Below are 58,854 nucleotides of genomic sequence, written 5' to 3'. Positions count from 1 at the left end.
CGTATTTTAAATTCGCAGTTTTTAGACTCATACATGCGTGATAGGATTTTTAGTATATATTTATTCATTTTAATAATTTATTTAAAATCTTTAAAAGAAGCTATTTAAAAACAAAATATAAAAGTTTGGACATAAGACGCGAAACTGCCAACAAAGAAGCTTTAACAATTACTCCAAGGTGTGTTGACAATTTTAATTTTAAAAATAAATATTCTTTTTCGTTTTTCTATCCACATTGTGGATGTCAAACATAATTTAGAGATATTTTCATTGAATTACTCAATAAATTAATAGATTAATCTAGAAAATTAATTCAGTTAGAAAATGATTAAAAATCTATTTCTTCTACAAAATAACATATATTATTATGAGGATTTTTTTTTATATTTTTATATAGAATTTACTAAAACATAATTTAAATCTAGAATAAATAATTTTAAAACACATGATGATACTTAACTTAGGACATCATAGTTTCCAAAGCCTCAATTTAACCATTTCTAACTAAAGTCTCATTTTTATTTTAAATAACTTTTTATAAATAAAATTTTTATAATGGATGTGGCATAATCTAGAAAACATTAAAGTTCTTCTAGCTTCTATTAATATATGTTCAATAGTTGATATAATGATTACATTTTATTAATTATCAATAATACATATATAATATAGTATTGCATAATATATAAATACACATTACAGTATTAATAGTTATGTGTAATTTAGTATATTATAATACATGTTTATAATTAGTAATACATAAATTATTATTAAAATTTTAATATCTTTAAAAAAATTATTTTTGTTAAATTAAATTTTGAATTGGGTTTTAATTTTTGCAAATTATATTTGGATATTGGGTTTAATTTGTATTTATTTTGGACTTGAGGTTTTGGATATAGTTAGTTTATTTTGGGTTAATGTGTATATTATTTGGATTTGGGCTTAGCATAATATATATGGATTTTGGAATAAATATTTTAGAATATGAGTATTAGGTTTATAAATTTAATAATAAAAATAAAAGTTTTTTAATTTTCAATTACTATAGTAATAAACAATAAAATATATTTTCGTCGATTCATATACATATCATATAATAATAAATTTTACATGCAATAAGCACTTTAACTATTTTATGTAAAAAAAAACTCTATTAAATATATACATATAATTTATGCTTTTTATAAGGCAAATATAAATTGCATTGTCATCGTATAAAAATTAAATATTTATAACTTAGAAACTATAAAATCATTTGAATCTGTTAGAGACCTCCCTAGCTCTATCCAAGCCTAAATTTGAAAAAATTCGAGTTTGAAAAAACCTAAGCCAGAAAAAATTTAAAAAAAGCTTGATCTAAGTTAAGATCCGATTAACAAATAGTAAAAGATAATTTTATCTTACTTCACATTTCTTTAAATTATATCAATAAGTATAAATGAATTATTTTAAGATAATTTTAAGTGGGGTGAATTTTTTCTTAGAAATTTGAATTTAGTTTAAATCCTAAAATCATCATTATTAAAAGAAAATATTTAAATACTGAATAAAATTGATTTCTACACTAAAATGCAAAAAGACAGCCATAATTGAAAGAAAAAATAAAAAGAATATGATCCCCTTGTTATGATGGTGAATACCCCTCCGAATCCCTTACACCCACCACGCCCATTCTTCGCACAGACTGACACTGGCTCAACAGTTTACTCCTAGTTTCACGTTAAAAACATTAATATTTGATACATATATTCCAATATAACATATTTAAAGCCTAGAAGTTGAGTCTTTTTTTTCTCTTCTTTTCAGGCCAAGGTAAAGAGAGATTATCAGTGACTTCCATTTTTTTCTTTTTTTATTGGGAAGAGAAAGGGAATTGAGATATAAATGCTGCGGAGTTTGAGAATTGAACATCCAAAGGGCAAAAAGAATGAGAGAGGATTGAAAGAGATGTGATTGTTTTTTAACATCAAGCAGTCATCCAAGGCTCTACATTAAACCCAAACACTACATTTAAAAAAACAAAAACAAAAGGAGAAACAAATAGTTTTACCGAGTTATGTGTGTCAGATGTTCATCGTTGGCACGTGGGAATCAGTGTCCCCAGTGGCCACTCGTGGAGCATGCCATTGTCTTTGCAAAACAGTTCGAAGGTCAGTAAAAATACCTAAAAGATTAGACAAGAACTGATAAATTTGATACACGTTTTGAGCAGATAAGGGTAGTAGGGGGCCATGTGGACCGTGTTCTTCCGCGGTCGTACGGGTTTTAGCCATTTTCTTGGTAAAAGGGTCTCTCTCTCTCTCTACTCTCGTCTGCCTCTGCCTCTGCCTCTGCCTTTGCCTGCTCTGGTGCTGTGTTAGGGCTTTTGCTGAGCTGAGAGGCTGAGACTGGGACTGGCTTGAAGAGTCAGATCATTTGTCTACATCACATCACCTCTCACATGCAACCCTTGTTTGTCAAATCATGTGGAATCAACAAAAAATACCCATCACATCTCACTTTCTCCCTACGTAATTCAATACCTTATTATTATTTACCATGACTATTAAGTGTTTAACCTTTTCTTTTATTAATTTGCATGGCTAGCTCCATTATTTTTTAAAAAAAAAAGACAAACTTGATTGGTCTTTTTTATTCGTCAAAACTTTATTTGCAGGTCTTAACAACTGTATAAATATTTATGTAATGGACAGAAGGAGAGACTTTTCAACTTTCATTTTCTAAGATTTTGCACCTAAAAGAAAGCTTTAAGTAAGTGTTCCGGTTTTAAACCGAAGTTTTAGCCATCTGTTTCGTAAATTTCGTTGAATATTTAGTAGTAGCAGAAGAGAAATGAATGTGGGTGTAGGAATGTTTGGCCTGTTGGGTTTTGTAGGTTTTGATTAACAACTTTGCTTATTTGACTGATAAACGTGGAGTGGAATCATGCAAGCTTTTTATTTGTTGTTTTCCATTTTGTTGACGAGTGACTTTTCTGCACATTACGTGCAAAGCTATGATTGGAGAAATGTGTTCATATTTTTCGATTTGGCGACAGGTAAAAAATTAGAGCAAGGAAAACGATATATGACGAAAGCGGAGTGCTTGCTTTTTTTAGACTTCATTTTTTCTTTTTCTTTTTTTCCAACCAATAATAGAGAAAAGAAGAAAAGAGAGCTGTTGAGTTGATTGATCCCAACTTAAAAACTGAAAGTCAGATACAAAAATCTGACTCAATGCATTGATGCGATACGAAAAGAGTTACAAACCTTTTAGAAGCTGGGATATCAAGACTTTCCAACATCAAATCACTATCATTTTGAATGTCTTGAATTTGGATTATTTTGGGTTTAAATATTTTTAGGTTTGAATCACTTTAAGTTAAGATTTTTTGGATTAAGATGATTTTAGATTGGATATTTTTTTATTTGAGTCTTTTTTTGGTTTAGCAATGTTGAGGCGGTTGTAAGAGCAATGTCACAATGTGTTCACTTGTGACTTGTATGTTAGCAACTTGAAGAAAAATATATATACTTGAGATTTGTATAGGTAAGAGATTGGAGTTTTAGTACTTGACTGCTCATTTGGAACTTTTTTGTGAGTGCATTTTGTATTTAGAGGAGAGTGATTTATATCATAGGTGCAATGTGTACTTGTTTTATCGAGGTGTGTTAGGATTTAAATTACTATTGTAAGAGGTTGAAAGATAGTAGATTATCTCTTTAGGCAAGGCTCCACACATATAGAGAAATCAAACTACGTAAACAACTCTTTGGTATTCATCTTTGTTCTATAGCAGTTCTAATAATAGTTGCCACTGCTCTTAGCACTTCTCAAGTGGTCTAGCATTTATTTATTGACTATGTTCCTCAAATTGGCATTAAAACCTCCCACTTAAACGGATCTAGTGGAATTTATGGTGTTAATATTTTCTTGAAAGGGACATATCATCTGTGTCTCGACCCCTAATGTTGGATGGTTCCAACTATGCCTACTAGAAGGTTAGAATGAATGAATTCATCAAGTTGATGGATGAAAAAGCTTGGCGTACTATTCTTACTGGTCGGGTGTCTCTTGCTACTGAGACATTTGGAGTGAAAATACCCAAGTTTGAATTAACATAGACCATAGAGGAAGAGAAGCTTGCAAATGCTAACTTAAAAGCACTAAATGCAATCTTTTATGGTCTGGATGAATAATAATTAGGGATGAAAATGGAGTGGGATAGGAGGCAGATGTTGCTAAATCTATCATCGCTCTACAATTAGCACTCTTTGCCCATTACTTGCCCTCTCCACTATGGACGTATAATCTTGAAAACCACTACTACCTCCATGGATGTTTGATGCATCCATCCTTGCCTTACCCTGCTCCACTTAAATTTATTTTTTTCTACTTATCTTTAATGTTTTCCATCATCTTAAATGTTTTTTAAACATAAACCTTCAAAAAAATATATTTAAACATAAAACATATGAATTTTTTATACCACATTATTTCATTTTTACCCTTTTAATAATTATATATATACAAGGATAAAATGATAATTTCATATAGTGGAGTGAGAGGGTACGAAGCAAGTAATTACAATAACCACTCCATACCCATTATAAAAAAATAACCCTTCCCTACCCCACGTCAACTTTTTTAAAAGAAAAAAAATCCACTTAATTTGAAGCAAATTGGTTCGAAATCCATTGAGCAATTCAAATTTTTCCATCCCTAAAAAGAGTTTAAAAGGATATCCAAGTGTGGAAATGGGTATTCAAATTCCAAACTTGTGAGGAATGTGCTTAGATCTCTACTTGAAAGAGTTGCAATAAAGGTAACTATCATTGAGAAAGCAAAGGGCATCGATAACATGAGAATTGACGAGTTTATTGGATACCTTTTGAATTTTGAGATCAACCTAGATGAGTCCAAGAGAAACAGATCTAAAGGAGAGAAGTGTTGAGATCTAGTACTCTTAGTGTAGTGATTTCGTTTATGTGTACTTGTAATTGTTGTGCAGAAGCGTGTAAAAGAGTAAAATTATTGTACTAAAAAATCACACTAAGTTCAATTCCTAGGAAAGAGAGGTGGATCACAAGGCTCGCTTAAGTACCAAGTATTTCCTAGTAAGAATATCCCTCTATCATAATTCAATAGCATAATAAACCACTACAATCACACTCACAAAATATGCAAAATAATACAATAAAGAACACTAGAATTTTAACGAAGTTCAGCAAATTTTGCCTACGTATTCAGGCACTACCAAATATATTTCACTTCAAAATACAAGTGAAGATTTACAAAGAGAGATAACAATGCCTTAAGTAGAGAATGGCAAATGTGGGATGATAAAATGAGAAATGGTTAGGCCTATTTATAATTGAGGTTCAGTGATCAACTTGCAAAGTCACTATACAATTAGGGACCAAAAATTGCAATTATCTCATGCCAAATCTCAATCCCACTTTTGGTGCCTTAAATCTCAGATTTCCAGTGCCAACATTTTGATACCCATATATTTGATTTTCCAAAGTATGGATGATTGACAATAATTTCCACATTGAATATTTGATTAGGATAATCTTATCTTCACTCAATTCTTTCTACTTTTGTCAACAATAATTGATAGTGCCTTCTTCAACTATTAAACTTGCAGGATATTGATCAAGTTCAAACAATGTTTGGACTTGGTTGTTGTTACCACATTTGTCATCATATATGTAGGATTATCTGTAGTCTTAATCTTCTGAAGATGAATTTTCCCTTCATTAATAATTTTCCGCACAAAATGGAATCGTACGTCGATATGCTTTGTACGTGCATGATAGACTTGATTCTTTGCTAAATGAATAGCACTTTGACTCTCACAATACACGTTAATATGCTTCTGAACCAATCCCAAGGTTTTAACCATACCTTGTAACCAAATAGCTTCCTTTACAGCCTCTGTTACAGTCATGTATTCGGCTTCTGTGGTTGACAGCGCAACTGTAGACTGCATTGTAGACTTCCAACTTATTGGTCCTCCAGCAAGTGTAAACATTTAACCGGTGGTTGATCTTCGTTTGTCCAAATCACCGTCATAGTCGGAATCAATGTACCTAATAACACTTTTACCAAGTGTTGTATCATGCTTGAACAGTAATCCAACATCCATGGTCTTTTGAATATACTGTAGAATCTATTTCACAGCTTGCCAATGTCCTTTTCCAGGATTATGCATATACCTGCTCACTATACTAACTGCCTGTGAAATGTCGGGTCTTGTACACACCATTGTGTACATCAAGCTACCTACTGCATTAGAATATGAAACTTGTAACATGTATTCTTATTAAGTATTCGTCGAAGGAGATAGTTGTGCAGCTTGAAATGAGAAGCCAACGGGTACTTACAGGTTTTGTCTACTTGTTCATGCCAAACTGCTGTAGTACCTTCTTCAAATATTACTTCTGAGACAAGCTAACTCTGCCATGAGCTTTATCTCTATATATTTTCATGCCAAGAATCTTCTTAGCTTCACTTAGATCTTTCATCTCAAACTCAAGGTTGAGTTGAGTCTTCAATTTCTCAATTTCAACTTTACTCTTAGATGTTATTAACATATCATCAATATATAAGAGCAAGTATATAAAAATTCCTTCTTGTAGCTTCTGAAAATACACACAATGATCAAATTTACTTTTTGTGTACCTTTTCCCTTTCATAAACTGATCAAATCGCTTGTACCACTGCCTCGGAGATTGTTTCAATCCATAAAGCTACTTTGTCAGTTTTCAAATCCAATTTTCTTTATTAGCAACCTTGAATCCATCTGGCTGAGTCATATAGATTTCTTCTTCCAAATCACTGTGTAAAAATGCGGTCATCACATCGAGCTGAACTAGTTCAAGATCATATTGTGCAACCAAGGCTAGCAAAATCAGAATAGACGAATGTTTCATAACTGGAGAAAACACTTCATTGTAGTCTATTCCTTCTTTCTGAGCGTAACCCTTTACTACCAATTTAGCCTTGTATCCAATTTCATTTTTACCCAGAAATCATTCCTTCTTTGTATATACCCATTTGCATCTAATTGCCTCCTTTCCTTTGGGCAGTTTCACCAACTCCCAAGTTCTATTTTTATGAAGAGACTGCATTTCTTCATTCATAGCTTGCTTCCACTTTACACCATCAGGGTTACTTCTTGCTTCTGTGTAAGTAGAAAGAACATCATCATCTACAATTGGAAGTGCATAGGCTACCATATCATCAAAGCGAGCAGGCATACGAGTCTCTCTTCTTGGCCTCTTATATGCAATTGAATCTTGTTGCTGTAGAAGTTTTTGGGTCGAAATTTCTTCATCATTTGTTCCTTAAATATTAGCTGGATCATCGTTAACCTTTTCAAGCTCCACCTGCTCAAAGTACTACTGGTTTTGTCATCCTTTTGTGTGTAATACCCCTACCCGTATTCATTGCCGGAATAGGGTATGAGGCATTACCGAAGTTTACGAATTAAATTTTTTTTATATTCAATATAGCCCCTTTATAAATATCTAACCTTCCCCGCAATATTAAATCGAGACCAATACACATCAACCAAATCAATTCAACATATTTTTAAGATAAATTCATGCATATTTATAAGATAACGTCATCACATATCTAAAACCAGGTTTGTTAACCATACTAATGGCTAACTTTACTTTCATTTCACGTTAACATTTACTTTATTAGCTTATACATGCATTACAGGAAAACAGGGCTTTAGCGGCGTTTTTAGCGGCGTTTTATAAAAAAACGCCACAAAAAATATAAAACATAGAGCAATAGCGACGTTTTTGGTAAAACACCGCTAAAAACAGAGCAATAATGGCGCTTTTGGTAAAACGCCGCTAAAAACCAGAGCAATAGCGGCGCTTTTGGTAAAACGTCGCTAAAAACCAGAGCAATAGCGGCGCTTTTGGTAAAACGCCACTAAAAACCAAAGCAATAGCGGCGCTTTTGGTAAAACACCGCTAAAAACCAGAACATTAGCGGCACTTTTGGTAAAACGCCGCTAGAAACCAGAGTATTAGCGGCGCTTTTGGTAAAACGCAGTTAAAAACCAGAGCATTAGCGGCGCTTTTGGTAAAACACCGCTAAAAACTGGAGCATTAGCGGCGCTTTTGGTAAAACGCCGCTAAAAGTCATATAACCCTAAAAATCTAAACCTACAAAAAAATCATAAACACTAATCTATAATCCTTAAAACACTAAACTCCTAAACCTTAAAAAATCTTAAACCGTAAACTATAACCTGTAAAATACTAAACCCCAAAAAATATCACATGGATGTTGATGTACATCATATGTTAAATATTTTCTTATATAATTGTAAAAGAGATAGTATTAATTTTAAAATATTGAATTAATTATCATTATAGTTTAAGGTTTATGATTTAGGGCATATGGTTATACAATAATCATAAACACTAATCTATAACCCCTAAAACAATAATTATTAAAATTTATGGTTATACAATATATTAAATATTTTCTTATATATATAATCGTAAAATAGATAGTATTGAATTTAAAATATTAAATTAATTATCATTATAATTTAAGGTTTATGGTTTAAGCTATATGGGTTTAAGGTTTATGAGTTAACTATAGTTTAAAGGTGGTTTAAGGGTTGGGGTTTAAGGTTAGGTGTTAGGGGTTAAGGGTGAGGGGTTTATGATTTAGGATTTATGTTTTAGGGATTAATGTTTAGGGATTAAGAGTTTAGGGTTTAGATTAGTTAGTGTTTTTTAATTATATGATAAATATTTTCTTATATAATTATAAAAGAGATAGTATTAATTTTAAAATATTGAATTAATTATCATTATAGTTTAAGGTTTAGGGTTTAGAGTTTAAAGTGCATGAGTTATTATTTTAAGGTTTATGGATTATGGGTTTAGGGTTTATGATTTATGGTTATGTAAGAGGTAATTTCCCAATTTTCCCTAATCCGAATCTTTAAAATAATCACCCCTTTTGTCCCCAATTCAAAATCTAAAATCCCCGGTAAATGTTTCTTTTTCTAATAATGGTTTAGTGTGCAATTGTATACATGAACTTTAATTTGATCCAGTTCTTGTAAATTATTAACAAAATTATTGATATAACATCATTTTATATTTATATATTGCATACATAAATATTTAGATTTATTCAATATAAAAATATATTGATATATTTATACTTAAAAGAATAATACTTATATTGCTTTGTCATTTTGTATTTTTTTAATTCATCGATTCCATTTTATTTCTATTAAAGTTTCCTTTTGTATTTTATATGTTAATTCTTCAAAAAAATTGAAAAATTGAAAAATTAAAAATTAAAAATTAAAAACTTAAAAACTTAAAATTTTAATATTTAATATTTTAGTCCATATTTCAGTTAAAAAAATCAATTTTCAAAATTTAAAAAAATAAAAATTCCAAAAAATAATAATCTCAACACAAAAATTTTAAAAGAAAAAAATAGAAAAAAATATATGTTAAAATGAAAAAAAATAAAATTTAACAATAGTGGTGTTTTTGGGAAAAAAACGCCGCAAAAAATTGAGATACACTTTCCATATAAACGCTCGTTTTATTTTCACCCCCTCCCCTAAATCCCCAATTTTGCGCTGCTAAAAACCCTGATTCTATTCCCTTTGTTTTCACCGATCAAAATCCCCTTCTCATAAATTTTCTCTCTTGAAGATTTGATGCCTACCCACCTTTAGTCTCAACCAATGGAAGAGATGCGATGTGCAATTTGACTGTTCCAATTTCCTTTTCAACGTTCAATTAAAACCCTAGCCTCTTCCTTTTGCTTCTATCGGGGGGGAAGGAATCATGTCTTTCGATCTCATATGCTGAAGCCGTCCTGCAGCTGCTTTGGATCCTCCCAAGATCTGTACGGCTGAGGACCAAAAGAAGAAAGATGATGAGGATCTGGTGAGTGGCTGTTCGGGATTTCGCCTTCGCTGGTTCTCTATACCGCAAATCTGTAAGATCTGAGTTCAGAGGGTGATGACTTTGTTCCATATTCTGGGAGAAGAACACTGCTTGCCTGGCTGATTGATTCTGGGGCTGTGCAGTTGAGCGAAAAGGTGCAGTATATGAATCGTAGGAGAACAAAAGTGATGCTATAGGGCTGGATCACAAGGGATGGAATCCACTGTGGTTGTTGTAGTAAAATCCTCACAGTTTCAAAATTTGAGATTCATGCTGGAAGCAAATTACGACAACCATTTCAGAATATATATTTGGATTCTGGTGTTTCTCTCCTTCAGTGCCAAATAGATGCATGGAACAGACAAGTGGAGTCTGAGCAGATTGGTTTTCATTCTGTAGACGTAAATGGTAATGACCCCAATGATGATACTTGTGGCATTTGTGGAGATGGTGGGGATCTGATATGTTGTGACAGTTGTCCCTCAACATTTCATCAGAGCTGCCTCAATATAGAGGTACTTCTGCATAATTTTTGCACCAGCTATCTAGTGTTTTATATTTATAATGGTGTTGAGTCTCTTGTTTGCTTTCTTTTTCTATAAGTGTTCCTTGTAGACTTCTGGATAAGTTATAGAGATTAATGCAGGTTTGTAGTTGAAGAGATTGCTCTTAGTGGTAGAGAATTTAGGGGATACTTGAAGTGTGACTACTCCAATTCATGGATCTTGGGTTCTTTAGTTTACATAGATCATTTATTTATTTCTCTCCCCCGTCCCCTTTCCTGGCCTGATTCCAACTATCTTCTTGCTTCCTCTTGATAAATAGCGGTTGTGTTAATTTAATGGAGCTAATGACCAATTTGATCTACAAATGTTGTTTGGTAATACAATTTCTTTCTTTAAGTCGATAGTTATGTTCTTTTGAAGGTCTTAACTATTGAGCTTATGGTTAGGGATCCCTAAATATGTTTAGAGCCAAACAGAATTTAAGGGAATTCTGAATAGTCCTTAGATTAGCAGTTGGACATGTAATTTATGCGGCATATATCTCTTTGCTTTCTATGACTTCTGGAAGACGTACCTTTTCTTGAATGTTTTCTCCTAGCTGACTGTTCTTAGTACCTGCTCCCTCAGTTGGTATGAGCAATGTTTTTTATTTTAATGTAAGAAATATTTTTCAGTCGCTTAATGATGCTCCCATATAAAAATTTTCAACTATGACCAATAAATATATTAATTGCTTTCTGTCTTACATTTTGATGACCTGAAAACTATTGGCTTTTAATTGCCTTCCAAAAGATGAAGTGAAAAAAGTTTATCCTTCTTACAGTATCTGCTGTTTTAAAAATTGAAAAATTATTTTGAATTTGTTCTCCTGGTTGAAAGTTTGCTTTTTTTTGACCTTTGGTGCTTGTTGACTTATACTGATTAGTAGTTCTACATAACTTGGCTCTTGCTCGTTAACAATGCTGCGTAGCTTCGCTTAGCTTTTACATATGCACTTTCACAGTTCCTACCAGCGGGTGATTGGCACTGTCCAAATTGTATATGCAAATTTTGTAGTAATGGCAGCTGCATTGCTCAAGAGGATGAGATAACTGATTGCGCCCTTCTCACTTGCAGCCTGTTTGAGAAAAGATGTACTGATTCTCTTCCTTTTAGTGTTCTCAATTCTTTGCAGTTTGAAGTTGCTGTGTAGTTTCCTTGATTTCTGTTTCAATAATATTCTGATCCTTTCCACTTTTGCAGACCACAAATTATGCATCGAAGTGAAAGATGAGATTCATATTGATTCGAACAGTTTAGTCCTTCCTTTTTGTGGGCAGACATGTAGAGAGGTAATATGTTTTTCTTCTGTTGGAATGCTGAATATTTTGATTAGATGTAAACCAAGAAAATGGGGAAAAAACTATCCTAGAAGCAATCATGCCCTCTATATGTCATCTTTAATTGATGTTAAACCTATCTTACATCACATCGCCAAGAAGAGTTATGTATGTCATAAAGAAACTCAGGTTTATTCATGACATGAAGGTATTGGCATTTTTTACTATAGTTACTATAGTTATGGGTAACTAAAATTGCTATTTGACCTTGATCCTCTGTTAAATGTAATTAAATGTTAAATGTAATTAATATGTATTACAATTAATATGATTAACTTAATCTCGTTTTAGACTTACTCAGATTTATAAAGAAATATATTTTTAGTTTAATATTTAATATTTTAGATTTTTATTAAAATTTTAAATATAGCCAATATATTTTTCATATATGTTACTTTATTTGCAGGTTAATAGCTTTCCAATATTGGGTTTAAAAAGCTTTATAAATGCTTGATGAATATTTTCCTGCAGGTATTTCTTTTTACTCATTTTTAATCCCATGCTGTATTTGATTTATGTATGTCTATAACATAAAACATAGTGATTTGGAAAAAGAAATGTTACAGTTACTGCTTCCTGGTCCTATTAAATTTTATGTTTGGAGTTTTATGTTTCTCGGCAAGCAATTGACTATGTTAATTTTCTCTTCCTTTTTTTGAACTATGGAATGTTTATTCCTTTGTAGTAGTTATGCTGAATTATATATATAACAATTGTCTATATGTTCAAAAATTTGTGCATTCATTACAGAATAACAGTCAATGACTCAATTATACCTAAGGGTTCTTTTTTTTTTGTTGGGGGGGGAGGGGAATGCTTTTAGCTTGAACAAAATAAATATGGTTGCAGGATGCTATTGAAGAATGCCGGAAATTATGTGGTGGTCATGGTTATCTCTCTAACAATGGGCTCCCTGAGTTATTTGCAGTTTATATACCTACCTGTACCTATGAAGGAGACAATGTTGTGCTGCTCTTACAGGTATGTGAAATGTGAAATAGAATCAATCTTTATTTTGACACCTTTCATCATCTTCATTTTTTATGGTAGGGGATGAATTCCAATATTCTAACAAAGACTTGATCTGAGTATAGAATAGTATATCTTGCAATCTGTTTTTAGAATCTTTGACTTCAGTTGCATGTTAGCTAGTACTTCTTGTGTTTCATGGTATTTTATAAAGATTTGGATGAATCTATAGTAAAGAACACGAAAGGGATATCACAACTGAAAATAGGGAACGAATTCTAAAATTCTTTGATTTTGTGTCGATAATGATTCTGGATGCCCTTTAATGAAATGTAACTGGAATGTTTCTATAGGTTGCAATATTTCTAATGAAAACCGTTTCCCAGCTGGGGTCAGGGAAGAAGCCTGTTGGAACAACAGCTTACATGGGACGAGCAGAACACCTCATGCAGTGTCGCTGTGAAGTTGAAACAGGTATCTTTTATATGTTTTTGTTCTCTTGAACTTGTCTGCAACTTATAATTTTATGTCTCAAAAGATTGAAAACATTTGTTTTTAGAAACATTAATTAGGATTGGTCTTATCTCTATCAGTAAATTGGCCACTCATTGTTGCTTTCTTAACAGTTTTGAGCCTTTTTTTCCATTCTATTTACAAACTATTGCCAAGTACTGGGTATACACAGTGCCAGTCTTATATTAGTTTGTACTTACTGACAATTACTATCTGTTTAGGTAAATAAAAACACTTCATTCCTTGTATTGACTCACAGCTGAAGATTGGCTAAAGCCAAGTGTAATATTGGAGGCATTTGAAGTGAGGGCTTTAGGATGTCTATTGCCTGCGCAAAGAACCTTAGCAAATTTTCAAACCCAGAAGATGGTACATCCTTTGGACCTTGATTAAAGAAAAAGCATTCTCTTTTATCAATATCTTTCATTGACATGTTACTCAACCAAGTTTTCTCTTGCATGGTTCGCTATTGTATGGTTACACTTTCAATTCTTATCAGAAAATTTTGGCATACTGTGAGTCATATAATTTAATACTTTGGATGAATTTTTCAATGAACATCATCTTGTTATGATTGTAAACAAATAGTTAAATGCTGTCAGTCTAAGGCTGTGCAGTAGCCCCTTCTTTGAAATCGTTGATGTCCATATGTTTGACTTGCTTTCACTTTTTCTTTGTTTGTCTTCAGGTTTTTCTGAACTTTCGCCTGATTTGCTTGAGGCTGCAATTGCTCATTGTCAATTAATTGTTGTTTCCAAGTAAGCCCCTCCAGTCTTTTCCTCTCTTTTTTCCCTTTCAGAATGTGGGGGGCCGAAAATTAATACCAAGGCACAATTTTAATTTTCTATGTTTTAAAAATTGAAAAATACCTTTGGTAAATAGAAATAAAAATTTGTACCAGAGCCAAATCATCTAAAATTAAAAAAACCCTTGTTTTCATTATTTTCACTTTTATAAATCTATCACAGAGAGTCAGATACGATTGGCTTTGATTGATTTCTTGAGGGGACTAGTTGAGTTTGATCCGGCAAAACGGTGGTCACCTTTCCAGGTAGTTGAAATTTCCCATGAGCACTTCTTATCATGCTATTCCAACTAAGTATGAAGAAACATAAGAGCTTTAACATCATTGTGTAGGCTTCCAAACACCTTTTTGTTACTGGGGAACCTTTCACATGCCCATATAGGCCTCCCCCTGAGACCCCTCACTTGGTAAGGGACTTACGCATGCAGCTCTGCAATTGAAGAAGATTGAACCTTATGTCATAAATCATAGATTTCTATTTGTATTTTGTTAGATTTCTAGTGTAGTATGATAAGTGCGGTATTTTGTTTGGCAGGATGTATTTATATCATAGATTATTCTTCTTCTCAATATTTTGATAATGAATTTTAATTTTTTTATATTTTTCAAGACTTTTACAATAATTTATAATATTTAATTTTTTTTTTAATTTTTATGACCTTTAGCGGCATTTTTTCAAATAAATGCCGCAAAATTTTGCGGCGCCATCTATAGAGGTGTTTTTTGAGGTGCTTGTAAAAACGCCGTGAATAGTTTTAGTGGCGCTTAAAAGCGCTGCTAAAGGCCTAAAAAAACGCCGTTAAAAGTCTGTTTTGCTGTAGTGATGCCATTGATTTCTAAAATAAAGTTTCTTTATATACCGAAATCCTGAGGTTGACAGTGTGATGTGTTTCCGACCAAATCCGACCTCTGATCTCTTAACACTACAAAATAGGAAAAAAAGAAACGGGGTAAGCACTTTGTGCTTAGTAAGCTCATGTAACAAGAATTATACTCACCTAATATTTTCAATATAATATAATATTCATATATCCATTCAATGCATTATTACCCTAACATGCACAAACTCAACATTCAAGTTAGTACAATAATTTCCATGTATCAATAATATATATACCATGATTGATGAACTCGTCAATACCATGATTTCCATTTCCTTGCTATTTTTTCCATATTTATCCCGTTGAATTTATCAGAATTTCGATGGATTTTCAGAGGTACACATTTATTGTATAATTTCGGGTCCGTCAATTCATATTCATGTGCGTACATATTCATTTCAGAGAGCACACTCTCGCGAATCTCAACCTTGCAGCGGGATTACCAGTCCAGGCTGAATCCCCTGCAATATAAACTCATAGAGTATTGTCGGGATTACCAGTCCAGGCTAAATCCCCTGCAACGACACTTACTCTAATGAGCTTGGATCTGAATTACCAGTCCAGGCTAAATTCAGACCCTAATTCGGATTACCCGTCCGGGCTAAATTCATTTTACACATATTCTTCGGGAGGGCTATATCAGGATAGGATCACCCGTCCGGGCTAGATTCTTTTTACCGTCAATTCCTTTTCAGAGATCCATCGAATTTTCCTTTCATTCAAACGGGATTTCTTCCCATTTTATCAAATATATCAATGTTTCATAAATTTCCATATAATGAACATTCAAATCATATTCATATCAAAAACATGCATTTCAAGCATTTAAGAATATAATTCAAGTTACACGAACTTACCTTGATACTTGTTTGTAAACCGTAAAAATCTACTAATCCCGAACTTTTTCCTTTCCTCGATCTAGCTTCGTATTTGAATCTTCCGGATCTAAATATATAAATTTAATTATTAATTTAATACATTTCATGTTCATATGCAACATTCTCTATAATTCAACTATTATTTATAGTTCATTCAAAGCTGTCTACTTGAGTTACAGTCACTACATTATTTATAACTTGAGCTACAGAACTCCAAATTAAGATCCGTTAATTTTCCCTGAAACTAGACTCATATATATTTTTACCATAAAATTTTCAGAATTTTTTGTTTAGCCAATAAGTATAGTTTATTCTTTAAAGTCACCCCTGTTCTGCTGTCGACAGTTCTGACCCTTCTTCACTAAAAATTAATTATCTCTTCATACAGAATTCAAATAATGTTCTAGTTTATTTATATTAAAAATAGACTCATTAATAATTCTAGAAATATAAATTTAAGCCCATAATTGTTTTTCTTAAATTTTTTATGATTTTTCAAATTCAGAACAGGGGAACCCGAATTTATTCTGACCTTGTCTCACAAAATTCATTATATCTCAAAATTTAAAAATTCATTCCTTACACTATTTCTTCTATGAGAAACTAGACTCAATAAGCTTTAATTCTATATTTTTTTCATCTTCTAATTCGATTTCTACAATTTATGGTGATTTTTCAAAGTTAGTCTACTGCTGCTGTCCAAACTGTTTTTGTGCAAGCTGTTTATTACCATTTTTCCCCTAAGCTTTTAATAAATGATAATTTCGTCCCTACTCAATTAGCCTCTCAATTGAGCTGATTTTTATCAATTAACATTTTATTATATCACCTTAAACTAGTTTACAACCTTTAGGAATCAGAATTTCAGCAATAGACTTCAATTCCAAGCATTTTCACAATTAGGTCCTAAAAGTCAATTTCTATTGAAATTACCTAATAAAATCATATCATAAACAAATTAAAGCTTTAATTTAATTCTATTTCATCATAAAATTACAGCACTCAACCATGTTGACTTTCAATTTCATCCATAAAATCAAAAACTAATGAATTTAATAGAAGGACCTAGTTGTAAAAGTCTTAGAAACACAAAAATTACAGGAAAAAGGCAAGGATTAACTCACTTGGTGCAAAAATTATGAAATATAAGCTTATAGAACCCTCCTATGGCGTTTTTAGCTGCTGGAATTGAAGAGAAATGAAGAGAAATCTAGATATTTCCTATTTAGTCCTAGCTTTATTTAGTTAATTTTGCAATATTCCAATTTTACCCTTAATTTATCAATTTTTCTGCTGATTTCATACCCTTGCCGTCCAGCCCAAATAAATTTTGGGTCTAATTGCTTTTTAAATCCTTTCTCATTAGACTCTTAAGCTATTTAATCACTCTAGCAACTTTTACACCTATTACAATTTAGTCCTTTTCATTTAATTGACTACCCAAACATTAAAATTTCCTAACGAAATTTTAATACCACATTAATAACATTTCATAAATATTTATAAAATTATTTTTGACTCGATTTTATGAGATAGAGGTCTCGATACCTTGTTTTTACCTAATTTCTTCAATAATTTCTTTTTCTATCTAATCACTAAATTGGTAAAATTTTTCTATCAATATTTTCATACGGTTTTCCTATCATATCAATTTTCAAGCAAAAATATTGAAATAAATTTCTCTTTAAATCGGATCTATGGTTACGAAACCATTGTTCCGATAACCTTGAATTTAGGCCATTACATTGTGAATCCTTGTTCTTTATCATGGTTGATTCATCAAAAGTCACATCTCTACTGAAAACAATCTTCCTTGTATCAGGATGCTAGAGACGGTATACTTTTACTCTACCAATTATACCCATGAATAATACTTTTTTTGCTCTTGGGTATAACTTAGATTCTTTTACATGATAATATGCAATGGAACTAAAAACATGTAAAGAATCATAATCAGTAGCAGGTTTACCAGTCCACATCTCCATAGGAGTTTTTCCATTTATTGCATTTGATGGCAACCGGTTAATTAGATGGCACACATTTGTAACTACTTCAGCCCAAAATTCCTTGCCCAATCTAGTATTGGACAACATACATTGAACTTTCTCCAGTATAGTCCGATTCATACGTTCTGCCACCCCATTCTGCTGTGGTGTATCCCAAACAGTGAAGTGTAGCACAATTCCCTCATCTTGACATACTTGTAGAAATAGATCATTTTTGTACTCAGTACCATTGTCTGATCGAAGTCGTTTGACCTTTCGACCAGTCTGAGTTTCCACCATCTTCTTCCTTTTTAGAAATGTATCCAAAACTTCACTTTTTCTTTTCATTTGATACACCCATACTTTCTTGAATAATCATAAACAGAAGTAACAAAATAGTGCATAATTCCCAAAGAAGCCACTTTGGTAGGTCCCCACACATCACTGTGAAGGTAGTCCAAAATTCTTTTCGTATTGTGAATTGCTGAACCAAAATTTACCCTTGTCTACTTAGCCAAAACACAATGTTCACAGAATTCTAATTTGTAAGAATTTTCACCATTCAAGAAGCCTTGCTTTTCCAAATTCTGCAAAGCTTTTTCACCAGTATGTCCCAATCGCATATGCCATAACCTGGTAGCTTCTGAATCTGTATCTTTTGCAGAAGCTGTTGATGTTGATCCAATAACTGTACTTCCATTTAAATAGTACAAGTTATTCCTTCTTGTTCCTTTTATCACCGTCAATACCCCAGCTATTACCTTTAGTAATCCATCTCTCAAAGTGATTGTGAGCCCTTTAGATTCTAGGACCCCTAATGAGATGAGTTTTGTCTTCAAGCTAGGTATGTAACGAACATCTGTCAAGACTTGGATTGAGTCGTCATGATTCTTCAATTGGATCGTACCTACTCCCATTGTCTTACAAGTGCTGTCATTACCCATAAAAATAACTCCACCTTCTAGTTCTTTAAGATTAGAAAACCAGTCCTTATTAGGACACATATGGTAAGTACATCCCGAATCCAAAATCCACTCATCTGTATGACATGCCATTGCCATGCCAACCAAGTTAAAGTCTGACTCATCATCATGCTCCACTACACATACATCAGAAATAGCCTTGCCTTTTTGTAACTTAGAATAATTATTTTTCCAATGCCCTTTCTCACGACAAAAAGTACATTCATCTTTGGCAGGTCTCCCTTTGGACTTACTCCTTCTACCAGATTTGTTACTGTGTGAACGGTCTCTTACTGTTAAGACTTCGGCAGTTGTATCTCTGTGATCTCTTTTATTTTTCTTTCGAGTCTCAGATCTATACAATGCACTACAGACTGCATCAAGTGTGATCGTATCCTTCCCATGAAGCAATGTGGTGGTAAGATGATCATATTCATTAAGAAGAGAATTCAACAACAATAATGCGTTGTCTTCATCTTCAAATTTTTCATCCAAATTTAGTAAGTCTGTTAAAATTTTATTGAATGAGTTCACATGGTCATTCATCGATATACTGGGTGCATACGTGAATCGATAAAGTTTTTTTTTCATACAAACCCTATTTTCAAGACTTTTCGTTAGAAACTTTTCTTCCAGTGTATCCCACAACTTCTTCGCTGATGTCTCCTTCATGATAGAGTACTTCTGCTTTTTGGCCAAACATAGGCGAATTGTATTACACGCCTGTCTATTGATCTTTGCCCACTCTTTGTCATCCATCTTTTTAGGTTTTTCTTCAAGGGCTATATCTAGCTCTTACTGACATAAGACATCCAGGATCTCACATTGCCACCTACCAAAATTTTTGGTACCATTAAATTTCTCTACTTCAAATTTTGCATTGGTCACAGTAGTATTTGTTGATGACGATGCCTTTGCCATTTTTCTCCTCAATCCCAACTACTGTATATGTGAACAGTACCGTCAACGTGAAAAGTGTCGTGGATGAACAATACTGTATACATAAATAGTATTGTAAACAATCGTATTCCCTTCCCTAAGTACGGATCTAGCTCTGATACCAATTATTATGCGGAAGCGTGTAAAAGAGTAAAATTATTATACTAAAAAATCACACTAAGTTCAATTCCCAGGAAAGAGTGGTGGATCACAAGGATCGCTTGAGTACCAGGTCTTTCCTAGTCAGAATATCCCTCTATCGTAATTTAATAGCACAATAAATCACTCACAAAATATGCAAAATAATACAATAAAGAACACTAGAACTTTAACGAGGTTCAGCAAATTTTGCCTATGTCCTCGGGCACTACCAAATATATTTCACTCCAAACTATAAGTGAAGATTTACAAAGAGAGAGAGCAATGCCTTAAGTAGAGAATGGCAAATATGGGTTGATAAAATGAGAAATTGTTAGGCCTATTTATAGTTGAAGTTCAGGGATCAACTTGCAAAGTCCCTATACGATTTGGGATGAAAAATTGCAATTATCTTATGCCAAATCTCAATCCTACTTTTGGTGCCTTAAATCTCAGATTTCTAGTGCCAACATTTTGGTATCCATATTTTTGACTTTCCAAAGTATGGACGATTGCCAATAGTAATTGTTCGAACAAATTGGTTTAATAAAATATCTATCAGTATCATTAATATTTTTGTATATCGTCCTCAATGGTTTTTACATGCAAAGCAAAATGAAAGGAAATATTGACTTATTGATTATTTAATGTTTAACTAATGCTAAACAATATTACGTGGTCGGATCGTAATACAAAAAAAAACTTATATTAGTAGATAATCTAAACGTGTCCTTAGTTTAATTGGAATTGAGGAAATTGATTGAAATACTAATATGTCATATATCAAGTCCAATTAGGGAGATACATTCTCTTGGTTATTGGAACATATGGCTCCTATAAGATAGAGACATAGATATTATTATCTGGATTGACAATATATCAGACATGACCCAAATTAAATTTATCTTAGATTCATTTATGGATTCATTGACTTGTGAAGTCTATAATATGACATACCATAATCCTCAATGGATGGTGGACTATGTATGCATGACTCGTATACTTGAATGTAAATGAAAGTCTAAGTTCAAATAGACAAGGAACCAAAAGCTGATGCATTAGGTATACGACTTCTACATGATGTAGCATCACTCCAAAACAATAGAATTCATAGCCCAATAAAGGATAAATTATATTCTATCATTGGCATTACATGATTGATGAAAAAGGAACGTGACTATAGGTCATTTGTCATAAGATAATTGATTTAATTATTATGAGTTAGTAATTAACTTTTTCATATTTGAAGTCCTAATGGAAACCATGAGATAAAATAGGATCATATTTGGGGAATGAATTTTATCCCAAAGAGATTAATGATATCCTATAAGGGCAACAAACTTTTGGCAAGGTCATTGGATGAACACTTAATAAAGTAGCTTTTGTAATGATATATAATAAGAGAGAGTTCACTCATGGTACTATAGTGGAATGACTCCATAATTGAATAAGTTGTGATTAATAAGCGAAGAATTAAAAAATATTTGAGCCCTAATTATATATTTCTAATTGATCCTTTTGCTAGCTCGACATAATCAAAAATGAATTGTATTTAGAATCAATAGATTGTGGAATGAATGAAAACGACAAGTAAGAGAAATAAATTGCATGCATCATCATCCGCAACGAATGTGTTTTCTCACTAAGTACAAAAAATGACTTAGAAATTAATTTCACACCTTCAAAGTATTATTTAATTGATTGTAATTAAATAATTAAAGTTCAAAATGAAAATTAAATTAACTAATCATCATAGATTCGTTGAATAAGATAATTAAATTAATTTTCTCATAGATTCTAATACAATAAACTCACCATGACTTTAACGGAATCAGAATTGGGTTAAGAAAATAATTTAATTGAAAAATTAATTTAGTTAAGTAAATTAATTAAATAAATAACATTTTGAGAAATAGAAAATAATTATTGGGTTGGATTAACTATAGTGTTGGATAAAAGTCTAGGAAGCATATATAACTGAACTCAAGACATGAAAGACCCAATTAGGCTTTGTTACATGATAAAGGAGGCAAATTGTAGTATTTTACAAGTGGTGCCGCCACCCTTGTATTCTAGATATACTAGAATACTAAATTTTCTATTAAAATTTTATTATTTAATTAAACCTTATTTGAACATAACTCTTGTACCAATTCTCTATAAATAAGAGCTATGAGTTAACCTATTAATATAATTTTTTTAGCATAGACATTCTGCTGAAAAATAATGGAAATTTATTTTAAAGAATAAATTCTATTTTTTGCAAGAATACTTGTAGTTTTCAATTTGTTGAGAGAATTAACTTTCCTACTGAAAGCTAAACGAATTTTTCACTATGTGCGCTGGTTCAATTCGTTTGAGCCCACACTCAAAGTGATTCAGGGTTCGAGGATAGTGGAGAAGATCGATCGGTTGAAAGTCAGGAAATGACCCAGACCGCCTTCACACGAAGCACAAGTACAATTTTGGTTAAAGTTTATTACTATAAATATCACAATGACTTTTTAAAAAAAAAATTAAACTTCCTCTATTTCTAAAAACATTTTTTTCTAAATCAATTTTTCTAACAAGTAGAATATTCTTTGACAAGTGACAAGAGTAATTCCAATTGACAATACCACTACCATTGAAGAATTGCAATAGCTGATAGCTATGGTGGCTTAGAACCTTAAAAAGCATTCAAAAGCATTCCAGGAAAAATAAATTGTTTGATGCTGTAAAAAATTTCTCCAAAGTAAAAAGGCAAAGGTGTTATGATCAATGAGGAGACTACCAAGGAGAAGAAAAAGAATATTCAATGTCATGAATGTCATAGTTTTGGCCATATATAGGTTGAGTGTGGTAACACCTTAAAGCAAAAGAAGAAATCACAGTGTGGCTTCCACAACAAAAATTACCACTTGTATTTCAATTGACTCTAAAAGTGATAATGATTCTAAAGAAGAGTTAGGTACTGAGACTTATAAGACAATGTTGGAAAAATGAAAGTAGGTTTGCAATGTCAATGCTAAACTTGTAGATGATAACACAAGTTTAAAGGAAAGAAATCTAAAACTAACCAAGTTGATGGGGGAAAAATTCACTTCTTGATGATAAAATTGATCGACTAGAAGCTTTGGAAAAAGATCTTATTTCAATGCAGTCCATGCTTGAAAAGTTTAATAAAAGTAGTGGAAATTTAGATGAAATTCTTGTTATTGGTGGAAGAAGTTCTTGAAAAGGTGGCTTGGGAAGAATTAAGAAGAAAATAAAAGCTATGGTTGGGAGTCCAATTGTTCTTGTTAAAGATACAAACATAGTAGATCATAGTAAAGGTTCAAGGAAAGCCTGTTTTGATCCATGTTGAGAAAAAGTTGAATTCCAATCACATGATTATTTTTCATTATTGTAGACTACCTGGCCACTTTAAGCCAATATGCTACATGATTTGAGGTTGAAACAAGTAATTCCAAGACTAATGCCAACTACTGTAGACACTTCTCGAGGCCAAAGACAAAAATTATTTGGAGAAAAAAAAATTAGAGGGGTATGCTCGTAGCTTATCAATACCTGAAGACCATTGTGGATCATGTTTGGCACTTTGATAATGGATACTCTTACCATATAATTGGTAACAAATCTTACTTATTTGAATTTAAAGAAAATCATGAAGACTAGGTTACTTTTAGAGATAGGAATGAAGGTTAGATATTAAGAAAATGAATTCTCAATGCTCCAGGAATGCCAAGCTGAAGATGTTTTCTTGGTTGATAGTTTGAAAGCCAATTTGTTGAGTACTGACCAATTGTGTGGTTAAGGCATGCTTGCCAATTTTACTAACGGTAAGTGTTTGGTAACTACAAAATTGGATGATTATGTGCGGAAGAGGTGAAAACCTTTGACAACTATTGTAAGGTAATACAACCTTTTTAATGTAAAAAAAAAAAAACTCAAAACTTGAACTTTGGCATGAGAAGTTGAGGTATTTTCATTGCAAAGGCCTTCAACACCTTGTTCGTTATAATGTCCGGAGAGGAATGCCTAAGTTAAAAGTAGCCATCCTCAAAGTGTATTGTGTCTGTTTAAAAGGAAAACAATATAAGGAGTCTCATTCACAATTACAACTTATTTAAACCATTATTCTATAAGACTTGCTTCATATAGACTTGAGTGGTATAATGAAGATAAAGATCTTGGGGCAAGCGTTATATACTAGTGTGTGAGGATAATTACTTAATATATATCCAAGTAAGATTCCTTAGAGAAAAATCTGAAACTTTTGGTTAGTTTAGAAAGCTATACAAAAAGCTTATGAATGAAAAGGGGTAGCTGATTGTGAAGATTGTAAGCATAACTGGTCAAGGCAAAGAGTTTTGGAATGAGGATTTCTCAACTTTTTATGATGAAGAGGGCATGAAACATAAGTTTTTAGCTCCTAAGATACACTAATAGAATGGTCTAGGGGAAAAAAAGAACAAATCCATTTAAGAAATGGCTTGTGTAACATCCATATTTCTAAATACCCAAAAAATTGAGATAATAGAAGGAGTAAATTGGAAGAGTGCACAAGTTGGATTATCTGGATCATGATCGGTTTAATTTCAAAGTTATTGTCGTGATGGTTGACCTTGCAATACTGCACTGTACCATGTCCAGGTTTGGTAGGGCATAGTCTATTAATTTCCTTTCTTCTCATGTTATTGATGGGTTTAACAGTAATTGTGATGGTGGTGGTGGCAAATCTTGTATGTTAACTTCGTCAAGTTCGTTGAATAGCAGCTTTTCTTATGGTGGGTTGCTCGCAGCAGGTGGGTTATTTTACATTTGTTGTTGCTGTTACTACTGTGGATAGTTTCTACGAATTATTCTTTTTTGATTAGTGGGTGACTTTATAAGTGTGCCCCTACTGCTAGTCAAACACTAAAGTCTCAAAGAAAAATAAAAAAGTTAGTAAAGAAAAATAAAACCTATGTCTATAAATTAAAATTTTCCTAATTATTCTGTTAGACGCAAAAATTAAAACTAATTCAGTAACGTTGCCTACCCAGGAACAAAGCCAACAACTTGGCTGCCTTCGACAGTGCTGATGTCTAGAGTAAGTTTCTTGCAACCAAATACGAAAGTTAGACGGTTTCTACAAGTATACGGGTTAGGTTGTAATATAGTTTTTACAACGAAGTAAGTAAGTACTCCGAGGATCATACCCAAGGGAGGCGAGTACTAAATTAATAATAACTTAAACATTAATGATTTAATTAGTATTTTAATTAAATAAAAAAACTACATAAAACAATAAAAATAAAAAAACTAAATTATCAATTCAATCAAGTCTAAGCATAAGAGACTAACTTGTTTTAATGGTCATAACTAATTCTTATGTCGGGTTCTATTCAACCAAATAGTCACTAACCTAGTAGGATATCTAGATCTTCCACTAAACTAATGAGTTGAAAAGAATTATTTATCTCTCAACCTCACGGATCGGACCAGATTGGGGTAAGGTGTAACATCCCGAAATAAGGCCTAGTCGGAATAGTGGTTTTGGGACCACAAATCTGACATCAAAATATTTATTTTATGACTATTATGAGGCCTAGAATATGAGTATATGCATGTGTTAAAGTTTCATGACAAAATTCTGAATATAAGATGTTCAATTGAAAATTTTGGACTAAATTGAATAAATTGCAAAACTTGGTTTCTAGAAGAAATTTGCATGAAATTGCTTTAGATTATGAATTAGAAGGTCATGGAGAGAAATTTTCCCAAATTCTAAAATTTTGGACAACAATGGGCTTGCATGGATGAAATTTTATAGAAAGGGCATGAGGGCATTTTGGTCATTTGGCTTTTTAATGAATTAAAATGGGAAAAATCAAGCCAACACCACCCATTTTCTTCCCTATAGCTGCCGAAATTCTCTTGTCACCATAGCTAGGGTTTTCAAGCTTTCCAAGCTCAATAGTAAGTGCTCCCAAGCCCCGTTTTTTAATATTTTTTGTATTTTTGAAATCCCGGTAGCTTGCTCTCTCCATTTCTATCCATATTTCATGCTAGGGTTCATGTTTAAAAATTTACCCAAGCATGAGTTGCTTGTATTTTTATGGATTATGGAGGAATATGAAAGATTAATGTGTGTTAAACATCTTTCTCTAGTTGATTTTCATGAGAAACCCTTATAGGGACCATTTTGCAAAAGATGTAAATGTGTGGTAGAAATGAGAAAATAATGGATAATGTGGGCTATCATAAGAGAGAAAAATGTTCAGCTAGGCTTGGGTGAGATAGTAATTACATGTGTTTCATTTATACGAGCTTAGGGACTAAATCGTAAAAATGTCTAAGGTTAGGGGCAAAACGATCATTTAGACCGGGGATGAGAATTAGACTTGAAATTTGTAATGTAGCGTATTAATGAGTTAATTTTGTTGATATAGACCCCGAGGAACAAATTCCAGAGGTCGATCGAGGTAAACGCAAGGTTTCAGAATGACCGAAACATAACTCTGAAAAGAATACCAGGTAAGTTTGGATAACCTAAAGTAAACCCTTAATATGCATAATTGTATGATTTGTGAATGCACGATGATTGCATTTATTATTGACATGAGTTATCATAGAAATGCATATTTGATGATAACATGTGACAAATGTCCCGGTTGAGGTTGAAAAAGGGAATTCAATGGACAAACCTTCTTTGACATGTGAACTGAGATCTTGCATGTGTTGCAGTAGGATTTAGCCCGGATGGGTAGTCTGTGATCTCAAGTATGAAAAGGATCTAGCTCGGACGGGTGTTCCTTGAATGATCAAGCCTCCCAAAGAATATGTGTGCTTTATGGATTTAACCTGTACGGGTAATCCGATTAGGGTCTGAATTTAGCCTGGACTGGTAATTCAGATCCGAGCTCATTAAGGGTGTTTGTCGCTATAAGGGATTTAGCCTGTACTGGTAATCCCGACATCATCTTACGAGTTCATGATATGGAGGATTTAGCTTAGACTGGTAATCTTGCCATGAGATGTGAGATTCACGGGAGTGCATATATGTGAAATGATAATTCGTAAGAATTGACGGATAATGGGTACTCCATCGAGATTTCCTAGAAACTCAACGAGATTAATATGATGTATGTTAACAAGATGATGAATGATTAGCTCGTCTATATAATTTACATGATGCTTTGTTATGTGGCTAACTCATTGATTGAGTGCATGTGATAGGAAATCATTTCATAATAGATGATTCCATGAATTGAATATGGATGTATGCCAATTACTCCGTAAGTTTACTTTCCGATTATTCGAGCTTACTAAGCATGTAAATGCTTTCCCCTCTCTTTTTTCCTGTCTCACAGAGCTCAAGGACTCATAAGAACTGGAAGACGATTGGAGAATCAACATACTATCAACTAGTCAAGCTTGGGTATAAATACATTTCTATTTGGTTAATGGCATGTATAGGGCTTTGAGTATTTTGTTATATGTGTCATTTGATTTGGCAAGTAAAGGCATGTAAAAGTATGTTTATCTCTTTGTATATGGCCATGAAAATTGGCTTAATTGAAGTAGGCCATGACCTACGAATTTATGCATAGTTTTATTAACAAGTGATTGGTCGTTATCAATTGGCAATGAGTCACATGAACGAGCCGATTTCGAATGAATTAAAGTGACATGGGAACCCATAAACACTAAATGGGAAATAACCTATTGTCGAAACCATTTTTATTTTGAAAACAATGGGGATCGACCTTTGAAAACAAAAATGTGGAGTCGCCACCAATCTCTTGATTTAGGTGTGATTGGGCCACCTACTAAAACATTTTATTCCATAAAAAAATAAATTTGGTTCATGTAAAATAAAAAAAACGGGTTCGGGAGTCGGTTACGCATGAGGAAGGGTTAGCACCCTCATTATGCCCAAAAATTGATACCAAATTGATTTAATGTTGTCCTTATACCAAAAGTTTTTTTAAAAGAAAATATTTTCCAAAGTATGATTTTTTTTAAATGTTTGAATAGCTCAAATTAGCAGTCAAAATCCTCTCGTTTCAAAGATATGCAGTATCATACCCAGTACGATTGGATACAATCCTTTATACCTTTAAAAATATGATTGATTTTTGACTTTTGAAAAGTCGTACACTAAAATTGTAAAAAGGTTATCCAAATATTTAGTTCACCAAAAAAATCATACCTAGCACGATTGAGCACGATTTTTCGAATTCCCAAATATTGGATATTGCCTTGTTTCAGAATTTGAGTAATAAAGAAAATTGGGAATTTGCTCAAAACACGTTTATTTGTTTTAAAATAGATGGAATACTTAATGTATTGTATCAAAACATTTGCATGGAAAAGGATTTATAAACATGAAATAATAGGATACAACAAGTCACAATTAATAAATCCAACAATTATGTACAACTATTCTAAGTAAAATGTGACCAAATTCTTAATCATGGATGATGAACAATCAATACAAAAATGATATACAACAATAATTAACATGACATAATATAAATGATCCATAAAATATGTACAAAATGAAATGGAATTAGAACTTAATATAGTATAGGATATTTTCAAAATAATGACAAATTAATTAACACATACTATAAGTTGACAAGCTTGTATAAAAACTAAGGATTTATTTGAAATAAATATTGTAGAATAAAACATTTGAATCGAATAATATGCAAAATATTTTAAAGCACAATTTTATTTAGAGATTGACAATGTGCATGATAACTTAAATAACATATAAATATAAAAGAAAAATAAAACACACGATAGGACATAATGTACATAACAAATCCATAAAACATGTAAATAAATTTGAAGATAATTATTTGTAAAAAAATAGCATGAAATTAATAATGTATGAAAAAAATTAAGTAATTATATAAATTGTACATGTAACAAATTTTTAGAAAATATAATCATACAAACAAAGAGGTAAAAAACTATATTTACAAAATACCTACATTTAGTGATGTACATTTATAAAATTTATAAAGGGAACTTTAAAACAAATAATATAAAACATAATTTTGCATGTAACAAATTGGTTTGGATTGATGATACGTATAAATAATACATACATAAGGATGATAAAATATGAAAATATATACAATAAGTAAATTGTACAATTTAAAATATGATCCTTAAAAGAAATATATTATACACATGGATAACCTTAAGGGAAGATGTATACGCAGAAAAATATTTACATAAAGCTATATGAAATTAATAACATGTATTATAGTAAAATAATTTAATATAGGTTATATGCATGTGAAAACATTTTTTTGAAATAGTTGTATATTTAAATAACATGGAGTTAAAATATGAGTTATAAAATCAACTTAACTTTATATAAAAAAAATATGTAATAAGTTTATATAGCAATTAGATATAAATCTACTAAAAAACTACATATATAAAAATAACATAATTCTAATAAGCGTATGTAAATTAAATATAAATGCAAAAAATATATGCCTAATAATAACTTACATGGCACATAAAATAAATGAATTTCTAAAAATGGGATAAAAACATTAAAATATGTGAATGAATTCGAAAGAAATTACAAAATAACATGAAATTAATGATATACATAAACTAGAATAAATTTTATTACAAATAAAACATCAACTATTAAAATGATAGAATAAAAGAGAAAGTAAAATTATAATAACCCTTTTTAAAACAAAATTCAATTATCAAAACAACACGAAATATCATAACCAATAACCAATCATGTAAAAAAATGTATGTGCAGTAAAAAAATGAGGATAATACTTAATTGAAATAAAATTAAAACAGGAGAAACAATTTACAAATAAAATAATTGCAAAATAGGGTCAATGTGCCATGCGCACAAATGTGCGGGGACTGAAATTGGAAATATCTCGCACCCCCAAAACGTTGCGCTGAACCACGGACCCAAATGAAAACACACACAAATTCTGGAGCTAAATCTTAGAAAACGGTAAGCAATCAGGACGCAATTGAGGGCTTCGCGCAGAAGGAAGGACCCAACGCGAAATTTCCCCATTTTAAGCAAAGGTGCGCGTATCCTACCCCTCTTGGAACAGCGTCGTTTTACTTTACAGATGATTTCAAGACTTTTTCTTTAAATATGACCCATTTTTTAATTACTTTAGAGAAATAGCAGCAGCCATTAACCCCTCAATTGCTAGGGTTTCATTTGACCCACTACCGACGAACCAATGCTCGATTAGTGGTCGACGCCGTGCGATTAACAGCCCTTGTGAGATTCGCTACCATGGAGATCTGGTAAATCATTCCTTCTCCTTTCTTTTTTTTTTAAAAAAAATTTTAAAACATTCTTTGTTTCTTCGAAAACCAAACAAAAATTGAGAAACAGAAATTTGAGGAGAACATTCGACCCTCGCCCAAGTCTCTTCATTTTAGAGATTTTTGGGTTTTCCTTGGTGTCGATCCTTATACTAAAAGAAATCTAGCTAACCAAAAAAATAGATCAGAAAAGAATGAGGGAAAAAAACTAGAGATCACCTTTCCAGAAATTCTTTTTGAAATTTTCTAGATTCGATATACGTATAGTGTATGTGTATGCGTAGAGTGTCCCCAATCAAGGTACAAATAATGGCTTTTTATAGCCAGATTTACAGAATAAATGAAAAATAAAAAAAATACATTTTCCTTCTATCATTTGGCTGTATATTCTGTTGCTGCTTCTTCTCGTATATTCTATTGCAGGTATGGAGAAACGGCCTTACGGAGAAAGCTGCTTGTGGAAGCCGTGCGTGAGCTCAATTGCAGCACTAGTGTGTTCTAGAAACCCTTAGGTTTCTGGTATTTTCAAACAGTTGGGCCTTTTGGGCCGTTTGTGAATTGGGCTACGGGACCGTGGAATTTGGGTGTCTGTTCAATTGGGTCAAATTTTATGTAATTGGGTTAAGGGATTTTGGGTACTTATTTAGGTTATTATTTTTGTTTGGGCTAAATGAATTTGTAAATGGACTTTAAATCCATAAACACTTTAATTTTTATTTTATTATTTTTTTGTGTTTGGATTTTTTTTCTTTTTTTAATTTTCATCAGCCCGGGCAAATTGGGCCTATTACACCTATCATGTAGGAAACCAATGATATGAGGTTTCCATACAATGAGTTTTATTAAGATCATTTACAAGTGTAAAATCATGTTTTCTCTCAAACTTGGTAATTTCTAAGCATAATAGGTAGAAAGGGATAACTTAAGGCTTGGAAAATAGCTTATTAAAGTCCACATAGTTGGACACACAGGCGTGTGTCTAGGCCGTGTGTGACACACGGTTCCCTCCCATGGGTGTGTGTTATGGCCGCGTGTCTCTTGCACTTAAAATTTTAGTTCAAAGTCGTACATGGGTAGGCCACATGGGCGTGCCATGGCCGTGTTAAAATGACAGTTTTGTCTACGGGCATTTAGCACGGACGTGTTCCATGGCCGTGTTGATAAGTCAGTGTTGCCCACGGTTGAAAGGCATGGGCGTGCCCCATGATACACGGCGTGTGAGTCTACACGACCCACCTACACGGGTGTGTGTCCCTTTATGTTAAGGAAAATGTTCTGAGGAGCCCAAGGGAAATCGAACGTGCCCGAATTTGTCCCACATTGCCTTCCGATATGTTATAGGTTTCGAAGGCCTATACAAGGGATGAGATGTTCATAATTGAAATGATTTAAATTCAAATGAAATTTTGTGACCCAAGTTAGTGTACTGAAAGTGTAAAGTTCTGGTAATGCCTCGAACCCTTTCTGGTGTTGGATACAGGTTAAGGGTGTCACATAAGGGGTTCATAGATAGAGAATACCAATTTTCAGTTAATTCCTACCTAGATGGCTTCTTAAGGTTGTTAGGCCTTAAGGTTTACGTTCTTCCTATCTCAACCAGTCGATCTGCTAAGAATCTCTACATAAAAATTAAATACTCCCACATCCACTTACTAATCCCCAATAAGAGGATTAGTTCCTCATGGATCTCATAAACGATATAAACTTTATAAGGAAAATAAACTTGAAGAATAAATCAAGAGTAAAAGTTTAAGAGTAATCTTGAATTGTATTGATATTGAAGTGCATAAATCCACAAAGAATTTTCTAAATCCACAAGTCAAATTCTCCAAATAACACGAATGAAAAAAAATTGAAAAAAAATCCTTAGTACAAAAGAAACTAAAAACTAAAACCTAAACTGAAAGAAAAGTTCTAAGATACAGAAGAAATGATTTTGAAGTGTTTAATAAGGCCTATTTATAGCTTTAGGGTTGGCCGTCGTCCCTAGCCCTAGTTCGACTGACGTTTTTACATTAAAGTTCATTGTGCGGACCAAAACACCCCAATCTCTTTAATTCTTCAAGTATAGGGTTAGTGTCATGATATCCTTTATCTTGTGTCGCGACACTGAAGGAAGTTTACTTGGCTCAAGCTCAAATCAAGGCTGTGTCATGATGATCACTAAACTAACTAAAAATTTGACTAAGGCAAGAGCACCTATCAAACAGTAATATAGTTAAAGTGAGACTGGAAATATCGTATCCACAAGAACTAAAAGTACTAGTAATTACTATCATTTTATTATCCAAGCTAAGAATTGAAGGGATGTTTTCTAAACTAAACTTAATTATCTAATTAACTAAGAACGCGACAGAAATAAAAGTTAGAAAATATTCTTTGGAAAACCGATGGAGAAGACGATACCCAAGGAAGAATCCACCTAGACTTTACTTATTACTTCTGAATTAGACGATTTATTCACTTGACTCAATCCGTAGAAATCCTTGATTCATGTTATTATCTCTCTCGAGACTAAAAACAACTAACTCTTGGTTGATTAATTAAAATCTCTTTCTAATTAAACCCCTATTGTCGTATTAACTCGACCTATGGATTTCCTTATTAGATTTGACTCTAATCCGGCAGATTTATGTCGTCTTATCTCTAGGATTGCATGCAACTCCGCTTAATTATGGAGGATCTACTCTTAAACAAGAACTTTTGTTCCACTAAATAAGCACATCAAAACCTGAATTAATATCCTGAAATATTAAAACAAGGATTAAATCTCACAATTAAGAATAAGTACAAGTATTTATCATATAATTCAAATAACAATAAGATCCGTATTAGGTTTCAACTTCCCTAGGTATTTAGGGGATTTAGTTCATAACAATAGAGGAAAACATCTCAAAATTGGGACAACAACAAAACATAAAGAAACCCAAAAAATTTCTAAGGAAATTGAATGGAGATCTCCAGTCTTGAAGGAGATCCTACTTCTGAGCTAATTCCTATGGCTGTTCTTCGAGTCTTTTCAACTTTCTACTCTACGTCCCCTTTTAATCATCTTCTAAAGTGTTTATATAGACTTTGGAATGCTTTAAAACCCTCTAAATTAGTCTTTTTCGAGTAGAATTAGACTTGGGCTCGACAGGGACATGGCCGTGTGCCACGTTCGTGTGAAGGTGCTCAAACCGTGTGTAATTCTGAGTTGGTTTTTAGTTGACACGGCCATGACACACGGGCGTGTGGTCTGCCCGTGTGCCTCACACGAGCATGTGGTTTACCCGTGTGGAAGTGCCTAGGCCGTGTGAAATACTGAGATAAGCCCATTTTGTCTGTTTTTAGCCCGTTTCTTGCTCTTTTCACCTTCCTATGCGCACCTAAGTATAAAACATGAATTTAAAAGATTAGGAGCATCAAATTCACTAAATCTTATGATAAATCATCCAAAAATATGCCAAGCATGAGATAAAAATATGTATATATTATGGTTTATCAAATATCCCTACACTTAAGCATTTACTTGTCCTCAAGCAAAATCCTCAACTCATAATCAAAATAAATTCTTCTCAACTTATAATTCTCATCAATAATGATTCGAAATGATTCGCAAATAATCATACATTGAGAATTCAACTAAAAGAACATCAAAGTTTCAAACAATCCAAGTTGAGCTTTTTAATCATAAAAATCATAGGTATCTCCCCTTGTCTAAATAATTACCTTTAATTCCAAATTGACAAGAGTTGGCATCCTCTCTAAAGATTCACTCAAATCACTCAAAGTGTTTAAGGTTCAATAATTAAGCACTCAATAGTCAAACATGAAATGTTATTACCACAGGGTTGCATGAAAATCAAATCTTTACCACTATAAATGAAATGATGCACAAATCAAAAGGTCTTTAGCAGGGTTGTAATAGGGCTTGAGTTAAATGTGTGGATAAAGGCTTACAAAGAGGGTTAGAATCGAGATTAATTTAATAAGTTACCAAACTTAGAATAATAAAGCTAATTACTAAATTACAAACAATTGCCAGAATTAAGACTATCCAAAACTAATGAAATGAGTTTTCTTTTCTTGAAATAATAACTTTAACTTATCCAAGCTCTTTATAACAATATGTAATTATATGATTATAAATATACGTTTTTTTAGAATAAGAACAAGTACAATAATGGAAAGTACATAATAAGAAATAATTCAGCAACTAGAATGAATGAACATTAGTTATGTAACTAATCAAATCAAATCTCGATAAAAAGGAGACAATGAAAAGGGAGAAATTCTTAACGAATCAAGAAGGGTTAAGTTGTGGGTTAACATTAAGGGGAAATCAAGAAACAATGGTTAAGGCTCAAAGAGGTTTGCTAAGGGTCAATTATGTGGGTAGGCTTTTTATGGGGTAAGTGGGTTAAAACCTAAGTGCCTTTATCATCTTGGGATATCAAATCAATGGTGTGGTCTCGACATGTATAATCAAAGTAAGTTCTAGAATAACAAATCAGTATTGACACACTTATAAGCAACAGTAAAAGTGAGCAAAAAAAGGATATATGCTCTAAAGACTCAAGATCTCACAAAAATTATGGCTTTTGATGTCAATCCTGTGAATTTAAAACTTCAAGATAATACCTAAATTCAGGGAAACAACCTAGCAATTTTAATTCTCAAAAGTCAACTTATCATGCTTGATTCTCTAATGTCTTAAGGTTAAACAATCAATGTACAATTACCTATGATTTAATTCAAAACATATCAACAAAAATTATAAATCAATCAAAATTCAATCTAATAATAATATGAGAAAATTATTTGAGAATGAGATAAAAATTCAGGGATTTTCTAATAAAATATAAATAACCTCCTCACACTTAAATGTACATTGTCCTCAATGTACGAAGATAGATAATAATAATATAAATATAAAATCAGAAGAGAGGGAGAGAAGCGAAATTGCCCTAAATTTTTTTGATGAAATCCTTAGAATAGTGACAGCTAGAGTTGTAGATAAGGCTAATGAAAGACATGATTCTGAGTTACTAATAAGAAAATAAACACCACTGTGGAAGAGAATTAAGGGATTACTTGATAATAACCATAAAGATAAATATAGTTCAAAATATAAAACAGAAGTCTTCAAAAAATAAATAAAACAAAAATAAAATAATAAAATAAATAGACTGCGTCAGCGTCACGAGGTGGTCGTGGTGGAGGCGAGATGTGGAAGTGCTAGCAGATCTGCTGCAGAGTTTCCTCGATGCTGTTGAACCTCGCAAAACACCGTTACTCGAAGCGAGTGAGTCGCTTGGATATATATGGTCACGGTGGCAGCAGGAGGTCGATGACTCGGTGGTGGCGGTGGGTGTGGGTCCTCTTGAGAGGGAGGGACATCATCAGTAGTGTCCTCTGGCACATCCTGGTCATCAGAGTGAACGAGTCTGTACTGAGGGGGGTCAAATCCACGGTGTCCCTCTATCGTCCTCATGTAGATTATACTAGATATTCCTTGAGGAGACATTTGACCTACTAGTGTGAGTGTTGATGACATCGCTGGAGTGTCGAAGAGGTCGAAGTGTCGGGAGAGACGAGTCACGTAAGGGCCGAGAAAGATAGGGCCCTTCTTATGGCGTTCAGTTTTGTTGCGGCAAGCGAGTGCGATGAAATACGCCAAATCAAACATATGTCTGGTAGCCATGCTCCACAGGAAATAGGCGTCATAAGTACTAAACACTCCTGTGCTATCTCTCTGACCTGTTAAAGTGTGAGCTAGTAGGGCGTGAATATACTGTAGGGCCGGAGAGAGGTGCGTCACTTTCGAGTGACTCGCGTCATAGATAGTTAGGCCACCCGTGAGCTCAGTTCAACATTGCAAAGGTGAGTAATGAATATGTCTATGAAGCTGAAAGAAGTCATCGACGCTCATGAACTCCACTGTGTAAAGTCCCAAAGCAGCACCGAACTTTGGGACGTTTTTATGTCGCACCATCCCGCCAAGCGAAAGGTGATAGTGTCGGGCTCGTCATGGACTAACATGACCTGTTGGGCTGAAAATATGGCACCGAACTCTAAGGTGAGCTCTGAGTAGGTGGGCTCGATAATGGTGAAAAACTTATCCCACGGGGTAGTGGTAATAATCACGCGCACCTCATCAGCCAAATAGAGCTACTCTAGCGCGACCCAATTAATGTAAAAACCCACACCAAAGGGTCGTACGCTGAGAAGCTAATATAAATCCTCCTAGTTTCTCGATGGAAATTGGAGCAAAGGGTGGCGAGTTGCGGCCGAAGCGCTCGAGGAGGTTGCGCCTGGGCCTTTCCATTTTTTTTGAAGCGGGGATGGCAGTTTTCTTGCCTCGAGTGTTTGTCATGATGTACTTGAAAAAGTAAAATACATCGAAAATCTTAGGAGGAGATATATGAGTATGAAAAAAGTGTGACTTAAAAGGTTTTAGTGTGATAACAAAAATGGTTAAGATGTAAATTCTAGTCCTATATGCACTATGATCGAAACATGGAAAAGAAAACTAACAAAATATGAATCTAAACTAACAGTATATAAAACTAATTAGCAACAACAATAGTAAAAAGGGAAAAGCCAGAGCACCTAATAATGAAATAAATACTAAAGACAACCCTAATATTATTGGCCACGAACCAAATTTACGAAACTATCAAAATAGACTATGATCAGGACTGGGAAAAATCAAAGAATAAGAACCCTTATGGAAAAATGAGTAATCAAACAGAATTCAATACTGCTCCTATCAAAAGTAGAATAATAATTAATTGTTGACGCAAAAGATTAGTAACAAGATCGAATAATTGCACCAAAATTAGAACTAACAAAATACTAATGAGATTTAGTAGAAAAGTGCAGGATAGAAAATAAACAAAATAAATAAAATGAAATAAAGATAAGAAAGGAAAATAAAGAAATAAAGAGAATGAGGGGCAAAGGGTAAACTAGCATCGGAAAGAGTGTTGGCAGAACGGAGGTTGTGTGGGTGGGTTCGGGTCGTGCGTGGTTGCTGGTTGGTGATGGGTGAGGTCGACGGCTTGGGGATGAAGGGATGGTTGGTGGTTGGTTGGAGAGGAAGAAGAGGAGAGGGGGACAAGGGAAAGGAAATAGGGAGAAAGAAAGATAAATGGGAGGGAACAAACGAAAAGAAAGAAGAAAATAGGGGGAGTGGGCCGACGGTGGAACGATGGGGAAAGGTGGTCGGAGTAGGGGACTGCGGCGGCGGCTGGTTGGGAGATTTTGAGGAGAAAGATGACAAAGGTAAAGGAAAAATTAGGTTTTGGGGGGGTTAAATTGGACACGGTCGTATGAGGCCCGTGTTGGGCCACACGACCGTGTCACATACTCGTGTGGATCATGGTTAGCTCGTGTTTGTCATGAAAATTTTATGGCCATTCGTCACACGGCCACAGACAGGCCCGTGTGTCCAGGCCGTGTGGTGCACATGGCCATGTTCTACGTTGTTTGCTTCTCCCATGCCAATGTCGTCTGCCACACGCCCGTGTGTCCGACGACCATGTGCCCTTCCCGTGGAGCTCACTGACTTGTTTAAAATTTGAAAATTGAGCTCCAGTTTTCACACGAACTGGGACACTCCCTTGGGACTTCTTTTTAGCCCGTGTTTCTGTCGATTTTTAGGGATTTAAGTCCTGTTTCCACATGGCAAAGGACACGCCCGTGTGTCTAGGCCGTGTGGGTCACACGGCCATGTCGCCTGGCTGTGTAACACATTGTTTAACCCCTGTTAGAGTACACGGCCTGGGACACGCCCGTGTGTCTAGGCCTGTGGGTTAAAATCCTGCATTTAAACATGAAAAATAGATAAAATAAAATAGTTAGTGGTGTTAGTGCTCGGGTTACCTCCCGAGAAGTGCTTATTTAGAGTCTAAGCTTGACTTACCTCGCATTCATATGGTCATGGTGGATCACGGAGTCGAAACTCCTTTTTCTTGCTGTCAAAGCCTTTAATTAAATAAGGTTTAAGTTGAGTACTGTTTACCTTAAAAGTGTCGAAATGTGAATGGGTTACCTCGACTGTACCATATGGATAGATTTTGAGTATCGTAAAAGGAGTCACTCTGTTTGCTTTGAGCTCTGTCGTGATAATTCGAGGGTCCTTTTTGTCTAGCCAGACTTGGTCTCCAACCTTGAATTGATTGGTTCTCTCATTGAACTCGTCGTGGTGTTGCTTTTGCTCCTCATTGCCATGAGTCTGCCATTCGTCTAGTTCATCTATCTGTAGAATTTGTCATTCATGGATGGTTTCATTGTTAGTGAATGAACTAAAACGTGGCTCATTTATGTTACTCAAAAATTTTTCCTGCAAAGAGGGTTGAATCACACGATTAGTCTTATTAACTGAATTCATAAGGTTATCTTCCTTACTTGATGTCTCAATTGAATTACGAGCCTGAAGAATAACCATTTCATCACCTGCAGGAAGTGTTAGTTCACCTGTACCAACATTAATAATAGTTCTAGTAGTCACTAAAAAGAGTCGTCCTAAGATTAAAGGAACGTCACCGTCCTCTTTCATGTCTAAAACAACAAAGTCTACTGGGAATATGAATTTATCAATCTTAATGAGTACGTCCTCAACAATATCCTTAGGAAATCTAATAGTTTTATCTGCCAGTTGTATACTTATCCTGGTTTGTTTAGGTTTCCCAATACCTAGTTGTTTAAACATTTTATAGGGGGTGACATTTATTCTTGCCCCTAAATCGGCTAAACCATTATCAACATTTAAACTACCGATTACACAAGGGATAGTAAAACTTCCTGGATCATTTAGTTTGTTGGGTAGTTTATTTTGTAGAATTGCCGAGCAAACTGCATTTAATTCCGCACGCAACAAATCATCTAACTTTTGTTTGTTTGCTAGAAACTCCTTTAAAAATTTCACTGAATTGGGCATCTGCGAAAGAGCTTCAATAAACGGTAAGTTAATATGTAACTTTTTTAAGATGTTAGGAAATTTACCGAATTATTCGTCTGTGCAGTCTTTCTTTATCACTTTAGGGTATGGCACACGAGGTGTGTATTCTCTGCTTACCAATTTTTGTTTGTTCTGGTTTTCATCCACCTTATCTTGGCTTACCATAGTTTTTTGCCTTGGTTCTAGTGTAGACGCAACTAACCCTTCTTCATATTGAACAGTAATCGCATGAAGCTGCTCTATTGGGTTAGCCTTGGTGTTGTTGGGCGAGCTACCTTGTGGTCTTTTGAGATCAGCTTAGCAAGCTGACCTATTTGAGTCTCGAGACCTTGAATTGACGCTTTCTGATTTTTAAGTGCTGTTTTGGTGTTTTGAAAACGTGTTTCTGACACCGAGATGAATTTCATTAGCATCTCTTCAAGGTTCAACTTTTTCTCTTGCTGGTAAGTTGGCTGAAAGCCTAGAGGGGGTTGTGGTCTTTGATTGCCTTGACCACCCCAAGAAAAGTTAGGATGATTCCTCCAACCTACATTATAAGTATTACTATATGGATTATTCTGTGGTCTAGAATTATTACCCATATAGTGGACTTGTTCATTCGTAGTACTATGATCGTAGGCTAGGCATTCTAGATTATTTATCCCTACTCCATTTGTATCGCACTACATCACTGAATGTACCTGCGCAGAGACACATAAACCATCAATCTTTTTATTTAAAAGTTCTACCTGGTTAGATAGCATAGTGACTGCATCTAGGTTGAAAACACTGGCTAATTTTGTTGGCTTTGTTCTCATAACTTGCCACTGATAATTATTTAGTGACATATTTTCAATAAACTCATAAGCCTCCTCAGGTGTTTTGTTATTCAAGGTTCCACCGGCCGCTGCATCAACAATCTGTCTAGTTGAAGGGTTCAAACCATTGTGGAAAGTTTGAACCTGTAGCCATAAAGGTAACCCATGGTGAGGGCACCTTCTCAACAAATCCTTGTATCTCTCCCATGCATCACATAGTATTTCTAAATCTGTCTGCGCAAAAGAAGAGATATCATTCCCCAATTTAGCCGTTTTGGCCGGCAAAAAATATTTAAGTAAAAATTTTTCGGACATTTGTTCCCAAGTAGTGATTGACCCTCGTGGCAACGAGTTCAACCACTATTTAGCCTTATTCCTTAATGAAAAGGGAAATAACTGAAGGTGAATGGCATCATCAGAAACGCCATTTATTTTGAAACTATCACAGAACTTAAAGAAGTTGGCCAAATGAGTATTTGGGTCTTCATCCTGCAAACCATCAAACTGAACAAATTGTTGAATCATTTGTATAATGTTAGGTTTCAGTTTAAAATTATTTGTAGCAATTGTAGGTCTAACAATACTCAATTCAACCCTCGTTAAATTAGGCTTAGCATAGTCATACATAGTACGAGGAGCAGGATTCTAATTCACTTGATTTACGGAAACCACATGAGGCAGCAGATTATTTTGATTTTTATCCATCTCCTCTGTATTAGTGGTGTCGTCCTCGTGCTCTTCCTCTATATACCGTAAACTTCGCCTTATTTCTCTACGATTTCCCCGAGTTGTGCTTTCAATTTTGCTATAAAAAAGTACAGGTACTGACGGGTTTCTATTAGATTTGACTCTAATCCGGCAGATTTATGTCGTCTTATCTCTAGGATTGCATGCAACTCCGCTTAATTATGGAGGATCTACTCTTAAACAGGGACTTTTGTTCCACTGAATAAGCACATCAAAACCTGAATTAATATCCTGAAATATTAAAACAAGGATTAAATCTCACAATTAAGAATAAGTACAAGTATTTATCATATAATTCAAATAACAATAAGATCCGTCTTAGGTTTCAACTTCCCTAGGTATTTAGGGGATTTAGTTTATAACAATAGAGGAAAACATCTCAAAATTGGGACAACAACAAAACATAAAGAAACCCAAAGAACTTCTTGATACGTGATATTCGTGACAGGTTTTAAATATTTATAATCAATCGTTCTTGAAACTAACTAGTGTACCTATCGAATAGTAGTATAGCTTTAGCGAGACTGGATTGTCAAACCCAAAGGAACAAAAAGTACTAGTAATGACTATCTTTTTATTATCTAGCCTAAGAATAATGGGGTTTGTTTTAACTAACTAATTAACTAAACTAATAATTCACAGGAAATAGAATTGGGGAATTACTTTTGGAAAAACGATTGAATTAAGATAACACCTAAGGAAAAATCCACCTAGACTTCACTTGTTATTTGACTCTGAATCAGACGATTTATTCATTCAACTTGTTCCGTAGAGATCCTTAAGTTATATTATTATCTCTCTCGAGACTAACAACGTCTAACCCTAGTTTGAATAATTGAAATCTCTTTCTAATTAACGCCCTAGGGTTGCATTAATTCGATCTATTGATCCCCTTATTAGGTTTCACCCTAATCCGGTAAAATCTTGTCACCCTATCTCTAGGCGCGCGATCAACTCCGCTTAATTATGACAAATGTACTATTAGACAGGGTCTATTCCTCCTCTAAATAAGAGCTTAACTTGAATCGATATCCTGGAATATCAAAACAAGAATTAAGAACACATAATTAAGAATAAGTCAAATATTTATCATACAATTCAGATAATAATAACAAGATCTGTCTTAGGTTTCATTCCCCGTAGGTATTTAGGGGTTTTAGTTCATAACTAAAAAGGTAAAAATCTCAGAAGAATAATGAATACAAAACATAAAGAAAAACCCAAAACTCCTGAAGGGAAATTGAGGGGAGATCTTCAGTCTTGATGATGAATCCGACTTCTGAGATGGATCAATCGACTTTCCTTGAGCAGTTCCCTGCTTCCTCCACCATATGTGTCCTTTTCCTCCTACTCTAGGGTGTATTTATAGGCTTTAGAATGCCTAAGAACCCTTAAAATTGGCCTTTTCTGAATTGGACTCAAATTGGGCTCGACAGGGACACGTCCATGTACGATTACTTTAGGCCGTGGTCAAGCCTGTTAAATAGGCATGGGCGTGTGGTCCACCCGTGTGAGTCGTGCTTCGATTTTTCCAAATTGACACGGCCGTGTAGTTTGCCCGTGTGAGGAGATCCAGGCTGTGTTGATTTCTTATGTTGGCCCATTTTCTCCGTTTTTGGCTTATTTCTCGTTCCTTTCACTCTCCTATGCTCACTTAAGTATAAAATATGAAATTAAGGCATTAGGAGTATCGTATTCACCAATTTTAAGGAAAAATCATCCATAAAATGTGCTAAGCTTGGGATAGAAATATGTATAAATTATGGTTTATCACTTCTAAGGAAATTGAATGGAGATTTTCAGTCTTGAAGGAGATCCTGCTTTCGAGTTGATTCCTATGGCTGTTCTTCGAGTATTTTCTGCTTTCTACTCTGCATTCTCTTTTAATTCTCTTCTAGGGTGTTTATATAGACTTTGGAATGCTTCAAAACCCTCAAAATTAGCCCTTTCCGAGTAGAATTAGACTTGGGCTTGACAGGGACACGGCCGTGTGCCACGCCCGTATGAAGGTGCTCAAACCGTGTGTAATTCTGAGTTGGTTTTTAGTTGACACGACCATGACACACGGGCGTGTGGTCTGTCCGTGTGCCTTACACGGGTATGTGGTTTACCCGTGTGGAAGTGCCTAGGCCGTGTGAAATACTGAGATAAGCTCATTTTGTCCGTTTTTGGCCCGTTTCTTGCTCTTTTCACCTTCTTATGCTCACCTAGGTATAAAACATGAATTTTAAGGATTAGGAGCATCAAAATTCACTAAATCTTATGATAAATCATCAAAAATTCCAAGCATGGGATAAAAATAAGTATATATTATGGTTTATCATGTCACAACATCTATGTCGCGACATTGAAGGTAGTCTTGCTGTTTTGGCATTCTGTTCAGTATATTGTTGTTCGAACCTCCTTGTTACAACATAGCGACCAGTCTCGTGTTTTCATGCCTCTGAGTGTTGTCATGCACACTCACCAAACATGTTAGCCTTCCGTTAAGCCTACTTTGGTCCTTAAGGTAATATAAACGACTCAAATCACACTTTTTATTAATCGAAAACTATAATTGAAAAACTATGTAAAACATAATAAAATTGCCTATATTCAAGCTCCTTAAGTACGGAAACTCGCATAATCTGCTATAATGAATTGTGACAGTTAACCTTATCTTATGTGACCCACTCTGAATGGGAAAGTTCTCCTTCCAATATTTCTTCTATTTTAAACCATGATGCTATGTTTAATCTTACCAATGAAAGTAGAGGATGTTAGGACCGGGTGTATGAGGTAAGCCTGTTGACTTGAGAATTAGTTTTTGTCCTCTTTTTTATTGGTATGTGTTCCTAGTATGACACAGTGAAATTATTTTTTCATAAAAAGAAAACAAGTACAGTCATAAATGCAATTACAAAGAACGTATCTAAATAACTACAATTAGAATTAATTATTATAAAGCATGATTAGATTGATAACCGACATGCCTAAACCAAGATACATATGGACTAAATATGATTTACGCATGTGAAACTTGAATATGAGATGTTATAAAATTCTCGTTGCCTTAACATTATGAAGCTAAGGAGATTAGGTTTGAGATGAATTCTTTTGTTTTATTTCTTCCATTAATTTTTTCACTTTTATATTTTAATCAAATACTTTTTTTATTATTAAAACCTTCCAAATGATAGTTAATTTATTTTACATAAATATAATTTAATAAATTTGTATGAATGTTAATATATAACTAAATTAAATATAAATATTTATAAAATATATTTAATATTAGAATACTTGAATATGTAGCTAAACTTTGATTATTTTGTAAGTAAAAAAGGAGAAATGAATAGAAGACATAAATAATAAGGGTACAATTACCTTAAAATTGAAAATTTGGTTAGTAGATAGAGGATAAATGGATACATTATTCAGGATTTTGTATAAAGAACAATAAAGAAATAAAGAAATGGGCGGAGCAGAGTTTGGGTTGCAAGGCGAATTTGGAGAAAGAGATATCCAAATATTTAATGGTCCAATAGCCAGGTCTTTTACTTAAAAACCAATCTTTTCTTTTCCTCATAATTAAAACTCTACACCAACATCTTACTTGGGTTAATATCATGTTTCATAACTCAATTTTAATTACTTTTTATTATTTTATACCTTGGTGCTAAATCTAGATTTTATTTATTTATTTATTTATTTTAATATTATAAAAGACTACATTTATCAAATCATTTAATTATATTCCTTATTAAATTTTAAGTAATATTCTAAACAAAATGTTTAAAATTTTGAAATACATTTTAAATGTTTTTATTTTTATTTTTTTAGTTCAGAAGGGGCGAATTTAAGATTATTGTGTATTTTAAAAAAATATAGTTATAAAATTGTATTATCTTTAATTTCTACCCATCTCATTTTATTATAATTATGTACAAGTGGTCAATTATTAGAATCTTATTTTTTATGTCATCAAAAAATATTATTTTTTAAATAAAATAAATATCATTTTGCTTGCGAATTAATTCCCCCCACTTCAAATATTTGGTAATATAAAGAATTGAAGAAATGCATTATTAATATATTAGATTAAGTGGTACTCAAAAAATTATCCTAAATAATATATATTTACCTTTAAAATTAACATCACATTCAGTAAAAAAAAAAAACACATCGCATTGGTCAAGCCTTCTTTATTGATACCTTAAAATCAATGTTCAAACATTGATATTGCATTTTCAACTAGTTTCTTTTAGCGGTTATATATAAATTATTTTTTTATAAAAAGACTGTAATAATATTTTTTATTTAAAAAAAACATAATTTTTTTAGATTTTTTTCAATTATATTGATATTTAGTTAACTCATGATACCAGTTTAATAAAAAACTTAAATATTAATATATAGATATAGATAATTGACTATATAAATTTTTATTGTTAGCATCCTTACTTTGCAACAACTAGTAATACGTGGATTCAAGCGCACTTAAGTATTTTCTTTCGACTTAAGGGTTTGAAAGAATCTATGGATAGAAGTAGGCTTTTTATAATTAAAAAAAATGTATTTTTTTTGTGTAAGTGTACTATAGAAGCCCCTGTACTATACCCCAAATTATATTTTAATCTTTTTTTTTATAAAAAGGAGCAAATTGATTCTTATACATTAAATGAAAGATAACAATAGCCCCTTCATTAATTTGCATGGGTAAATGCCTATTTTGGTGTTTTATGTACGACATAATAATAATAATGACTTTCAACTTTACATATTTATTCAATTTGGCTCATACTCTTTTACTCGAAGTAAATTGACTCTTGATATTTTATTGTTGATATGACATTAATTTATTTTAAACGTCATGTCAAAAAAAATTTAAATTTTTTTAAAAAAAGTAACAAGAAAATTTATAATTTCAAAAATTATGAAAAAAAGCTGTTGAAAATTAAAAAGAAATTAGCAAATGTAAAATTCAGAATAATTAAAAAAAGTAAAGAATTTTCCAATATTTAAATATTACTTTAGAAATCCAAAAGAATATAATTCTTTTTAAAATTTAAAAAAAAATCAAAAATTTAAGAAATTTAAAGGTTGCCTTGTACTGAATTTGAACTAGTATGAAGCAATTAAGAGTTCATATAGGCTGCGATGAAGTCAGTCGGCACTTGAAGTTTTGTGTTGGAATACAATTTATATTTTTCCGAAAATGGAAGAAAAACATCTTCTTCAACAACTGCAGCGTGGCGAAGCTTCCAATATATGCCAATGCTTCTAATATTAAAGTTGTGTTGATTTGTCACTCCAGCTTTAATACTGGTGGCGTTTTGGATTCTTTAACTTCAAATTTGTATTAATAAATGACTTTGCTGAATAATAATAATAATTGTTGTTGTTGTTGAGATATTTTTCTCTCTATCCTTTTTTTCTGGTGATGTTTGCCTATTTATATGATATGAGTACTGTTCATTGAGATGACATGCTAAGTAGCCTCCATGCATACGCACATGTGCTCTACTCTAGATTTAACACATGTTCTTGTGGGTTTGGGCCAATTCCTTTGGACCAATGGTGGTAACTATCTTAATTTATGGTAACTATCCTAACAATTTGTCCCCCATTTGATTAAAAGGGAGAGTCATAAAGTGACTCTAGTTGAGATAAATAGAACCTACCAATCGTTTTATGCTTCATCGAATTTCATGGGGTTCGCCACGTGTAGGAGAGGATATAGCTATTTGTTATTTATGCTTTTATTCCTGGGTACTTGAGCTGCTTAAACTTGTAGAGAAACCCTTTAAAAGGGGTTAACAAAGCCCTAGAAATCGTAGTTTTTTGATTCAAAAGTTTCGAAGAAGAGTAATGGACAAGAAGCACAATTTTAGAGGTAATCTTTTGAAATTTCTTTCACTTTCTAATTTTTTTTCTATTTTCGTTGTTAAATCATGGCAAGAACTAGAGACAGTGGTTGTTTTATCTCAGGGAATGTGGTAGAAGCTCAAGAGTATGTTTGTATGACAAAACTAGAAGAGATGAATCGAATTTTAGCTGTGCGAGGGATTTGAACTCCGAATTTCGTGAATGATTTCTCAATTCGCGAAGGGGCATGTCGCCTAAGCGACAGCAGTTTCCTACTTCCTCTACACGTATTTAAAGGGGGTTCCATTACCCCTCTATCCCTTCTTTTGTCATCTCATTGATGACTATAGGATGGCTCCCGACCAACTATCTGACTTTTCTTGGTGGCTAGCCATGGCGTAATTCATTGAGGCTACTTGACACAATGAAGTTGTAACACCCCTAACCCGTAACCGACATCGGATTAGGGTTACGAGGCATTACCCGACAGACAGAACATTTCGGACCAATTCAGAATCACAGATATTATTTAACATCATTTCGTAAGCAATCATCTCTAAATATAGTTTACGAGACCTAAAACATACATTAAAGGAAAGGTTGGAACTAAACCAAACCTATTCAGAATTTTCAGAACTTAACCAATTCTTTCAAACTGTTAAAGTCACATGCCCGTGTGACTAGGCCGTGTGTCACACACGGGCATAGACACGCCCATATGAACCAGGCGTGCCAAAAATAAATCCAATACTAACTTTTTCACACGGCCAATAGGCACGCCCGTATATTATAGCCGTGTGACACTTAGCTTGCTACTAACTTTATCCCACGGCCATATGACACGCCCGTGTGTAAAGACCGTGCGGTTCTTAGGAGAATACTGCTTTTCTTACATGGCCACAAGGCACGCCCATGTACCCTGACCGTGTCGCACCAAGCAGGCTTGGTTAAAGCCAATTTGCCACCCCTTTTTGGGTCCAATCCTACAAGCAATAATATACAACATTTATACAAAATATTCAGCCAATTTCATGCTTAAAACATGCTTCATTACAACTATACTATCATCATTCAATAACGCATTGAAAACCATATCAAAACTTAACACATTCATACCATTTGCTAGCCAACTTTCATTGCATAACTTATATTTACAATTCAAAACTTAATACATAAACCTTCTATCCTATACATGCCATACTTTAAAATATGTACACTTTCAAAAGTACCAAAATGAGATCGATAGTGTGGTGACAATCCTCGACTATCCCCGACCTTTAGTAGCTACAATAATTGTAAAACAGACAGTAAACACACAGAGTAAGCTACAAAGAGCTTAGTAAGCCAAATACAATTGGTATAATTACTAAAGCATATATACACCATTCAATCATATAGATTCATAACCATTTCATAGAATAATTCATAAACTTAACCATGCTCCCTTGTTTGTATATATGTCATGCTTCATTTCCATACATATTTCACAGAGACAGAGTTTTTCATATTCAGAAAATTTAGTACAATAAAAACGTATTTGCATAGGTTATACAATTCATATACTCAATCTCAAATTTCGTATGCTATAATCAGACGAGTTAGAAACGATACACATGCTCATAATGAAGTACAATACCGATGTCCCAGACGTGGTCTTATGTGTAATTCAATATTAATGCCTTTGTCCCAGAAAGGGTCTTACACGAAATCAGATACGATTCTGATGTCCCAGACATGGTCTTATACGTAAATCTCAATCGAGGCCTGTGTCCCGGACACGGTCTTACACGATGTCACAGACATATGTCAACTTTGCTTAGGAACATACAAAGTTTTTCAGATATTAACATATTATCATACTTTACACCAAAGATATACATCAGGCACTCAAGGCCATCCAATACAGATTACAGTTTATATGTGCAGAATTTATTTCAATTAACACGTAATTGTAATTTGACTTACCTCGGACGGATTTTGGATAAAACGAGTTGTCTATTCAACTATTTTGGACTTCCCCCGATCTAAGTCCGATTTTCTTTATTCTTGATCTAATACAATACAAATTCAACCATTCAATCATTCATTTCGTTCAATTTAATTCATATACACATATTTAGGGCACTTTGCATTTTAGCCCTTACATTTCACACTTTGACAATTTAGTCCATTTTTCACAAAATCACAAATATGCAAAATTCATCAAGACTATAGCTTGACCAAATATACATAGCTTCCATACAAGTCCAAATAACATAATTAATTCATAATTTAGTCCTTCAAAACCCCATTTTTAAAAATTAGTCTAAATGACTCTATTACATCAAAATTCAAAGACAAAACTTATAACCCATCTACCAAGCCTTCATAATTCATCCGAAAACATTTCAAAACTCATGATATCAACAATGTCATCTCATGAAGTCTTTAACAGAAACAGAAATTCAAACATGGGCTTTGAAGAAAACGAAGCAACGATCACAGAAACGTAAAAATTACTAAAAACCGGGTCAAAATGGACTTACAATTGCTTCCTTAAAGTGTCGAATTATTTTGAGCATTCAAACCCTATTTCCATGATAATATTCAGCCAAAAATGATGAACATGCAAAACCATTTCATGTTTTATTTTATTATAATTACATTTATTAAACCATTTACTAAAATACCCTTGCATTTAAACATTAATAAACCATTTACTAATGTCCAACAAGGTCATTTAATACATTACATGGTCAATTAACCACATAAGGACCCATTAGTCCAAAGCCATTTCAAATACATACTTTAAACATGTAGCATGCTAATTTCACCTTTTAGGCAATTAAATCCTTTTTGTATAATCGAGCACAGAAAGAGACAAATTAAATCACAGAAATTTTGCAGATGCAAATTCATTCATCATGGACACAGAAAATAATATTAAAATATTTTTCAGACTCAAATTTGTGGTCCTGAAACCATTATTCCAACTAGGGTTAAAACCGGACTGTTACAATTCTCCCCCTTTAGGGATTTTCGTCCCCGAAAATTTTACTGTTAAACAGATTCGGATATTGTTGTCTCATATAATCTTCAGACTCCCACGTGGCCTCTTCAACACTGTGTCGATGCCACATCACTTTAACCAATGGAATTTTCTTGTTTCGCAACTCTTTAACTTCACGAGCTAAAATACGGATCGACTTTTCTTCGTAAGTCATATCTGATCGAATTTCAATTTCAGACGGTGAAATTACATGCGAAGGATCAGATCTGTATCGTTGAAGCATTGATACATGAAACACATTATGAATCTTTTCTAACTCAGATGGTAGCCTCAATCTATAAGTAATCGGCCCAACTCGTTCGATGATTTCATACGGTCTAATGAACCAAATCGGAACAGTTTCTTCCACGGAGACACTTTCAAAAACACTTTATCACCGATCTTATATTCGATATCTTTTCGTTTTAAATCTGCATAAGATTTTTGACGATCATAGGCAGCTTTCAGACTATCTCGGATTACTTTGACCTTCTGTTCAATTTCTTTTATCAAATCAATACCGTAAATCTTATTCTCATTGAGCTCAGACTAATATAATAGAGTTCTACACTTTCTACCATATAAGGCTTCGTACAGTGCCATTTTGATGCTCGATTGAAAGCTTTTATTATAGGTGAATTCAATCAAAGGTAGATACTGTTCCCACGCGCCTTCAAACTCGAGAATGCAACATCTCAACATATCCTCATGTATCTGAATAATACGTTCAGATTGACCATCCGTTTGCGGATGAAAAGCAGTGCTAAAATGCAATTTAGTACCCATAGCATCTTGCAATTTCTTCTAGAATTGCGATGTAAATCTCGGGTCTCTATTTGAAACTATCGACAAGGCACACCATGCAATCTCACAATATCAGAAATATAAAACTCAGCTAGCTTATCGAGTGAGAAATCAGATCGTACTGGAATAAAATGAGCTGACTTTGTCAATCTGTCAACTACAACCCAGATTGCATCTTTCTTTCTTGAAGACAGAGGTAAACCTGAAACAAAAGCCATGGTCACTCGATCCCATTTCCACTCCGGAATCATAATCGGTTGTAATAACCCAAATGGCACTTGATGCTCAGCTTTAACTTGCTGACAGATTAAACATCTCGCAACAAAATTAGAAATATCTCTTTTCATTCCCGGCCACCAATATAGTTGTCTCAAATCGTTATACATTTTCGTACTTCTCGGATGTACAGAAAATCTACTACTGTGAGCTTCATTCAAAATCGTTTAAATTAACTCTGGATTTCTTGGAACACAAAGTCTATTTCTGAATCTCAGACAGTCATCAACATCTATTCGTAATTCAGAATCAGAATTAAAATTACACTGAGTTCGTTTAACCATAATCTTATTATCCCTCTTCTGAGCTTCGTAGATCTGTTGTAAGAACAAAGGTCTCGCTTTTAATTTAGCTAAAATTGAACCATCATCAGACAGAACTAAATGAGCATTTATCGCACTCAAAGCAAATAATGATTTTTGACTCAAAGCATCAGTAACCACATTTGCTTTTCCTGGGTGATAATCAATCACAAGTTCGTAGTCTTTTAACAGTTCTAACCATCTTCCCTATCGTAAATTCAAATCTTTTTGTGTCATTAAATACATCAGACTTTTATGATCAGAAAACACGTGACATTTCTCACCAAACAGATAGTGACGCTAGATCTTCAAAGTAAACAGAATGGCACCTAACTCAAGGTCGTGTGTCGGATAGTTCTTCTCATGCGGCTTTAATTGTCTCGAAGCATAAGCAACAACTTTTCCTTCTTGCATTAAAACACAATCGAGTCCATTCAACGAAGCATCGCTGTAAACAACAAATTCTTTACCTGACTTAGACTGTACCAATACCGAAGCTTTAGTTAACAGAGCTTTTAACTGATCAAAACTTTTCTGACATTTCTTAGACCATTCAAATTTCACATCTTTCTGAAACAACTTTACCAACGGAGTTGCTATCACAGAGAAATCTTTTACAAATCACCTGTAATAACCGGCAAGTCCTAGAAAACTGTAGACTTCAAATACATTCCTCGGAGGCTTCCAATCCAGAATAGCTGAAATCTTACTCGGATTAACTCGGATACCAGAAGCTGATACAATATGACCCAGAAAACCAACTTCTCACAACCAGAACTCACATTTACTAAATTTCGCATACAACTATTTATCTCGCAGAGTTTGTAGCACTATTCTCAAATGCTTGGTAAGTTTAGATTCATCACGTGAATAAATCAATATATCATCAATGAATACTACAACAAATTGATCTAAATATGGTCTGAATATTCTATTCATAAAATCCATAAAGATAGCAGGTGCATTCGTTAATCCAAAAGGCATAACTAAAAATTCATAATGCCTGTACCTCGTTCTAAAAGCAGTTTTCGGAATATCAAAATCCTTTACTCGCAACTGGTAGTAACCTGATCTCAGATCTATTTTTGAAAACACAGTAGCAGATTTCAATTGATCGAATAAATCATCAATTCTAGGCGGAGGGTATTTGTTCTTTACAGTCACTTTATTAAGCTGTCTGTAATTAATACAAATTCTCATTGTGCCATCTTTCTTTTTCACAAACAGAACAGGAGCACCCCAAGGTGAGAAACTCGATCTAGCAAATCCTCGATCAGTCAATTCTTGCAAATGATATTTTAATTCCTTTAACTCGGTCGGAGCCATTCTATACGGAGCTATTGAAATCGGAGTAGTACTAGGTACTAATTCAATGCCAAACTCGACTTCTCAAATCGGAGGCAAACCGAGTAATTCTTCAGGAAACACATCAGAGAATTCATAAACAACAGGCACTGATTCAACTTTCTTATCATTCACTTTCGAATCTAACACATAAGCTAAGTAAGCTTCACAACCTTTCTTCACATATTTCTGTATTTTCATTGTAGATACCATAGCTGATAGTCCATTCAGATCACTAGACTCAATTCAAATTATTTCATCATTCTTACACCTTAAATCAATAAATTTTCATTTGCAATTCACAATAGCATCATCCAGAGTTAACTAATCCATTCCCAGAATTATGTCAAATTCATCGAAAGGTAAAAGCATCAGATCAGCAGGAAAACATATTTCTCGTATCATTAACGGGCAATTCTTGCAGAGTTTATCAACCAATACACTTTTGCCTAAGGGAAATGTAATGACCCAAAATTCACGGGCACTAGAAAAGTGAGTTATAGGGCCTCCGTCTTAGTGAAATAAGTTCGAAAATAATTATTAAAAATATTTGTGAGCCTAGTCGTGTGTCTAATTAGGATTTAATTAGGTGAAATTATCTTAATTTAGAATAATTAGCAAAAAGAACTAAATTGAAAAAGGGGTAAAAGTTTAATTCTAAAGTAATAGAAAATAAAAAGGATCAAAATGGCAATTAAGCCATTTACATAAATTGAGGGGGCAAATGGAAGAAAAATCAAGATTTTGTTGAATGTATGTATTATAAAAAATAAAAAGGATCAAAATGACAATTAAGCCATTTACATAAATTGAGGGGGCAAATGGAAGAAAAATCAAGATTTTTGTTGAATGTATGTATTATATATATTAAAATTATTATTATGGTTTTATAATTATTATGACTATTTAATGAATATTATATTTTAAATAAATTAAATAGCTGATAAATATATGGTAATAAAATATACATGTGTAAAAATTATATTGGTACATTTGTAATTTAAATACTAAATTACTTATAATTTAAGTAAAAAGATATTTTTTAATTAAATAATTAATTTATTAATTTATGAAATTTTTGCTTGACAAACAAATTGAATAATGACAATTGTAATAAAAATATTGGTACATTTGTAATAAATAGATACATGTATACTTGTAATAAAATAATTAAGTTACTTAATATTAAAGTAAGAGATATTTATTAATTAAATAATTAAATTATTAAATAATTGTGTGAAAAAAATAAATGGTGACAAATGTATGGTATTGATGGTGTACACTTGTGTGTATATAACTAAATTCTTAATAGATATTTAAAATAAATATATTATAATATATGTTAATTAAAAAAATAAAGTAAATAAAGAATAAAAGAAGGAAATAAAGAGAAACAAAAAGAATAAGAAACAGTGAGCATTCGAAAAACAGGGGAAGAAAAGGGAAAAATTGGGATTTTGAAACTTCAAACTTGTTTGTAAGCTAAATTTAGTCTTTTTCTCTTAAATTTGATGTTTTAGAAGTCTTAAAACAAGGTTTTGATGAAATTAATTTGATAGTTTGAAAGTTTAAAAGCTTTTAAACAAAGTTCATGTTGAAGAAAAAGTAGAATTAGGGATTTAATTGAATGAATTTCAAGTTAGAAATTGAAAAAGGGATTAAATTGTAAAAGAAGCTATAAGTTTTGTGTTTTAGGAAATTAAATTGAAATAAATTTTAAATTGGGGTTTTATAATGAACATTAGATTGTTAGGGTGAACATGGAAGGAAATTGAGTAGAAATGAAGTATAAATTAAGTTAAACAAATAAAAAAGTTAATTAGGATTAAATGAGAATTAGGGAATAAATTGAATAAAAATTCAATTAATTATTAAATTAATGCTGTAATTAATAATGTAAATTGTTATTATTATTTTTTTGTAGCTAACAAGAAAAACGAGGCATCGGCATCCAAAGGAAAAGAAAAGATAGTTGAGGAGTAAACTCGTGTTTCGGGTTTGTATTACTATAACTCAAACTATTTATTAAATGTATATTGAATTTATAGTTATGGAATAATTAAGATAAGGTAAGTATTATATTTAAATTTAAATATAAGTATGTGTGAAAATTAATTTGTATATGAATTAAGATAATAGATATTTGAATTGATTGAGTATTGAAAATTTTTGTGTAAATGAAATTGAAATTAGAAAAAGTAAAATAATACCCTATTAACTTGTCGGACTAGATTTGATACAAATGGCATGCCATTGGATTTGTGATGTGATGAGGAGATTGTAGTTCGACCAAGAAGATGTTTCTGTTATTATATACTTCGGTTTATCCGAAGAAGCACTTAATGCCTTACTGGTGTGTTATGGAGGACTTATAATATTCTGGGTGTGTTTGGGTTGGACATTCTGGTGTGTTTGGATGGAATCCGCGTATCTGTCAGAGTCTGAGCCCTGTTAATAGGGTAAATAATTGAAATGAAATTTTGAAAATAAGATTATTTGTCTTGGCACTATTGAAAGTATGAGAAAGAATGTATGAACTAAAATATGAATTGAGTTGGTATGAAAAAAATAAATTATGAATTTAAGATTTATGAAATAAAATAATTATATATATAATTAGTTTAAAAAAATAATAATAAATTTATGGTTGATGTTTGTAATTTATTAATGTTAAATAGTTTTGATTTATAGTAATACCACTGAGTATGAAATACTCAGCGTACGGTTGTTTCCGTGCGCAGGTTATTAGAGTTTCAGATCCGGTCTAGCATCCAAAACAAACCCGACTCCAACAAAAAGATTTTGGTGATGTATTTCTTCCTTTGGTTAAGTGGCATGCACTAGGTAGTTGCATATAAATTATATGTATACATTAAGTTAAAAATTATGTTAATGGTATAAATATTAGTTATATGAATGTGAAACATTGGTGTTGGTTGTTTGGGTTTGAATTTGCAGGGGGTTTTAGGTAAAAATAAGCATAAATGCTGCCGAAATTTTTATAAAAAATAAAAAAAATTTCCGGAACACTCGAACAAGTCTCGTTTTACTTTTAATACGTGTTTGAACTTCGAGAGTCCAATATAGGGACTTAATTATTATATTATACTATGAAAGTTATATTAATTGTAAATTATTCGTAAGTTGTCTGATATGTCCGGTAATGCCTCATAACCTCGTTCCGGCGACGGTTTGGGGTTAGGGGGTGTTACAATTGTTGGTATTAGAGCTATCAGGTTTAGCCGATTCTCGGGCTAAATTGGTCTCGGAAGTGAGTTTAGAAGTACATGCCACTGTCGAGTCGAAATTGAGTCGGGATTTTTGGATGGTAATATATTTATTTGATTTTGTTTTATAGATAAAATGTCAGATGAAAGAATGGATAATGTTGAACAGGAAATGTATATTGGAAGTCGAGAATTAGAAGAAACTGAATCTGCTACACCTAGTGTGAATCCGTTAGATAATCAACCTCCTAACGTAGGGAGAGAAAGAAATGTCTGACAACTGTTGAGAGATATAGCTGATGCATTACAGCATATAGTGAGAACTATACTTGCTACTACATTTGTACCTACTGTCAGACAGGCCCCAATTAAAGAGCTACGAAAATATGGTGCCATGGAATTTCAGGGATTAAAAAGAGATGATCCGTCCGCTGCTGAAAATTGGATGGAAACAACAAAAAGAGTTTTGCAACAATTAGACTGCACCCCCCGAGAGAGTCTGATATGTGCTGTATCACTGTTACAAGGAGAAGCGTATCTCTGGTGAGAATCTGTGGTTAGACATTTTCCGGATGATCAGGTAACTTGGGATTTGTTTCAAAAAGAATTTCAGAAGAAGTATATTGGAGAATTGTACATCGAAGAGAAAAAGCAAGAGTTTTTAGTGTTGAAACAGGGGAATATGTCAGTACTGGATTATGAGCGAGAGTTCTCTAGATTGAGCAGGTATGCTTTAGAATATATTCCAACCGAGGTTGATAGTTGTAAACAATTTCTACAGGGACTGCGAGATGAAATCAAGATTCAATTGGTAAGTCTCAGAATTACTGAACTTGTTGATCTGGTTGAGCAAGCAAAAATGATAGAACAAGTACTGGGCCTGGATAAAAAATCAGAAATTGGTAAATCAGCTGGGAAACGTATGGGAACTACTAGTTCTAATCCATTACCGAAGAGATTCAGAGAATCAAGAAGTGACTGGAGATCCAGTTTTAATTCAGACAGATGTGGTAGAAGCAGAGGTAAACAGATAACAATATCTACTGATAGTGTGAGAGGTCCATCCTGAAGTATAGAAATTCCAGACTGTGAGCACTGCGGAAAGAAACATTTAGGTGAATGTTGGAGGATAACTCGACGATGTTTTCGATGTGGGTCCACAGATCATTTCATCCGAGATTGTCCGAAAGGTGAAAGTGCCACACTTGCAGTATCTCAAAGATCAGTACCTACTGTTCGTGGCAGAGGATCTAGTAGGGGTGGTTCGGGTTCTGTGTCTAGAGGTGGAGGTGTCAGAAGAAACAATGATATAGTTACACAACAGTCAGAGGCCAGAGCGCCGGCCAGAGCGTATGTAGTCCGGACCCGTGAGGAGGGCGATGCACATGATGTTGTTACAGGTATATTTCTATTGTATTCTGAGCCTATTTATGCTTTAATTGATCCGGGTTCGTCACACTCATATATAAATTCAAAACTAGTTGAATTGGGGAAGTTAAAATCTGAAATGTCTAGAGTTTTTATAGAAGTGTCTAGCCCTTTGAGACAAACGGTGTCAGTAGATAGAGTATGTCGAAGGTGCCCGTTAATAATACATGATAAAATGTTTCTTGTGGACTTGTTAATCATGCCTTTTGTTGATTTTGATATCATTTTGGGTATGGACTGGCTATATGAACATGGGGTAGTTTTGGATTGCTATAAAAAGAGGTTTAGTATTCAGACAGAAAATGGGGATAGAATTGAAGTGAATGGCATCCGTACCAGTGGTTCGACACGCATTATTTCAGCAATAAAGGCTAATAAATTACTGCAGCAGGGTTGTCCAGCATACTTGGCATACATTATTAATTCTGATTCAGTTGGGAGTCAGTGTAGTCAGATTAGGACTGTATGCGAGTTTCCAGATGTATTCCCAAAAGAATTACCGGGCTTACCACCTGACAGAGAGGTTGAATTTGCTATTGAGGTGTATCCAGGTACAACACCAATTTCTATACCTCCGTACCGAATGTCGCCCACTAAGTTGAAAGAATTGAAGGTGCAATTACAAGATTTACTAGATAGTGGATTTATTAGACCAAGCATTTCACCCTGGAGAGCTCCAGTGTTGCTTGTTAAAAAGAAAGATGGTTCTATGCGGTTATGCATTGATTACCGACAGTTGAACAAGGTAACAATTAAAAATAAGTACCCGTTGCCTCGCATTGATGATTTATTTGATCAGTTGAGAGGAGCTTCTGTGTTTTCGAAGATTGACTTAAGGTCGAGTTACTATCAGTTGAAGGTAAAAGAAAGTGATGTACCGAAAACAACTTTTTGTACGAGGTATGGCCATTATGAGTTCTTGGTAATGCCATTTGGGTTAACAAATGCCCCAGCTACTTTTATGGATCTCATGAATCGTATCTTTTAGCCGTATTTAGATCAGTTTGTGGTGGTTTTTCTTGATGATATATTGGTTTATTGAAAGTCAGAGTCAGAACATGATCGGCATCTGAGGATTGTGCTACAGACTTTACGAGAGAAACAACTATATGGAAAGCTCAGTAAATGTGAGTTCTGGTTATCAGAAGTGGTATTTTTGGGACATGTAGTATCTGCAGATGGAATCCGAGTTGATCTGAAAAAAATTGAAGTAATTATTCAATGGAATGCACCGAGGAATGTATTAAACAGGCCAGCAACCTCCACCGCTCCCGTTTCACTTTCATTTGTTGTTTTGTCGAACCAAATGCACCCGAACTATTCTTCAAATGCAGTGAAGGGAAGTCCAAAAACAGACTTCTGTTCTTCAAATCCCAACAAGGTAAACATTTTATTTCCAAAAAAACCGTCAAGAAAACCTTTCCAATTCAATCAAGGTAAACATTGTCTGCCCTAACATTTTTCTTTCAACGTGTTTTCCCTTTTATGTTTTTAAAATGTCTATGATGGAAGATTCAACATTTCTAGAAATTGAATCATGCATTAGTTTCAGGTTTTAGAAAGTTTAAGACTTGATTCATCAAATTAGTTGAATCATGTAACTATCGTTAAAAATTGGCATCTATCTATTGCACTGCCTGCTGCATTGGCTTTGGCTGCTGATCCCATTGCTTCACTTGTTGATACAGCCTTTGTTGGCCATTTGGGTACTTGTTTTTCTTTTTTATTATTAATACTATCATACCAAGCTTGCTTTTGTAGCTTTATCTATTAATCACACAGGTAACTATTGGCTGATAAATATTAGTTTTTTTGTGGTGAAGGGTCGGTTGAATTGGCGGCAGTTGGGGTATCTGTATCGATATTCAATCTGGTGTCGAGATTGTTTAATGTTCCTTTACTTAAT

General features: G+C 33.3%; 1 protein-coding gene, 1 long non-coding RNA gene and 1 other non-coding gene across 3 annotated transcripts; all 3 read left to right on the top strand.

The window, feature by feature from the left end:
• Window positions 1–2,059: 2,059 nt before the first annotated feature.
• On the top strand, window positions 2,060–14,711 carry LOC107890099 (uncharacterized). Its single transcript, XM_016814610.2, has 11 exons — window positions 2,060–2,153; window positions 9,874–9,938; window positions 10,136–10,453; window positions 11,448–11,577; window positions 11,687–11,775; window positions 12,673–12,804; window positions 13,146–13,266; window positions 13,565–13,674; window positions 13,994–14,063; window positions 14,274–14,356; window positions 14,443–14,711. Exons 1-9 carry the CDS (start codon window positions 2,060–2,062, stop codon window positions 14,048–14,050), a joined length of 1,116 nt encoding a protein of 371 aa, XP_016670099.1. The 3' UTR covers window positions 14,051–14,063; window positions 14,274–14,356; window positions 14,443–14,711.
• Window positions 14,712–29,887: 15,176 nt separating this feature from the next.
• On the top strand, window positions 29,888–30,925 carry LOC107889396 (uncharacterized). The gene is made up of 2 exons (XR_001681737.2): window positions 29,888–30,180; window positions 30,625–30,925. It is a non-coding gene; the product is annotated as an uncharacterized lncRNA (long non-coding RNA).
• A 9,180-nt stretch (window positions 30,926–40,105) lies between these two features.
• LOC121207345 (small nucleolar RNA R71) lies at window positions 40,106–40,212 on the top strand. Its single transcript, XR_005902435.1, has one exon. It is a non-coding gene; the product is annotated as a small nucleolar RNA R71 (small nucleolar RNA).
• The last annotated feature ends 18,642 nt before the right edge of the window (window positions 40,213–58,854 follow it).

The sequence above is a fragment of the Gossypium hirsutum genome, chromosome A09 (assembly GCF_007990345.1).
Source record: "Gossypium hirsutum isolate 1008001.06 chromosome A09, Gossypium_hirsutum_v2.1, whole genome shotgun sequence".
NCBI lineage: Eukaryota > Viridiplantae > Streptophyta > Magnoliopsida > Malvales > Malvaceae > Gossypium > Gossypium hirsutum.
The sequence above is the reverse complement of the archived record's forward strand: the minus strand, read 5'-3'. Positions and strand labels throughout refer to the sequence as shown.

Coding starts and splice junctions, on each gene's coding strand:
- LOC107890099 (XM_016814610.2), top strand. CDS start 2,060: ATGTGTGTCAGATGTTCATCGTTGGCACGTGGGAATCAGTGTCCCCAG. Junction 10,454..11,447: donor AGAGCTGCCTCAATATAGAG/GTACTTCTGCAT, acceptor GCACTTTCACAG/TTCCTACCAGCGGGTGATTG. Junction 11,776..12,672: donor GTGGGCAGACATGTAGAGAG/GTAATATGTTTT, acceptor ATATGGTTGCAG/GATGCTATTGAAGAATGCCG.